The following is a 61,590-nucleotide window of genomic DNA, read 5'->3' on the forward strand; positions in this document are numbered from 1 at the left end:
TGCTAAACGGGCTGGCAGATTCTTAAGGCACAAGCTGCCTTTGCTTTTCAGCCTGGGTTTCCTGGGTTTTCATACACAGGCTAAAAATCCCTCTAGCCTGGGACCATCACTTCCCACAGTTGAGTCCTTGCCCCTCAGATGTTTCCAGGTGTGTTGTCGTGCGGGGAGTGAGGTCCCCTTGTGATGTCATTTCCCCCCTTCTATATCTTCTTCCCACTTGTTGGAAAGCTCTTCTTCTGTGACCTGGGTCAAACGGTTCCCACTGCATAGTGCTGTCTCTGAGAGGTTTCTGTTATACACAGTTCCTGGGGTAATCCTCATGCTCGTGTGCATTTCCTCAATGAGCCAGTAACATTGTTTGGCCTTTTAACTGTTGTACCTGAAAGGCTGCTTGTGGGAGTTTTCAGCCTCACAACCTGTTTCAGTAACACACACATGGCCAAATGTCGTCAACTTCACATACAACGATAACACTCACAATCCGACGAGTATAACTGTCTAGCAGATCAAGACCTTTAAAATGACACCTCACAAGGCAGACATTGTACACAACACATCCTCATGACATGACAGTGGTGAAGCTTGGGGTGCCAGGGTGTCACACCAACCATCCTCCCTCCACTCACCAGCCTTCTCTTGCCCCTCTAGATCATCTGCTCACGTCTCAGGAAGAACCGTGGGAAGCTGGATCTGCTCAGCTCACAGACCTTGTATGAGCCCAGGAGCGAGCACCTCAACTACCACACCTATGGACACTTCAGCGCCCCTGACAAGAAGCAGAATCCCTTCAGTAACGTAAGCAGCGGGGCCTGGTCCTGCCCTGGGGTGCCCCCTGGCCCAGCGTGTGCCCCAATGCCTGTCCCCGTACACTGCCTGGGTACACCCCGGACGCCGGTGCCCAGTACATGGCAGCCCTGCCAGGCACACGCTGGGGGTGCCAGTGGCTGGTGCTGATGGCAGATGCCCCCGCATTGCTTACTGAGGGGGCAGGGATTCAGTGGGGTGGGGCGGGGGGGGTTGGTCAGCTCATTCCAGAAAATGTCACCAGAGAGAGGAACACAAACTCTGCTGGGCTGGTGGTGGTGGTGGTTTTGGTTAGTGCATGATGGTGGCACAGTGCTTCCTATGGTCCTAATTGTGTCCCACCCAATGCACCCCCCGGGAAAGAGCCGAGGGGAGAGGGTAAAGAGCACGGGGGTGTCCCAGCACCAGAAATGTGAGCACAGGGCCCTGCTGCACTATTCAGCTCGTCGGGGGGGTTGTTTTGGGGGCAATGCAACGGGGGGAGCTCCTGGGATAGATGGGGCGGTGGTTACGGGGTGTGATCCTGTGGGATTATAAGTCGTGGTCTTGGTTTGGTTATGGGGTATGGGCCTGGGGCGGTGCAATGGGGAGTGGGCCTGGGGATTATACAGAAAGGTCCTGGGGGTGGTCCTGGGATGGGGGGGGTGCATGTCCCTGGGGGGGGGCCGGGGAGTGGCCTGACGAGAGCCAGGGGCTCTACAAAGTAGGCTGCCAGAGCCAGGAAATGTTGTTCTCCCCAGTCAGGTGGCTGCAGCCCAGGCCCCGACTGGCCCCAGCCCCCTTCGCTGTGTTAATCACTCACAGGGCAGCTCCCGGCTGATGTGAAACCAGCAGCTAAACAAACAGCAGCCAATGGGGCAGGCCGGTGACTCTGCCCTCCCCGCCCCCACGGCTCTGCCCGGGTCTCTGGGGGCCGCTAGTCCTGTCCCTGCCATGGCCTGGCCTGCCCTGGGCAGCACCAGCGTCCCCGTCCCTGCCTGCCCACTGACCGGCCCCCAGCCCTGCTGGCTTCTCCGTCCCTGGCAGGTCCTGTGGCCAGACAGGACGTTTGCTGAACGTTCGGCCCTAGTTCAGCAGGAATTCACTGGCCTGGGCGAGACGGGAGGTCAGATTCACTAGACGGTCACCACGGGCCTGCCGGCCTGGGACACTCGGACCTGGAATCTGTGATTCCTGCTGCTGTCCGTGGGGGATGAGCCCCCTGCCTTTCTCTAGAGGGGTGGGGGCTGGAGTGGGGCTGGGGTCAGAGGGTGGCACTGTGGGTGGGGGGGTTGAGTGAGGGGGCTGGAAGGAGGGTCAGAGGGTGGCTTCAGGATAGCATTGGGAGTGGGGGCTGGGTGAGGGTGGGGCGATGGAGTGGGGGTGGGGTCGCAGAGCGAGGCTGTGGGGCAGGGATGAGGGGTGGGGTTGCAGGATGAGGTTGTGGGGCAGGGATGGAGTAGGGTGGGGGTGGGGCTGATGCCTGGCTCCGAGAAGTCGCTCTACCAATGGTTGCCTTGGCAGTGCCGGCTGCGTCCCCTGCTCAGGGCGGCCTGGCTGGGCTCTGCCCCTGGCACCGTGCCCATGGAGCCCAGGCGGCCCCGCTCCTGCCCCGGGACGGGGGGTTAGTGTAACTCTCACGCCCAGCTGGAGGCTCCCGGCTGGGGGCAGCCTGCCCTGACGGACCCTGGCTGGAGCCAGGCCCTGTGCTCCCAGGAACGCTGGGCTCCCTCAGCCGAGCTCATCCCTGCTGACCGGTGGGAGGCAGCCGAGGCCTGGGCTGTGCCCTGTGCAGAGCCCGACGTGGCAGGTGCCCTTGGGGAGGGCGGCATGGGCTGGAGCAGGCAGAGTCTGTATGTGGGGCTCTGATTTTCCCTCCCCAGCCCCGTGGGGCCCCAGCAGCCCACAGTGGGTGGCTGGTGCCTCCTCGGCTCCACATCTGTCCCCCTGTGACTGAACAGCTGCCCCCTCGCCCCCGGCTCCGGCCCGGCACAGCTGGCTGGTGCCACAGGCATGCCAGGGCTGCCAGGAACTCTGCCAGGGACTGGGGGGGCTGTCAGGGTAGTGGGTCACTCTGCTGTTAAATGGCCTTAGCCAGGCCAGCGTTGGGATGGGGGTCACTTTCTCCTGGCCCCACCATGTGCCCCCCATGCTGCTGTGGGGCGGCAGAGCTGGAGCGGTCCCTGAGGTGTCTCCCTGCTGGCAGGGATGGGGTGGCCGGTATCAAACGTGACTGGGGCCTGTTCCTGGCCCCAGAGCCCCGGTTTCCATGCCGACAGGGGTACGTGGTGGTTGCCTGGCTGGGGGTCCTGGTTGCCAGGTAATGGTGGATTGGCCTAGCCTGACTAACCCCATCCCCTCTGCTTCCCCCCAGATCACCGCCGACAATGGCACCAACGCCTTCTACACCAATCCTGCCATGTTGTCCTAGGCTCTCTAGGGGCACCACCCCGAGGACCTGCGGGAACAGAGCTCCCAGCATCGCCACGTGCTTCCTGCAGCTGGACTCCAGGGTGCCGGGCGGGTTCCCAGCTGGTGGTGGGAGCGAGCATCAGACAGTTCTGGAGCAGCCAAATTCGAATGCATGAAGGAACTGGATGAACAATGCAAGGGAAGGACCCTCCTCTCTGCCTCCCCCTAATTCCAAGCCTCTCCTGCCTGCAATCACTTGCCAAATGCTGTATCCTGCCATGAGACCCCCAGTGTGCAGTGTTCAGGTTCCAGGGGTCGCGTTTGCCTGCACGGCTGGACTGGGGCTCCATTTTTATAATGTGTTCTGTAACCACGCGGCTCTGTGATGGCCGCCCCGCCATGACGCCCCCCGTCACAATGTCCTTGGGAAGGTCTGTATTTATAGTGCTTCACAATAAAGGGATCTCTGCTGAGTCAGGCTCTAGGCTGGTTTTCTCCTGCCCCTCTCGGACCTCTGCTTTGGCAACGCTGCCTGCAGGGTGGGCTAATCAGCTCCACAGTCCATGGGCGGGGGCTGTGGGACCGGTATCCTTCAGAGCCAGCACCGCCCAGCTCACGCCCAGCAAGTCATCCCGCCATCTAGGGCCAGGGTACTGTCACGGAGTGTGGGGGAGTCAGGGTCCTGCACCCTTCTGCCTGCGATTCACCAGGACTCTCAGCCAGCCAGTAAAGCAGAAGGTTTATTTAGATGCCAGGAACACAGTCCAACCCAGGTCTTGCAGGCACAGATAACAGGATCCCCCCTGTTAGGTCCATCTTGGGCCCCAGGAGCCCCACAGCCCCCATTGGGGAATCAGAGCCCTGTCTGTCCTTCCCTTCCTTCCCCAGCCAGCTCCAGTCTGCCCAACCCCCTCTCCCGGGCTAGGAGGTCACCTGACCCCTTTGTCGCCAACACCTTCAGCCGGCACCTTTGCAGAAGAGGGGCCCAGGCCATCAGTTGCTAGGAGACAGAGTGTCGGGCATTCAGGTGCACTGGCCCCCTTCCTCTGCAGCAATCACACCCCCTGATCCACCACCTGGATACCTAAGAACTGCACAGGGGGACACTGAGGCACCAACCCAGCATTCACAGACCCCAGTAAGAACAGTCCCACTTCGTCACACCAGGGTACCCCTGCATGAGGTGCCCTCTCCTGCTCTGACAAGGGGAGCTCAGTACCTGGTCAGAGCAGAAGGGCAGCGAAAACGCACCAAGGAAATGGCTGGGCAGGTGTAAAATGGCCTCAAGGAAAAGTCTGGCTCTGCGAGTGGTCTCGGTGTGACCAAGAACCCTGGCAGTACCCAGAATCCTGCTGGTATTTCAATGGGACTGAACTGCAGTAAACGGGGTTTCATGGTGGCCACACGTAACCAGCAATGGCCCCAAAGGTGAATTGGACGAGAGGAGGAGGGGGCCAGAAAGCCGTCGTGAGGGGCTAGAACAGACCCAGCTGCCCTCGCACCAACATTAGAAATACCTGTGAGCTGCTGTCATGGCCGACCCCCGCCCCCCGCCCCGGTTGCTTTAACCTGGCCTAGTGCACTGACCTTCCTGAGCCCGGTGTCTCCAGTGGGGGGGCCCTTCAAGGGCCGCCCAGGACCCAGTTGTTTTGAGCCCCGTAGGCTGAGCCGCCTTTCCATGGCCGGGGCATGGGCCTGCTTGGGCAGCGCTGCGTGTTCCTGCGACTGGCCCGGGCAGTGCCCCTGGGAGAGGGCAGGGACGGGCACACAGGGAGGGTGACACACAGGGAGGTCGCCAGGCTTCCTGGCCAGGGCTGGATTAACCCACTGGGGTCCTGGCACAACACACGTAGGGGCCCTACCTACGCGGCGCCAGCCTGCGCACTCCCTGCAGCTGGGCTGGCCGAGCTGTGGCTGCCCCGGGGCCGGCTGCGTGTCCTGTTGCTGCTCGGGGCGCTGCTCATTGTGACTGGCGGGGGGCGTGTCGTACCTCCACTCACCTTTCCCTGGCCATAGAGTGTACCGTGTGGCTGTTTGTCAGCCCCCCAGGGCCCTCCTGCCACGTGTGGGCCCCAGGCGCACACCTAGTGCATGTATGTGTTGATCCAGCCCTGTTCCTGGCACTGGGCACCACTGGCCCCAGGCCAGTCCCTGGGGAAGGGTCGGAGCAGTGGCTGCCCTGGCCCTGTGATGGGCTGGGTGGGGCTGTGCCAGCCCTGGGCTCCCGTTCTGCAGGGCAGCTGGATTTCTCAGGAGCTGATCGGCTCTTGCTGGGGATCGGGGCCCATGGCGGAGCCGCCCTTCAGTGCCATTTCTTACTGGTTCACAGCATGTGATGGGGAGAAACTGCCTGACACTGTCCTCCTCCCTCCAACTATGTGCAGAGGTGTGGAGCCAGGTGTGACGCAGGAGGGAGCAGGTGGACTGACCTGGGAATGTGGTTTAGTTTTACTGGGACAGTCTGCATGGGGGATGGGAGAGCAGGGGTGACTTTAGGTGCGGGAAGGTACCTGAGCCTGTAACCTGAGCCAGGAGGGGATGGGGTGAGTTGAAACCTTTGCCCTGGAAACTTGACAAAGGGAGGGAGCCTGCTGGAGGGGTTTTTGGTTTCAGTTCTGGGCTGGCTGGGAAGAGGCAGGGAACCCCAAGTCTGGGGTCTAAGATCCTTGCCCCCTAGAGGGACCGGGCTGAGGGGTTCTGGTTGTACCTACGAGCCCTGCTTGGGACTGTGTTCCTGTCATCTAATAAACCTTCTGTTTTACTGGCTGGCTGAGAGTCCCGGTGAATCGCAGGAAGTGGGGGGTGCAGGGCCTGACTCCCCGACACTGCGTGACACCAGGCGCCCAGCCTGGGACAATTGAGATTCATGAGCTGGGCTGGGCAAGGCACTGGGCAAACACCGAAATGCCAGAAAGCAAGGCAACAAAAGTTAATAGTTATGTAGGGAAATGACTGTGGGGCTAGGCCCAGGGCACGGGGCCAGGCAGCACCACCCCAGGTACATAAAAATAGCCACACTGGGTCAGACCAAAGGTCCATCTAGCCCAGTATCCTGTCTGCCGACAGTGGCCAGTGCCAGGTGCCCCAGAGGGAGTGAACAGAACAGGGAATCAGCAAGTGATCCATCCCGTCGCCCTTCCCAGCTTCTGGCAAACAGGGGTCAGGGACACCATCCCTGCCCAGCCTGGCTAATAGCCATTGATGGACCTGTCCTCCATGAAGTGATTTACCCAGTGAGCCCCGGACAGGACCCCGGCATGGGGACAGGCAGACCCAGTAGATCCTCTGGGTACAGCCAAGGGCACGGTGCCAGCCAGAGCCTCAGGTGCCTGGGCCCCCGGGCACCCCTGGCCTGGGTCAGCACAGGCAGCACAGCTGGGCCAGGAGCCTGGGTCTCTCCCTCAGGGCTTCTCTCTTCCCTGCTCAAAACTGAGTCCCACACGCTGGGCGGAGGTGCTGCCATGTGTAAACAAGCCACCTTCCATTCCTGGGGGGCTGGCACGGCGCCAGGGCTGCCTGTCCTGCCCAGCCATCGCTAGGCTCAGCAGGGCCCTGGGCGGGATCTGAACCAGCGCTGCCCACCCTGCCCCCAGCGCCCGGCCCACCCTGCCTTGGCAATGCCGCACACTGGACACGGGTGTGTAACAGATGCGTATCACCCGCCTGCCACAGCCCCTTTCCCTTTCCCGCTGAGTGGCTGACCGAGGAATGGCGACAGGGCAAGACGTTTCCTCCACAGCCTGCGGCCAAAACCCTCCCACCTCCAGAGCCCCCCCCCGAGAGTGGCTGTCCCTCCCCTCCACACCACAGCCCCCTGCCCCCTGGGAGGGCTCCCCTCCAGCCCCACAGGGCCCCTGCTCCTCTCTCCCAAGGGGCTCCAAGGCATCACAGCTGGACGGACTCCCTGGGGTGCCAGGCAGCCCCTGCCCAGGGGCACGAGCCTCCTCCCCTCCCCAGGGCTCACCTGGAAATCCCCTGGCACTGAGCCAGCCACACTCAGGCCCTGAGGCCCCAAACCGTGCCCTGCTCCGGGAGCTGGACGCCCAGTGCCAGCAGCTGGCTCCTAGCGGGCCCATCGCTGAGCCAGGCTGGAGTTTGCAGGCTGTGCTGGATACGGGGGGGGGCCCGTAACACCAAGACACGTCCTGCTCTCGCTAGTGGGCATGAGCCCCCCAGGGAATCTGTGCAGCCCTTTGCCATCCCCCCCCCCCCGGCACCACAGGGGCTGGAACTAGGAGGGCTGGGGGGCTGCTGCACCCCCTGGCTTGAAGTGGTTCCGTCATATACAGGTTACAGTTTGGTTCAAGGCTCTCAGCTCCCCCACTGTACAAATTGTTCCGGCAGCCCTGCCCTGCACCCCCCATTCCCAGCCACCTGCGTAACTCTGGTGTTCCCAGCCCAACAATGATCTTCTATGACTCTTTACACCCCTCATAAACCTTTACAGCCCCCACGACAAGCACATGCCACGGGAAGGCTGGGCAGGGATACGAAGTGATGCCCCAGGTGCCCCACCCCGGTGCTGCCTGCAGAGCCCGTGTCTGGGGCCGTCCGAGGGCCGGGCGAGCAGGCAGCACACTCCCAGCTACGTGTCCACAGCCCTGCACTGTGCCCAGGCGTGCGGCTGCCCCCTGCTGCCCAGCGCATGGGGCCACACGGCCAGAGTGTAGGGTTGGCACCGCGGTGCATGGAGCTGTCCGTACAGCAGCCCCTCCCCTGGCTCCCGGTGTCCATCCCTGGGCTGACATTGCCCTCTGCCGGCCGGCCGTAGCGGTGCAGCGCAGTGTCTGCCACCCACAGGCCTCTTCGGGTGCACTCCTGACTGCACAGACCACCAGGGAAGCCACCTTCACCCCCAGGGCCAGGGCCCCCTGCTAACGGGGGGAGCGGGGCCAGTGTAGCAGAACCCAGGCCAGGCGTGGGCTCTGGGCAGTCCCCCCAGCAGCTACCAGCAATTCCTGTACAGGTACCATGGCCTAGTGGTGAAAGCAGGGTGAGGCGTCATGGGCTCTGTTCCCCCTCTGCCACTGATTGACTTGGGCAAATCTCTTTACCCCCACGAGCTCCTCCCTGTGGCGGTTGGGATGTCCAAGGTCTCTGGGGCAGCTGCTGGAAGCTGCTATACAAAGGCCAAAGATTTGTACGAGGGAGATGGGCCCAGATGTGTATAACCAGCCTGAGCGAGCCTGGATGCCCAGCAGTGGGGGTGGCACAGCCCGGTGACAATTGCTGCTCCTGGAGTCTCTGGCACTGCAGTTTATTGTAGGAAACCATGAAAATACAGCAATTGCACAGGACAGACCCCATGAGACCCCAAGACTCTGGGAGCTTCCAGTGCCGGAGCCCAGGTCCTGAGAGGCCTCGGCCCTGCCAGCCCCAGCCAGCCCAGCGCCTGCCCCCTGCCCATGGCACAGGCTGCGGAAGGATAAAAGTCGGTGGATTTGCTCCTTGGCGCTTTGCTGTTTGTGGAGGTGAAGCTGCACTAGGCTCCCCCCGCCCCCCGGGAAGGAGGTGTGTGCAGGATGCTGGCACAGCGGGCAGGGAGGTGCCGGGCGCACTTCATGCTGGTGCCGTAGGGATATCACGGGACAGGTGCAGCAGGGCAGGGCTTGGGAGCCTGGGGGTCAGGGTGAGACCCCTCTGTGCTCTTCCATCCTCCCGTGCACATGATGAGATGCTTCCAGCAGGCCCCAGCCTGGGGAGGGAGCTTCGTTCTGCAGCCTGGTGCCCCCCCAGCGAGAGGGGCTCTCTGCATCCCTCTGCCATCTCCCTTCCCCACTACCCCTGCAGAGCCGTGCTGAGGGAGCCGCAGGATGAGCCCTGGCTCTGGGCAGCAGCTGGACTGGCTGGGTCAACGATTAGCCTTTAAAACACCCTCTGCCCCACCCAGCCCAACCTCCCCCAGCCCGGGGCCCAGCCTGCCCCCACCGCAGGCTCAGGCAGCTCCCCAGCTCCCCCTCTCAGGCGCAGGCACAGCGGCTGGCTGCTGCTCCCTGGTCCTTGTGGAGGGAGGATCTCAGGAACGTGACACCGGCCCAGGCTCTGCCCGGTGCCCTCAGCACACACAGCTCAGACTCCCAGGTGAAACGCTGGCAGGCTGTGGGGAGGAGCTGGGGGGGGGACCAAAGTGGAGCAGTGTGGCCCAAACCCTCCCCTCACAATCCAACAGAACAGGAAGGATTCACAAGCCCAGCATGGAGACGCGGGGGAGGAGAGCCGGGCTCTCCTGGCTCCCGAGGCCTCAGCTCAGGGCTGGGGCCCACGCTGGCAGGGGTCTGCCCTACGCCGCCCTTCTGCTGTCACTGTAGCCTGCGCTCCGGGCCTGGGGACTGAGGCCCTAAACCGGCCCCATGTCAGAGCCTCACTCTCCTCCCCAGCTCTGTGGCCCCCTCGTTAACCCCGCAGGCTGGAGCTCAGCGCTCCCCAGAGCTGGTCCCTCGCCGGTCGGAGGGCAGGGCTCGGGCGGCTCCCCCTGGCGGCATGTCCGCAGCACACAATCCCACTGCCGGCAGCTGGCCCGAGGTCGAGCCCCAGGCGGTGTGTGCCAGGGGCCGGCTCAGTCCAGCTTGGAGAGGCCCCCGATGGTCACTTTGCGCTCCTGCTTGCTGGCCACCAGCTCCTGCAGCTGCAGGGCCCCGCCCCCGATGAAGCAGAAGGCCGGGCAGACGGGGCCCGAGCAGTCCACGCTGCACTCCCACAGGCCGCGGAAGGAGACGGCGTCGTAGAAGGTCACCTTGCCCCGCTCGTAGTCCAGGCAGATGCCGATGCGGGGGGGCAGGGGGATGGTGCAGCCGCTGGGGTCGCGGGAGGTGAGGGCCGAGCCGTGGGACAGCAGGATCTTGCCCATGCCGATGGTCAGGAAGGCGTATGGGGGGGGCGCGTCCACGGTGGCGTCCTCCGCCCCGCTGTCGTGCCCGCTGTCTGGGTCGTACCTGCCCGGCGAGAGGGGGAGCGTGAGCGCATGGTGCGGACGGACGCACGGACGGATCCACCCCAGAAGATCCCATCCCCTGGGGCATGGCAGCCTCAGACAGAATGGGCTGAACCCCGCCCCCCCAATCTCTGCCCAGTTAGCGCCCAGGCCCCTGCCTCGGGGAGCAGGAATCAGGCCAAGGGCTTAGCTGCAACGAGGAACCGGAGGGAGGGAGCTCCAGAGGGCCCGGCAGTGATACGGGAGCTCCAGCCCGAGGCCCAGGGACCTGGGGGTGTCGCCGTGCCCTGCCCCTCCCCCCAGCATGGCTGGCCCAGCTCCTGCACTCACCTGGGGCTCACCACCTCCTGCGGCACCTGGAACCACTCCTGCAGCTTGCTCTCCAGCCCCACCCCCACCTTGACCAGGTAGGAGCTGGGGTCCACGCAGCAGGCCCAGTAACTCCGGCCCTGCGTGACGGCCACGTCGCCGATGAGCAGGTCGATGGAGAGGTGGCAGCTAGTCATGAGGCGCTCGGCGGCGAAGAGCATGGGCAGGCCAGGCACGCTGCGCACGGCCCGCTGGTCCTTGCTGATGGCCAGGCGCTCCCGGTTGAAGCCCCAGCGGTTGTCGAGGAAGAAGTTCAGGACTGAGAAGGGGGAGAGAACAGAGAGTGGGGAGGGGCTGAGAGACAAGGAGCGGCCCCACACCTCTGCGGGCTCCTCTCCTGGGGGGACGCAGGGGGCACGTGTGACTCCTCAGGGGCGCAGCAGCCTGGGCTTCCCCCTAGCTGGGAGTCCCGCAACCCTGGGTCGAGTGCACGTGAGTCTCAGACTCGGGACGCTCACTGCACTTCTGGGGCTGGGCGACTCCCAAGGTGCATCCCCATGGAGATCCCCAGGGCTGGCCCAGAGCCTGCCACCTGCAGCGCACAGATGTGTGCAGTGGGAGGAGTGGGCAGGTAGGTCCCCCACACCTGGCACGGGCGGCGCAGGGGGTATAATAAGAACGGCCCTACTGGGTCAGACCAAAGTCCATCTAGCCCCGTGTCCTGTCTGCCGACAGTGGCCAGTGCCAGGTGCCCCAGAGGGAGTGAACAGAACAGGGAATCAGCAAGTGACCCAGCCCCTGGAGCCCATTCCCTGCTCCTGGCAAACAGAAGGGAAGGAAGGGGGTTAAAGATCATCAGCTCCCACAGCATCTAGACACTGAGGTTTTAGGCCGCTTCAGAGTCCTCATCCTTCGTAATCCCTGCGGCGTATCACAGCCCCAGCGCATGGGTTGGGGCATCTGGTAACAGCCATGAGGAACAGTGCTCAGGGACTGCTGCCAAGGTGCCTCTGGGGTTGGGTACAGCAGCTGGCTGATAGCCAGATAGCAACCCAGTGCTGAAATGCAGCCATCTCTGGGGCGGGACTCATCAGATGATTGAATGTATATCAAAGTCTTTTGCAAAATAATTTATTTGTATTATTTCACCTAGAAAAAACTCAGGTTTTGAGTTAAAGCAGGTGGAGGGACGGGAGAGAGTATATAGTGAAAGATTGATTTAAAAAATGTCAGAAAAATATTCTGAAAACAGGAGATTCCTATAATCTCATAAGAACGGCCCTACTGGGTCAGACCAAAGTCCAATCTAGCCCAGTATCCTGTCTTCCAACAGTGGCCAGTGCAGGTGCCCCAGAGGGAATGAACAGAACAGGTAATCATCAAGTGATCCATCCTCTGTCGCCCATTCCCAGCTTCTGGCAAACAGAGGTTAGGGACACAATCCCTGTCCAGCCTGGCTAACAGCCATTGATGGACCTATCCTCAATGAATTTATCTAGTTCTTTTTTAAACCCTGTTACAGTCTTGGCCTTCACAACATCCCCTGGCAAGGAGTTCCACAGGTTGACTGTGTGTTGTGTGAAGAAATACTGCCTTGTGTTTGTTGTAAACCCGCTGCCTGTTAATTTCATTTGGTGACCCCTAGTTCCTGTGTTAGGAGAAGGAGTAAATAACACTTCCTTATTTACTTTCTCCACATCAGTCATGATTTTATAGACCTCTAGCATATCCCTGCTTAGACATCTTTTTTTCAAGGTGAAAATTCCCAGTCTTATTAATCTCTCCTCATATATATATATCCCCTCACCTGGTGCAGGCGCTGTGTGCAGGTAGCTCCCCCCTCACCTGGTGTGGGCAGCACAGGAGGGAATTTTCCCTCACCTGGTGCTGGCAGCGTGTGTGAGTAGATCCCCCATTACCTGGTGCGGGTGGCGTGTGCAGGTAGATCCAGAGGTGAAAGTAAGCCAGTACAAGCCGGCAAGAGCCAGTACGCCTGCACTAGCTTTCGCTGCGGGAATTTAAAGAGCTCTGGGCTCCCCGAGCCCTTTAAACCCCCCCGGGCTGGGGCCAGATTTAAAGGGCTCTGGGCTGCCATGGCTGCGGTCAGCCCAGAGCCCTTTAACCCCGCCAGCCCGCGGCTCCGGCAGCCGGGCTGGGGCTGGATCTAAAGGGCTCTGGACGGCCGCCGCGGCAGTCAGCCCAGAGCCCTTTAAACCCCCCGCCGCAGCTGAGATTTAAAGGGCTCCGAGCTCTCCGCCGCTGCCGGCAGCCCAGAGCCCTTTGAATCCCGGCCGCGGCTCCAGTGGCCGGGCTGGGGCCAGGATTTAAAGGGCTTGGAGCTCCCCTCAGTGGCAGGAGCTCTTGGCCCTTTAAATACCTGTCCCAGCCCCGCAAAGCTCAGGGTTCCCCGTGGAAGCCGGAGCCCCTGAGCTCTGGGGGCCTCCCAGCTACCTCTGCAGCTGGGAGGCTCTGGTTGATTTAAAGGGCCTGGGTCTCCCAGCCACAGCTGGCACCCCAGAGCCTTTAAATCTTAAGGCCACGCCCCATTCCAGATGAGGCCACGCCCCCATCAGGACTCCGGCAGTACCAGTAAGTCCTGTAAGTTACTTTCACCCCTGGGTAGATCCCCCCTCACCTGGTGTGGGTGGCATATGTGGGTAGATCCCCCCTCACCTGGTGCGGGCGGCGTGTGCAGGCAGATCCCCATCACCTGGTGCAGGCGGCATGTGCGGGTAGATCCCCGAATACCTGGTGCGGGTGGCGTGTGCATGTAGATCCCCCATTACCTGGTGCGGGCGGTGTGCGCATGTAGATCCCCCCTCACCTGGTGCGGGCGGTGTGTGCATGTAGATCCCCCATTACCTGGTGCGGGTGGCGTGTGCATGTAGATCCCCCCTCACCTGGTGCGGGCGGTGTGTGCAGGTAGATCCCCCATTACCTGGTGCGGGCGGCATGTGTGGGTAGATCCCCCATTACCTGGTGTGGGCGGCATGTGCAGGTAGATCCCCCCTCACCTGGTGTGGGCGGCGTGTGCAGGCAGATCCCCCCTCACCTGGTGCGGGCGGCGTGTGCAGGTAGATCCCCCCTCACCTGGTGTGGGTGGCGTGTGCATGTAGATCCGCCCTCACCTGGTGTGGGCGGCGTGTGCAGGCAGATCCCCCATTACCTGGTGCGGGCGGCATGTGCATGTAGATCCCCCCTCACCTGGTGCAGGCGGCGTGTGCATGTAGATCCCCCATTACCTGGTGTGGGCGGCGTGTGCAGGTAGATCCCCTCTCACCTGGTGCGGGCGGCGTGTGCAGGTAGATCCCCCCTCACCTGGTGTGGGCGGCGTGTGCAGGCAGATCCCCCCTCACCTGGTGCGGGCGGCGTGTGCAGGTAGATCCCCCCTCACCTGGTGTGGGCGGCGTGTGCAGGTAGATCCCCCCTCACCTGGTGCGGGCGGCGTGTGCAGGTAGATCCCCCCTCACCTGGTGCGGGCGGCGTGTGCAGGTAGATCCCCCCTCACCTGGTGCGGGCGGCGTGTGCAGGTAGATATCTTCGCTGTACTCCCCGAAGCCGGCCTTGTTGCAGCCCTTGACTCTCAGCACGTAGACGCTGTCTGTGTCCAGGTACTCCACCAGGGTGCTGGTGCCCCGCACCTCCTCGCGCCGCTGCCACAGCTTGAGTGCCTTGGCCTTGCTGTCGCTCTTGCGGAACTCCACGGTGAAGTGCCAGGCGGGCGGCGAGTGCTGGGGCAGGCGCCAGCACAGGAAGATCTGGTCGTAGGCGTAGGTGCGCTGCGTGTCGATCACCGGCGCCTCGGGGGCTGCAGGGAGAGACACAGGCATGAGGGAGCAGGCCCCACACTGGGGGCAGGCGAGCGGCCAGACGCAGGGAGGGGGCATTCCGGACGGACGGACGGACGGACGCACAACCAGCAGGAGGCCAGGGGAATCTGACTGCCGAGAGCTTGTGTGGGCACCAGGGGAGAGAGTCGGGGAGACGGGGGGCGAGCTGCTGAGAGGCTCCAGGGACCAGACAGGCTGTGTGCAAGTGGGGGGAGAGAGAGGCGGGGAGGGAGCAGAGGCTGGAGACACAAGGGAGGATGGAGCTGGAGATGAAACCGGGCACAGCGTGATGGAGGATGGAGGGGGGCATTGGGCAGTGAGGGGTGGAGAGCTGGGACAGAGGAGAGAGAGAAGGTTGGAGAGATGGGAAGAGGATAGTGGGAGATGGAGACACAGGGAGGGAGGAATAGGGACAGGTTGGGTGGGAAGTGCGGGATGGGCACAGAGCAATGGGGGGGAGGATGGGGAGATGGGCACAGAGTGATGGGGGGAGGATGGGGGGATGGGCACAGAGCGCGGGGTGGAGGGATGGGCTGGCAGATGGCGGGATGGGCACAGAAGCGAGGGATGGAGGGTTGGCGGATAGGGGATGGGCACAGACAAGAGACGGAGGGATGGGGGTAGCGAATGGGGATGGGCACAGAAGCGGGGATGGGGATGGGCTGGTGGATGGGCACAGAGTGATGGGGGTGGCGGATGGGGAGATGGCACAGAAGCGGGGGATGGGGATGGGCTGGTGGATGGGGGATGGGCACAGAGTGATGGGGCTGGCGGATGGGGAGATGGCACAGAAGCGGGGGATGGGCTGGCGGATGGGGGATGGGCACAGAACGATGGGGGTGGCGGATGGGGATGGGCACATAAGCGGGAATGGGGATGGGCACAGAGTGATGGGGTGGCAGATGGGGATGGGCACAGAGTGATGGGAGTGGCGGATGGGGATGGCAGAGAAGTGGGGATGAGCTGGCGGATGGGGATGGGCACAGAGCGATGGGGTGGCGGATGGGGATGGGCACAGAAGCGGGGATGGGGATGGGCTGGCAGATGGGGATGGGCGCAGAGCGATGGGGGTGGTGGATGGGGCGATGGCACAGAAGCGGGGGATGGGCTGGCGGATGGGGGATGGGCACAGAGCGATGGGGGTGGCGGATGGGGATGGGCACAGAAGCGGGGATGGGGATGTGCTGGCGGATGGGGATGGGCACAGAGCGATGGGGGTGGCGGATGGGGATGGCACAGAAGGGGGATGGGGATGGGCTGGCGGATGGGGATGGGAACAGAGCGATGGGAGTGGAAGATGGGGATGGGCAAAGAAGCGAGGATGGGGATGGCCTGGTGGATGGGGATGGGCAGGGGCAGATGGGGATGGGCACAGAACGATGGGGGTGGCGGATTGGGGATGGGCACAGAAGTGGGAGATGGGGATGGGCTGGCGGATGGGCACAGAAGGGGGATGGGGAGGGGCACAGAGTGATGGGGGTGGAGGATGGGGGATGGCACAGAAGTGGCGGATAGGGGATGGGCACAGAGCGATGGGGGTGGCAGATGAGGGATGGCACAGAAGCAGGGGATGGGGATGGGCTGACGGATGGGGATGGGCACAGAGCGATGGGGTGGCGGATGGAGGGATGGGCACAGAAGCGGGGATGGGGATGGGCTGGCGGATGGGCACAGAAGCGGGGGATGGGGATGGGCTGGCGGATGGGGGATGGGCACAGAGCGATGGGGGTGGCGGATGGGGGATGGCACAGAAGTGGGGGATGGGGGATGGGCACAGAGCGATGGGGGTGGCGGATGGAGGATGGCACAGAAGCGGGGATGGGGTGGGCTGGCGGATGGGCACAGAAGGGGGATGGGGGTGGGCTGGCGGATCGGGGATGGGCACAGAGCGATGGGGGTGGCAGATGAGGGATGGCACAGAAGTGGCGGATGGGGATGGGCACAGAGCGATGGGGGTGGCGGATGGGGATGGCACAGAAGCGGGGATGGGGATGGGCTGGCGGATGGGGATGGGCACAGAGCGATGGGGGTGGATGGGGAATGGCACAGAAGTGGGGATGGGCACAGAGCGATGGGGGTGGTGGATGGGGATGGCACAGAAGTGGGGATGGGGATGGGCACAGAGCGATGGGGGTGGCGGATGGAGGGATGGCACAGAAGCGGGGGATGGGGATGGGGATGGGCACAGAGCGATGAGGCACAGAGGCGGATGGGGATGGCACGAGCGGGGGATGGGGTGGGCTGGCGGATGGGCACAGAAGCGGGGGATGGGGGTGGGCTGGCGGAAAGGGGATGGGCACAGAGCGATGGGGGTGGCGGATGGGGGATGGCACAGAAGCAGGGGATGGGGATGGGCTGGCGGATGGAGGATGGGCACAGAGCGATGGGGGTGGCAGATGGGGATGGCACAGAAGCAGGGGATGGGGATGGGCACAGAGCGATGAGGGTGGCGGATGGGGATGGCACAGAAGGGGGGGATGGGGGATGGGCACAGAGCGATGGGGGTGGCGGATGGGGATGGCACAGAAGTGGGGATGGGGATGGGCACAGAGCGATGGGGGTGGCAGATGGGGAATGGCACAGAAGTGGGGATGGGGATGGGCACAGAGCGATGGGGGTGGCGGATGGGGATGGCACAGAAGCGGGGATGGGGATGGGCTGGCAGATGGGGATGGGCACAGAGCGATGGGGGTGGCGGATGGGGATGGCACAGAAGCGGGGATGGGGTGGGCTGGCGGATAGGGGATGGGCACAGAGCGATGGGGGTGGCGGATGGGGATGGCACAGAAGCGGGATGGGGATGGGCACAGAGCGATGGGGGTGGCGGATGGGGATGGCACAGAAGGGGGATGGAGGATGGGCACAGAGCGATGAGGGTGGCGGATGGGGATGGCACAGAAGCGGGGATGGGGATGGGCTGGCGGATAGGGGATGGGCACAGAGCGATGGGGGTGGCGGATGGGGATGGCACAGAAGCGGGGATGGGGATGGGCACAGAGCGATGGGGGTGGCGGATGGGGATGGCACAGAAGCGGGGATGGAATGGGCTGGCGGATGGGGGATGGGCACAGCGCGTGGGGGGTGGTGGATGGGGGATGGCACAGAAGCAGGGGATGTGGGATGGGCACAGAGCGATGGGGGTGGCGGATGGGGGATGGCACAGAAGCGGGGGATGGGGATGGGCTGGCGGATGGAGGATGGGCACAGAGCGATGAGGGTGGCGGATGGGGGATGGCACAGAAGCGGGGGATGGGGATGGGCTGGCGGATAGGGGATGGGCACAGAGCGATGGGGGTGGCGGATGGGGGATGGCACAGAAGCGGGGGATGGGGGATGGGCACAGAGCGATGGGGGTGGCGGATGGGGGATGGCACAGAAGCGGGGGATGGGGATGGGCTGGCGGATGGGGGGATGAGGACACAGGGCTGGGCACAGGGAGGGCAGGGGCAGTTCTAGGGGCGGGAGCGTGACTTGCCTCGGGTACTTCAGTGACGACTCAGCAGCGGCCATAGCCTATAAACAAACAGAGGTAGAAGCAAGTCTGAAAAGAGCCCCAGCCGGTGCAGGGCAGGGCCCGGGGTGGGCGCCTGTCGGTCAGGGAGGGCACCTGCCCTGCCCACGGGAGCGCTCCCCCGCAGGGAGTCCTGGCCCAGCCTGGCCCAGCTGGCTACTCACCCTTCTGCATCTGACGCAGGGTCCTGGTCCTGTCTGCTCACCTCAAGTCCCACCGCGCAGGCCCCTGGCCCCACCGTCCTACCCTCTGCCCCTGCCCTGCCTGCAGGGAGCCTGGAGCCCAGAGCGGGAACTGATGCTGGCCGAGCCCCATGGACTCTGGGGCTGGGGACGGCTGGGCCAGGGGACCCGTCTCCTGACTCTACAGGGAGCCCCGAGCCTCCCTGGGTATTTCACATGCCCTGCCTGGCCCCAGAGCGAGCAGCTTCCTGCCAGGAGGGGCAGCCTGGGTAGGGCAGGACAACGCGGTATCCGGGGGCAGGACTCGAAGTGTGGGAGGCTTTGGGGGAGCCCATGAGGCCACTTCTCCCAGAGTCCCTCTCCGGCAGCTACCAGCCCCTGACCCAGCTCCACACAGAAGGGAGGTGTGGGGGTCAGGCTGCCAGACAGCGAGCTCCTGCCCCTCCAGACAAAGCTCCTCCCCCTCAGCATAGAGCTCCTCCCCCTACAGGAAGCCACAGAGGAAGCCCCTCCCCCTCAGCCCAGAGCTCCTCCCCTATGGCTGGCCGCTGGTGGTTCTGCAGCAGGGCTCCAGCCCTCACGTTTACCTTTGATAAAGGTCAGGTCCGTGAGCAGCTTCATCTCTCGGCTGAGGTCCAGCTGGAAGCGGCTGAAGGACGAAGTAGCGGCAGGCCGGAAGCTCTGCAGCGAGTCTGTGGCCCTGACGATCCTGCAGCGACAGGAGATTCAGGCGTTGGGGCTCCCGGTGCCACTAGTGCCCCAAGTCCGTGCTACTCGTGCACCGGCGTCCCTCCCGCTAGCCCACAGAGGTGCCAGGCTCCTCCTGCATGTGTCCCACTGCACTGGGAGACAGGGACAGTGCATGAGCCAGATCCCCGCCCCAGAGACCCCCTGCGGCCCCCGGACGGAACGGTACCTGCTGTGCAGCTGCTTGGCTGCCTGGACAAAGCAGGGGTGGTCAGTCTCCTTCAGCACCTCCTGGGCATAGCCCACCATGCCCGAGTTCTCCAGCATGGCCCGGTGCTCCTGGACCTGGTGGTGCAGGCTGGCCAGCCGCTCCTGCTGGGACTCCTGGATGGCCTGCAGCAGGGCCGCCTGCTTCTCCTCCAGCACCGTGCACAGGCCCCGTATCAGCTGGGAAACCTCTTCCTTGGCCTGGGACCCATTCACCTGCCCAACCAGAGCAGAGTCACCATAGGGCCTCCCTCCACACGTGGGCCCTGCTGCCCCGGGGCTTTGGCACCCGGCCTGGGGGAGCTGGAGGTGCCCTGGGGATGGCGGCACGGTGCCTGGACACCTCCTGCCCTCGCCCCAGAGGGGTGAAGCAGCATCCCCTCCCCCAGCCCTGGCAGTGCCCCTCGCTGGCACCCCTCGCTCACCTCAGTGTGCTTCACTGTCTCCTCCAGCTCCGCAATTTGCAACTGCACTGTGTCCTGGCTGCTCAGGATGTAGGCGAGGCTCTTCGTCAGCTTCTCCTACACGGGCAGTGCGGGCAAATGAGACACACAGGCCACTCGCCTCGCACAGTTCAGTGCATGGGGGGGACAGGGCTCTGAACCCAGCCACCTGGGTGTGCACATTGCACAAGTCAGGCCCTACGCCTGGGCCAACATGAACGGTCTATGAGGATGGTGGTGGGTTTACAAAGGAACCTGACCCTGCACCTCACTGCATGCACCCCGCTCACTGCATCCCTCCACTGCATGCACCTTGCTCACTGCATCCGCTATTACATGCACCTTGCTCACTGCATCCCCTATATGCACTCTGCTCACTGCATCCCCCCACTACATGCACCCCGCTCACTGCATCCCCCCACTACATGCACCTCACTCACTGCATCCCCACTACATGCACTCTGCTCACTGCATACACCTTGCTCACTGCTTCCCCCCACAGCATGACCCCGTTCACTGCATGCACCCCGTTCACTGTCCCCCCCACAGCATGCACCCTGTTCACTGCATCCCCCACTGCTTCCTGCCACAGCATGCACCCAGCTCAATGCATGCACCCCACCACTGCTTCCCCCACACAGCATGCACCCTGCTCACTGCATCCCCCACTGCATACACCTCACTCACTGCCCCCGACAACAGGCACCCCAATCACTGTATGCACCCCCCACACGGCATCCCCACTGCACGCACCTCGCTCACTGCATCCCCCCACTACATGCACCCCATTCACTGCATCCCCCCACTGCATACACCTCGCTCACTGCATCCCCCACACCATGACCCCGTTCACTGCATGCACCCCACTCACTACATTCCCTGTCTGCGCCCTCCACCACTGGTACTGGACACCCACCCTGTGCATGCCCTATTGGTCTGCACCCCCCAGCTCTGGGATGGGATTCCCTCCTCGGGGTACGTCCCACCTGTGTCCCCCAGCTCTGGCAGAGAGACAGACCTCCCTTCCTGCCAATCCCCCATCTGCACCTGCCCATCTCTGCCATGGAGACCCATGCCCCACCCTGTCCATGCCCCAAGTGTCAGCACAAAGATCCCCACCGTCCATACCCACCAAGAGGTGCACCCCCCAGTTCTGGCCTGGGAAGCCCCGGTGCATCCCTTACCCGCAGTGCCTGGTAGGCACTGAGCACAGGTGTGACCTTGTGGCTGGCGTGAGCACGGCGTACACGGCACAACTGGCACACCAGCCGCTGGCAGGTCTTGCAGTAGTGAGTCACCTCCTCCTTGTGCTCCGGACACATCAGACCCTGTGCAGCAAGACCCACGTTCAGCACCAGCGGTCAGGGCTCCCCTTTCCAGCCAACATCCGCCACCCAGCCAGGGTGTGTCAGCATCCCCCTCCCAGGTCGGCCCCCCTTGGCCCCCCTCCCCACCCAGTGCCCCGGGTGCCTCCCCATTCAGAGTGCCCCTCCCTCCCAGCTGCCTCAGCATCCCCCTTCCATCCTCGTGCCCCCCAAATCTTGGCACCCCCACCCAGCGTCCCTGGCATCAGGCCCCTGCCAGCACACGCAGACACCACATCGGTGCGACACTGGGGCTGCCACCGCCCTGAGCGCCTCCAGACGGACAAGATGCATGGAACCCGCCCTGCCCTGTCTCCCCCTGCCGCCCGTGCAGCAGGGACCAGAGGCCTTTTCACCTCGGAGCCATGTTCAGGTGCTCGCTGGCCCCTGTGCTGGGCACGAGGCAGGTGATGTTGGGCCCAGACACACCATCCCCTCCCCCAGGGAGTCCCAGCACCCAAACCTCTCCCCAGCCATGCCCCAGGGTCCCAGTCTGGGGACTCTCACACCCAGGCCTAGCTGGACCCTGGCCTGGGACATCCTGGGCAGCCCCTACCTTGGGCCGGAAGGTGAGGGTGGGTGGCGTGGGCTCGTGCTGGGCCTTCTGGGTGCCCCAGGGGTGGTAGAGTTTGAAGCACTCGTTGCAGAAGCTCGACTTGCACTCGGTGCAGCCCTTGGTAGCCTCCAGCTGGGGGGGTTTGCAGAACTGGCACATGATGGCGGTGCTGATGTTGATGGTCTGGCGGTACCGCTCCACGATCCGCTCCAGCGTCAGGTTCCGGAACAGATTGCCCAGGCCCCGCTCACCCAGGTCCACGTCCCGCTGGCAGGCCGGGCACGGGAAGCTGATGGTCTGGGGGTGCATGCCCCCCCGCTTCCGGCCCGGGTAGGTGCCAAATCCTGGGGGAACCCAGAAGCCTGTCACATGACATCAGCCCTGCCACGGCCAACCTCCTGCCACAGCCATCAACCCCCCTGCCACGGCCACCCCCCCCCACCCCTTCCCTGCCATGGCCACCACTCCCCGCCACGGCAGCCACCCCTCTGCCACGGCTGCCACCCCCCCGCCACCTCTGCCATCCCCCCCCACCCCCCTGCCATGGCCACCACTCCCCGCCACGGCAGCCACCCCTCTGCCACGGCTGCCACCCCCCGCCACCCCTGCCATCCCCCGCACCTCCCTGCCATGGCCACCACTCCCCGCCACCCACCGCCATGGCAGCCACCCCTCTGCCACGGCTGCCACCCCGCCACCCCTGCCATCCCCGCACCCCCTGCCACGGCCCCCACTCCCCGCCCCCACCGCCATGGCAGCCACCCCTCTGCCACGGCCACCCCCACCCCTCCCTGCCATGGCCACCACTCCCGCCCCACCGCCATGGCAGCCACCCCTCTGCCACGGCCACCCCCACCCCTCCCTGCCATGGCCACCACTCCCGCCCCACCGCCATGGCAGCCACCCTCTGCCATGGCCACCCCCACCCTCCCTGCCATGGCCACCACTCCCCGCCCCACTGCCATGGCAGCCACCCCTCTGCCACGGCTGCCACCCCCCCGCCACCCTGCCATGGCCACCACTCCCCGCCCCACTGCCATGGCAGCCACCCCTCTGCCACGGCTGCCACCCCCCCGCCACCCTGCCATGGCCACCACTCCCCGCCCCCCCCGCCCTGGCAGCCACCCCTCTGCCACGGCTGCCACCCCCCACCATGGCCCACACCCCTGCCACAGGGTGCCTGCATCCTCTGCCCCTTGCACAGGCCTGGTTACCCTCCCAGGCCTTGCCGCCTCCTCCTCCTCCTGGCCTCTGAGTGAGCTTCCCCAGTGACTCCCCATGCCAACCTGCACAGACCCCTCCCACTCTGCCAAGGGAGATCGGGAGCCTTCTGCTCCCAATGCCCTCTGGGGGACAGGGGACGTGGAAGCTGCATCCCCCAGACCCTAGGAGCAGGGTCCCCCTGTGGCAGGGCTGGGGATCCCAGGACGTGCCGTTGTCCCCACCTGACTTGAGGAGCCGATCCAGGCGGTCGGGTTTGGGGACGACCCTGCGGCCCATGCGGGGGCTGCGGGTGGCCGGCGTGGAGGCAGGAGAGGTGGGCTCCGAACTGGGGTCGCAGCAGATGTAGCCATGCTGCACGAGGATCTCACTGGCACAGATGTGGCAGACGTTGTGCATGCAGGGCAGGGCCAGTGGCTGCTTGTACATCTCCTTGCAGACAGGGCAGATCAGCTCCCGCTCTATGTTCTTCATGCTGGTCTGGAGAGGGGCCAAGGAGAAGGGTCAGCCCCCCGGGGGAGCAGGACCTGCCTTTCCCTTCCCCCACCAGAGGGGGCGCTGGGGCTCAGTCCTGACCCAGGAGCTCCATGCTGGCAGCCGTATGGGGGAGCCTTTGCTGGGTAGGTATTACAGCCGCTCCCCGGGGGGGGCCCCGCCCGTCCCCCCAGTCTCACTGCCGCTCATTCCAGAAACAGCTGCTAACTGGACGCTTTCAGCAGGTAACAAGAGGTGCCATGTTCCCTGCAAGTGCCCAGCTGGCTCCAGAACCTGCCCAGCCAGCCCCCAGCTAGGCGCATGGTCCCAGACTCCTGCCACACACTCCCGTGGGCTGACCCCAGCTCCCCAGGCTGCTCCTTCTCCATTCCCCGGCCCTCGGAGCAGAGCTCAGGGCGTTTCCCAGAAGGACCCTGGGAACCGCATCTGCAGCAACGCCTGCCTGCCCTGAGCACCTGCCGCACTCCCCATGCTGGAGCCAGGCAGGAGATGCGTTTGGGGGGAGGGGGACAGCTTCCTCTGGCGTGCCGGGCTGGACTGGCCCAGGGTTGGGCAGCAGGAGGGGGGATACACAGCCGGACGGGGCTCTGGTCTGACCCAGGCTTGCAAGGAGTCGGGGCACCTGGCTGGCTGGGCCCATGGGGGTCGAGTGGTTTCCACACTGCGCTTTGCATTCGGAACGGTGGCAGAATTTGCTGCTTCGTTAGCGGGTCTGGGACACGCTGCTTCCCCCAGTTCCCCAAGGGTTCAGTGAGCCGGAGCTGGGTTTGGCCCTTGGTTCTCCCCTCTCCCCGCTACCCCTCCCCATTGCACACACCGGGCCTGTCCACTGCTGCTTTGCGCTGCAATCGCCCACCCAGCCCCCAAACCCGCCCACTTCCAACCCGCAAAGAGCAAAATCCCGGCTCTGTTTATGGCCCAAAGCGACCGAGTGAAGGGCCTGGTGTGGGCCCCAGAGCCAGTCCCAGGGCAGGCCCTGAGTCCCGACTCCCAGCTCCGCCTGGCCGGGCTCTCTAGGAAACAGATGCTGTGTCCTGAGAAGCCCATAAGCTACCAACTCCCCCAGCTGGGAAAGAGCTCCCCCCTGCCCAAACCACACGGCTCCCTCTGCCCCGAAACCCCATTCACGGACCCTCCGCTCCTGGCTCGACTGCCCCTGCTGCTACCCCTTGTGTGGCCGGCACGTCCCAGGTGCATCTGGCCCGTTCGGTGCGCGCCGCAGACACACACACACCCGCAGCTGCACAATACAGCGGGGGATTGAGGCAGCCAGTGCGGAGCCTGCAGCCTGCCAGGGCCATCCATCTCCTGGCCACGGAGGGGCAGATTACAAAGCCCAGGCAGTCGCCCTGCTCCCAGACCCCCGCGGTGGGGCGGGGGGGGGGGGGCTGTCAGCTGGCCAGGGCCCGCACTCACCTTGCTGCATCTCTTGGATGCCATGTCTGCCTCCGGAGAAGGGGCGCAGCTGACACAAAGCGAGGGGGGAGGAGGAGGGGAGATGGTGAAGGGAGGGGCAGGGGGAGAAGGGGGCAGGGCAGAGACAGCAGCCGGACTGGGCCAGGGCTGCTGCCTGGCATCCAGCCCTGGGAGCGCCTGCATAGGGTTGCCATGGAGACTGAGATCTGCATGGATGCTCGGGATCCTTCTCAGCCCCTGGGGAAGGAGGGTCCAGGGAAGGGATGGAGGCGACTAGGGAGAGGGGGCAGCAGTGCCCAGGCTGGGGATGAGGGAGCTGGGGCAGGGCAGTGCCTAGGGCGGCTGCTGGATTCAAGCATCTCACCCCCAGAAGCAGCTGGTCTGGTTCCTGCTCACCCCCATCCCATGCCACCATCATCACACCCTCCATCACCACCATCTCTCTACCCTCCCCCGTGCATTGCACGCCCATCCCCCATACACTACACACCCAGTCATCCCCGTGCATTGCACACTGTTATCCTTTGCACTGTACAATCATCCTCCTGGCCCCTGTACACCTCATCTTCCGTGCAATGCACACCGATCACACTCGTGCATTGCACACCCCACCCCCGTGCAATGCAACCAGTCACCCCCGTGCAATGCACACCGATCACACTCGTGCATTGCACACCCCACCCCCAGTGCAATGCACACCAATCACCCCCGTGCAATGCAACCAGTCACCCCCGTGCATTACACACCGATCACCCCCGTGCATTGCACACCCCATCCCCCCCATCACGAGGCGTGCCCCCACCCCCGTCCGAGGAGCCGCTCTCCTCCCCCAGGCAGCCCCCAGCTGCTCACACTGATCCGGACGAGCGCATCCATGATGGAGGTGAAAGTCTGCAGCTCCTCGCCCTCCGCCATGGCTCCGGGCCGCCCCAGGCCGGGCTCCGGTCCCGACGGCAGCGCGGCGGCGGCGAACACCCCAGTCTGCGGCGGGGAGGGCGCACGGAGGAGACGAGCTGAAGCAGGGAGCGGTGCGCATGCTCCCGGGTCCAGCTCCGGCCCTGGGGGGAGTGCGGTGGGGGTAGGGGCGAGGGGCTAGTACGGGGGGGAGGAGGGGCTGGCACCGGGGGGGGCAGGGTTGCCCCCCTGCACCTGCAGACAGAGGAGGGGGCTGGCACGGGGGCAGAGTTGCCCCCCTGCACCTGCAGACAGAGGAGAGGGGCTGGCACTGGGGAGAGGGGAACGAGGGGCTGGTACCAGGGGGCAGGGTTGCCCCCCTGCATCTGCAGACAGAGGAGATGGGCTGGCACCAGGGGGGAGGGGCTGAGGGGCTGGCACTGGGGGGGAAGGGTTGCCCCTCTGCACCTGCAGACAGAGGAGAGGGGCTGGCACTGGGGGGAGGGGAATGAGGGGCTGGTACCAGGGGGCAGGGTTGCCCCCCTGCATCTGCAGACAGAGATGGGCTGGCACCGGGGGGGAGGGGCTGGCACCGGGGAGGCAGGGTTGCTCCCCTACACCTGCAGACAGAGGAGAGGGGCTGGTGCCCTTAGGGCAGCGCTGCCCCACTCCTCACAGGGCTGCTCCTTGTGTGCCAGGGGGCAGCAGCCAGTGCCGGGGATGGGAGAGCAGGGCAGAGGCAGCCTGGCTGGGGTTACTAGCCGAGCCTCAGACACCCCAGCGCCAGGACACCCACCCCCCTCAGCTCAGGGCCGTTCCCAACTGTAGAGCTGTTGGCCCCACAGTCTGCTTGGGGCTCTGGGGCCCCGTGAAATCCCCTCCCTGCCACGGTCCACACCCCTGCCACTGGATGTTCCGAGACTCCGCTGCCCGGGTGTATGATCTGAGTGCTGGCCTGGGAGCCAGGCTCCCCCATCCGCCCAGCTCTGCTGGGGATCTCAACAGAGAGGGGAGTTCGGCTGCCAGCGCAGCCACTGGTTAGTGCCCGCTGTCATGGAGGTTGGGTGCAACGGGGACTCTTGCTGGGAGCCCGTCTTTGTTCCCCAGACCTGCAGAAGAGCTCTGTGGAGCTGGGAAGCTTGTCTCTCACCCACAGACTCTGGTCCAGTAAAAGATATTCCCTTCCCCACCTCGGCTCTCTTGATTCCACAAGCCTTGTCTTCCCCAGGGAAATGGTGCTAGCCCTGGGCTTCATCTCGACCCACTCACTGCCCGTCCGCACTGTGAATGTGACACGAGCTAAACACACAGTTTGCCAATGTGGACGTGGCCTAGAGGCTGCCAAGCAGCCAGCAGCGGCTGGGCTGTGTGTCTCTCCAGCCCTGGGCTGGGCAGAGCCAGAGCAGAAGAGAAAAGACCTGTGGCTGGCAGCCCAGGCCTGGCAAGGAGAAGATTGAAAAATTGAGGCGCGCTCTGGGGTCCAGACATCACGAGCTCCATGTTATAGCCGAGTTATCTGGGCTGGAAGATGCCAGCACCCAGGGGCACTGCTAGAACAGTGAGGCCTGAGTCAACAGGGAGCCCTAATGGGCCTCTTAGTGCAGCAGTTAACGCCCAGACCCTGAGAAAGGGCCCAAAGGAGAGAAGTGGAGACAGGGGAGAGGATGGGGAGTTTTGAAAACCACTTTGGTGCCAAGGGCATCGGCCACAGCATGGGAGGCACTAGGCATGTGATCTGCCGCGCCTAGGCCCTCTGCTCCCAGCCCCGCTGCTCTCAACCCCTCTGCCCCCAGCCCCACTGCTGTGCCCCCCTCCACCACCATGGTTAGCGCAGACAGATCTGTGTGTCCACCCGTCTGTCCACCCCTTGGTCTATGTCTGTCCATACTGCGCCTCAGTGGGCACAGACAGGTCCCACCCCAGTGCACAGGCCCCACAGCCCCCCCCCCCAAAGCATGGGGCTGGAACAATTTGTACAGTGGGGATGCCGAGAGCCATTGAATCAAACTAAACCCTGGATATGATGGAACCCCTTCAAGCCATGGGGGGTGCGGCAGCCCCCCCCAGTTCCAGCACCTATGGACATAAGGGCCGAAGGGGCGGGAGCTCCTGCCAGGCTAGGAGAATGGGGGCGCTATAGGATAACTGCAATGTCTACGCCCAACCTCCAAGGGGCGCTGCATTTCAAGGCTATGCGCATGCGCACGGAAGCGCAAAGCGAGTTCTCTCGTCTCCTCTCGGCCGCCAGGCGGACTCGGCGATCGCTCGAACCCCGTAGAGGCTGCGCATGCGCGAAAGACTCACCACTCGCTCACTGCCGCGTCCCTTCCCGAGTAGCCTCGGCCTGGCGCGTGCGCAGTGCGGCTCTCCGCGCCGGGTTGGCCGCGCGTGCGCAGGAAGCGGGGTCGGCGTGTCTGGGTCTCAGCGCGGACGGGTCGGCGGCGGCACCTCGCGGGGCGTCATGGGTAACGGGGGTGGGGGGCGCGGTGCCCCGGGGGCACGTGGTGCCCTGGCGGGGGGGTCCACCGGAGGCGGTGTCCCGGGATGGGGGTGCCCTGGTGGGGCGGGAGGACCCCCGGGGGGCTGGGGGTGCCCTGGTGGGAGGACCCCCGGGGGGCTGGGGTGCCCACCAGGGGAGGTGCCCTCGGGGGGCAGGGCAGGGGAGGTGCCCAGGTGGGGGCTGGGGTGCCCACCAGGAGGTGCCCTCGGGGGGCAGGGCAGGGGGTGAGGTGCCCAGGTGGGGGGGCTGGGGTGCCCACCAGGGGAGGTGGCCTTGGGGAGCGGGGCAGGGGGTGAGGTGCCCCAGGTGGGGGGGCTGCGGGTGCCCTGGCTGTCGGAGGGAGGACCCCCGGGGGGCTGGGGGTGCCCACCAGGGGAGGTGCCCTCGGGGGGCAGGGCAGGGGGTGAGGTGCCCCAGGTGGGGGGGCTGGGGTGCCCACCAGGGGAGGTGCCCTCGGGGGCAGGGCAGGGGGAGGTGCCCAGGTGGGGGCTGGGGGGCCCACCAGGGGTGGTGCCCTCGGGGGGCTGGGCAGGGGGTGAGGTGCCCAGGTGGGGGCGGGGGTGCCCACCAGGGGAGGTGCCCTCGGGGGGCAGGGCAGGGGTGAGGTGCCCAGGTGGGGCTGGGGTGCCCACCAGGAGGTGGCCTTGGGAGAGGGGCAGGGGGGTGAGGTGCCCCAGGTGGGGCTGGGGTGCCCTGGCTGTCGGAGGGAGGACCCCCGGGGGGCTGGGGGTGCCCACCCGGGGAGGGGCCCTCGGGGGGCAGGGCAGGGGGTGAGGTGCCCCAGGTGGGGGGGCTGGGGTGCCCACCAGGGGAGGTGCCCGCAGGGGGCAGGGCAGGGGTGAGGTGCCCCAGGTGGGGCTGGGGTGCCCACCAGGGGAGGTGCCCTTGGGGAGCGGGGCAGGGGGTGAGGTGCCCAGGTGGGGGGGCTGGGGGTGCCCACCAGGGGAGGTGCCCTCGGGGGGCAGGGCAGGGGGTGAGGTGCCCAGGTGGGGGGGCTGCGGGTGCCCTGGTGGGTGGGGAGAGGTACCTCGGGGGGCAGGGCAGGGGGTGAGGTGCCCCAGGTGGGGGGGCTGGGGTGCCCACCAGCGGAGGTGCCCTTGGGGAGCGGGACAGGGGGTGAGGTGCCCCAGGTGGGGGGCTGGGGGTGCCCTGGCTGTCGGGGGGAGGACCCCCGGGGGGCTGGGGGTGCCCACCAGGGGAGGTGCCCTTGGGGGGCAGGGCAGGGGGTGAGGTTCCCCAGGTGGGGGGGCTGGGGTGCCCACCAGGGGAGGTGCCCTTGGGGAGCAGGGCAGGGGGTGAGGTGCCCCAGGTGGGGGGGCTGGGGGTGCCCTGGTGGGTGGGGGAGAGGTACCTCAGGGCGGCAGGGGGGGGGGAGGTGAGGTGCCTGGGGCTGGGGGGACCTGTCAGGGGAGGTGCGCAGGGACCACCCCGAGGCTTTGTGCCCATAGTGCCCCCCCACACGGGGCTGCTGGCACCTGGATCCCCAGGCACGTGGGGCAGGGCTGCTGCACAGCACACAGTTCATGTGGCGCCCATCACCCTGGTGCCTGGGCGCTGCATGGCCCATCACACAGCAGCGTGAGCCAGCCCAGAGCTGCAGCAGTCCCACAGGGGTGGCCGCAGGTTGCTGGGGAGGGCCCGGCAGTGGCCCAGCGCCTCATTGCATGGTTTTTGCTCTGTCCCCAGCCGTGGGCACAGGCACGTCCCTGGCGCTCTCCTCGCTTCTCTCCCTGCTGCTCTTCACCGGGATGCAGATGTACAGCAAGCAGCTGGCCTCCACTGAGTGGCTGACCATCCAGGGCGGGCTGCTGGGATCCGCCCTCTTCATCTTCTCCCTCACCGTATCCTTTGGGGCGTTGGGGTGGGGGGGGGAACCTGAGCTGTCTCCCCAGTGGCAGCTGCCTCCCTTCCTTCCTTTCCTTAACTCTGGCTCCAGGCATTCAACAACCTGGAGAGTTTGGTCTTCGGCAAAGGGTTCCAAGCCAAAATATTCCCAGAGAGTAAGTGCCCAGCCATGCCTGGGGGAGGGGGATAGGGATCACATTTGTAGCTCCCAGGTAATTAAAAGAAACAGCAAGACCCAAGGGGATTGGGGAGTGGGCAGGGGTCTGATTATTCCTGAGACCCTGGATCTGCAAAGAGCCGCCCTGCTGAGAGTCCAGTGCCGCACTGAGCAGACACACTTCCCCCTGCCCCCTTTGGGACCCCTGCCCTGCCCTGGGAAAATCCTCCCAACACTGCACTCCCATTGGGACCCTAACCCTGCTCTGGGGTTCCCACGTGCTGCTCCCCTCCTTGGGGGAGGCTGGCTTGCCAATGCAGTATGCCCAGGGCAGACACTCACTGCCACTCAATTTCTCCCCTTCTCTCTTCTCCAGTCCTCGTCTGTCTCTTACTCGCTCTCTTTGCATCAGGCCTCATCCACAGAGTGTGTGTGACCACCTGGTACGTAGAAAGCCCATCCCGGTGTGGTAGCAGGGAACGGGTCCCCTCAGGTCTCAGAGTGGGGGGAGGACATTACCCTGGGGAGCACTAACATCCAGCCCCTGCTCTAAGAAGGTGCCATCAGGGCTGAAGAGACCTGCTGGGCCTTACAGAGCTCCTTTCCCCAGCTGGCAGTGCTGACCCTGTACCGGGCGAGGGATGTGGGGCCAGCAGGATTGCTTCCTGGCTGGGCATGGGGCTGGTGGGGCTGCCACTGTGCCAGGCAAGGGGTCGCAGGGATGGCAGGGTCGTTCCCCGGCTGGTAACAAAGCACAGAATTGCATGTCTGGCTCTGACTCCTGGTCCATCATGTCCAAGATTGTCTCCACCAGGCCAGTGCCAGCTGCTTCAGAGGAAGGGGGCAGTACCCTGCAGTAGCTGGAGGAGGGGTAAGCCGCCCCCAGCCTGGTCTCTGGGCCTGGAGCCAAGCTCCAGCTATTAGAGAGAGCTCATGTGGGGAGCAGGTATGGGCAAGGGATGGTGCTGACTGGCCTGTCCTCCTCTCTCCTCCCAGCTTCATCTTCTCCATGATTGGCCTCTACTACATCAACAAGATTTCCTCCACGCTCTACCAGTCTGCAGCACCCATGGTGGCGCCCGCCAAGGCCATTGGCAAAGGCAAGAAGAGGAATTGATGCCCCCATGGCCCCTCCCATCCAGCCTGCCCAGGACTCTGGGACACCCAATAAAACGCTCTTTGTAACCTCTGGTCAGCAGCTCCTGTGGGTTCCTTGGCCTCGCTGGCTGTGAGCACGCCTGCTCCCCTTGCCCAGGGCCCAGCTCCCTGCATGTTCACGCCAGGGCGGAGTGCCGGCCGGCGGGTGACAGGGCGAGGTCTGTCTTTGTGCCCTACGGGCAGCAGAGCCACTCTACACAGATGGCTGTGTGTGGTGGCTTCATCCTGTGCAAGACCCAGCAGTGTCCAGCAGGAGGCACTGTGGTATTGGCAATGATTCTGCATGCTCAGGAGATGAGACAGAAAACATGGTGGTTGAACACATGGGCAGCACCGGCCAAGGCCGCTGGGTGGCGCCGCCTTCTGTCGCCCTGCAAACCCCAGGCTGCTCTGCCTGCCCCCCATGAATCCTCTAGCCCCCAGGGAACAGCTCATTCCACAGGAGGAGAGGGGTCAGCGGAGGGCACTGCCTCTCGGCTGCAATTAATCACATTCCGGGGGAATCCAGTGCCTGCTCTGTTTGTTCTGTAACAGACCTAGCACTCCTACCTGGGAGGCAGGCAGGGGCCCTGGGTGATGGAGTCCTTATGAGTGGGACTTTCCCAAGAGCCAGCGCCTCCCCAGGAGCAAGGATGGGCTGCCCTCTCTCTGGCTCCAAGCTTGTGATGTTTAGGATCCCATCAGCACCCGGAGCCATCTGCTGCCAAACCCACTGGCAGTCCTAGCCCCCTCCCCTCTCCAGTTCTCTTCTAGGGACACCTCTCTTCCTTGTTACCAGCCTCTGCAAAGCGTGTGTACAGGGCGAGCATATCTCCCAAAGGGGAAATTGGTCACCACGGGGGGCTGGCCGGAGATCCTCTCCCCACACGGGGCTGGCCTGAGCCGATTGCCTGAGCCCTGCTTGCCTACTGTGTGAGGCTGGGGCTGGCGTCTCTGCGGAGTCACTCAAGTGCTGCCTCCTCCCTGGGCAGGGCTGGATTTGCTCCCTCCCCCCCACCCCACGTGTTCCGCCACACCCCACTTTTTTGACAAATGTGGGCATTTGTCCCGTTTGTCTTTGACAACTGATCAAGTTGGCAAGAGCAAACGGGACAAATGCCCATTTTGCCAGAAAAGTCAGGATGGCTAAGACAGGCTTAAAGAAGGGACTGTCCCAGCCAGAATGGGCTGTAGGGTCACCCTAGGGGTGTAGCAGAGATGCTCTACCATAAACTGCATTGAAACCATTTCCCAGACGGGAGCCAAATCACACTTACTGTGCCTGAGGGGAGCTGGGAACAGCTGAGCCCTGCAGGCTGCTGCTGACTCAGTGTGTGGCCCCAGGCCTTGGCTGCACCTGTGTCTGCTACCCCACCTGCAGTGATCACAGGCGCTCACGCTGCTCCTGGGGGGGCTGGCGGGATTAACGGGCTGTGCCAGAGGGGCTGGGATGGGAGCGGCCGGTGGGCGGCCTCCTGCAAGTCAGGTTCTTTGCAAAGGGCAGCGTAAGGCTGAACCTGCCTCTCCCCTTGGAGTCAGAGGGGGCGAGGGGGGGTCTGACTAAACCAGGCCTGCTGAACAAAGGGTCTGTCTGCCTGCCTGGGACAGCCCAGACAGGCTGTGACTCAGTGGGGGGAGGGGAGCCTGGCAGCCCCCCTTTGCCCAGCTACAGGGAGTGGGAATGTGCTGACGGTGTCTGTCTAGACCTGCAAGGCGAGGAAGAGCCCAGCAGGGCCGGGCAGGTAGGTGCAGGCCCTGGCTCCAGCAGGGGTTTAGGCTGGTGCGTATGTGCAGCGTCTCCAAGGGGGTCACGGCTGCAGCTGGCAGAGGGTGGGCCGAGCGCTCCCAGTCGCCTGGAGAGCCCATTCCCTCAGGGCTGAGCTGTCGCTCCCCAGAGCCTCTGCCCTCTGCGTTTATCAGGCGACAGGAGCTGGGGTCCCTCCAGGGCCACAGGACCACGACTCCAGAGCCTTTCTGGCGGGGCAGAGGCGTGGCCATTGGCTAGGAGGGACCAACCCCCATCTCCCTGCCCTGGCCAGGCACCCGCCCTGTTCAGGAGCTTGTCGCTCACTGTCCCTGGTCCCGCTTTGCTCCAGCTGCTGGGCCGGGTCCACAAGATGCTGCTATGCCAGCTTTCAAGAGGCAAAGCATTTACTCAGGCTCCTGTGCCAGCACTTGGCAGGAGAACAAAGGCACCTTCCCACCCACTTCCTCCCAGCACATTCCCCAGCCCTGCCATATCCCTGGCCCACAGGGGCAGATGGGAGCCTCTCCCTGTGCAGGGTGGGTCCAGGAGGCTGCCAGGCCCTAAGCTGCTGTCAGACACTAGGCTGAGCCCAGGAGCCCTGGGATCATGGTGCTGTTGCAGCAGAGCCCACCTGGTTCCTGGCCTCTCCAGGTAGCAGGGGTGTCCCTGCCTGGCTGGAGCTGACCCTCCCTGCCCCACCAAAGCTACACAGCTCAGCCAGGGGCCTTGCGCCTCTCTGCAGCTCCCTTGGGGATTGGCTCACTTCCCCTACTCTCAGGCTTCTTGCTTGGCATCGAAGCTGAGGAGGAAGAGAGCAGAGATCCAGCGCTCCCTCTCCCTGCCTGGGCTGGGGCCATGGTGCCTGGGAGAGGGGGCAGGGACTCCAGTCTAGGCCCAGTGGGTGCTGCCGGCCCCAGCGCAGGAGCCACGCTGGGGGGTGTCACGGACGCAGGCCCCTGCTCTCCTATCTCGGGGGTGAATTGGGCCCACCAGCAGAGCCCCCTGGCCAGGGGAGGGGCAGTTCGAGGCCTGGTGCGTAGAGACCACAGAGCCAGGCCTGGGCAGAGGTTCTCTGGCCCCAGGCTGCCTAGACCTGCTCTCCGGGACACGCTGCCCCGTGTTTGGTTTGTCAGAAGCCTAGGCTGGGCCAAGGTCCGGGGCTGGGGGGAGCTGTTGGAACAGGGCGGTTATGGCGACATCAGCAACCTGACCCCTACACAGGGACTGGTGACGGGGTAGCAGAGGTCCCAGGCAGCTATCAGCTGGCAACAGAGAGAATGGGGCAGGCCTGCTGTGGCTCTGGCTCTCTGCTCCCTGCTCGGCCTCTGTCCCTTCCCTGAGCATGGCCAGCGCACTCAAGCTGCAGCCCAGTTCGTCCCGATATTTAGGCGTTTGTCCCGCGTCCCGACTGATCTTTGGTCAGGATGCAATTTCGCAGGACTCTGTTTTGCTTTGCTCCGCCAGCGACCCCCACCCCCATGTGTCCCGATATTTTCTTCCTCTCATCTGGTCACCCTAGGCCCAGTCCTGCCGGGGGGAGTTGTTCCATCCAAGCCCCCCAGTCTCTTCACCTACAGCCTCTGCCCCAGGGCCAACAGGCTCATCTCCGGATGCTGGTGGCTCAAAGGGTGGGCGCTTGGGGGGATGGAGGAATAGAGCCAGGAGCCAGCAGGACTTTAGGCCGTGCCCGTAGCTCTCTGGGCAGGGACTGTCTCCGGCTGCGTGTGCAGCACCTGGCGCAGCAGGGCCAGACCCTGACTGGGGCTTCAATGCTGCAGCAATACCTCAGCAAGGAGGGGAAGTCCCTTTACCTGCGCTGGGAGATTCCCCCTCCTCTGACTGGGCCCCACAAGGCAGGCAGGGGAGCTGCAGGAATGGCTGTGGCTGGAGGGCTCAGAAGGGAACACAGTAATTGGGGGGGGGGGGGGAGTCTGTGCTCATGCTCCCTGCCAGAGGGGCGAGGGGAGGGTCGCAGGCTGCAGGAGGAGACATTGCCTTTGGCCTGGGAGCCTGGGCTCAGTCCTACTCAGGCTCCCTGGGGGAGTCTCCTGCTAATTAGCTGCACATTCCTGCAGAGATGCCCTGGGGGCAGGTGAGGGGCCAGGCTGCAGCTGATGGAGCCCTCCCCTCCCCTCCTCCCCCATTGCTGCCCTGGATGATGCCTGAGCTACTCAGTCCCCCTGCCTGGGGGTTGCCGCCCCACCCTTGGAGCCAGCAGGGCTGGAGGCACCAGGCCCATCCCTGCGCTGCAGTGGGGTGTGTGTGTGTGAGACCCACATACCCCGAGGGCATTTCACATCTGTACCTGTGAGGTCTCCGCCTGCCAGGACGCCCTCTCCCTCCCAGGTCAGGTGCACACACACACCCCGCCCCATGGCCGCTGTCCCCTCCATCCCTGGCTCTCACCGGACAAGGAGGAAACCAGATGTTTCCTGCTGCTGCTACCTCTTCGCTCCCAGCCGCGACAAACAAGGAATCCGGCTGCTTCCTCTAGGGCTGGCTGGGAGCCCGAGGAAACAAGCAGGCAAAACAGGCAACATGGCATGGGGAGGCGGCTAGGGGTCCTGCTAAGGGTCCCTTTTGTCCCCACCCCCCTGAAACCCACTGAGGTACAGGCACCACTGCGACCCAGGGCATCACTAGCGCTCTGGGCATGGCGGGGCCCTCAGGTGCAGGGCATTGCAGCAATCCCCCCAATATCCCTGCCAAAGGGTCTCAGGGCTGGGGTCTCTGGTGGGGGCCGTGCTGCCCCCATGAGGTCTGTGCAGGGGCAGGAGCTGTGGAGCTCTGCACCCCATGACCAGCTCTCCCTCTCCCTGAAGTTCCTGCTGTTGGGATGGCGGCGGCTGCTGCCCTTGGCTCCCAGACCTTCCTGTGCGTCACCCTGCCCTGTGTGTCAGTGAGAACGCACAAGCTACCCGTTCCCAGTGCCCCGTGACCGGGGCCCAGCTTCGCTTCCCAGGGAGAGGTGGGCAAGGAGGGATCTAGGCACCCCTGCACAGCCAGCGCCAGGCAGCTCCACCAGCTCCACTAACCCTCTGTAGTGCCAAGGAGCCAGGCAGCCCCTATGCAGGGCTGGTGGATCCTGAGCTTGGGATGCCGAGGCTATAAACCTGGCACTTGCAAGGGAATCCAGTACTGCATTGGGGACCTGGGGGGCAGGATGGGTCACCCAGTGCCTGGGGACAGGAGGGCAGTGTGAGGCAGGAGGGTCCAGTGTGGGCCACCCAGTTCCAGGGTGGAGGGGTAGGGAGGGACACTTGGGGGGCGGGGCGCAAGGCTGGGCACCCAGTTCCAGGGGTGGGGGAATTATTAGATTAGATGGTCCATGACACAACTCAGTGTTTCCACATTTCTTGCTCTTTTCATAGACCCATAGATATGTGGGGCTGGAAGGGACCTCACAAAGTCATCAAGTCCAGTTCCCTGCACTGAGGCAGGACCAAGGCAACTTAGACCATCCCTGACAGGGGTTTGTCCAACCTGTTTCTAACCCTGCCCCACCCGCTCACAGGGATTGCATAACCCCCCTCGGACGCCTGTTCCAGAGTTTAACTCCCCTGAGAGTTAGGAAGATTTTCCTAGCGAACCTAAATCTCCCTTGCTGTGGATTAAGCCCATCATTGCTTGTCCTACCTTCAGTGGATGTGGAGAACAATTGATAAGAACATAAGAATGGCCATACTGGGGCCAGGGGCGGCTCTACAAATTTGGCCGCCCCAAGCAATCATGCCCGGGAGGCGCCCCCGAGCCGCGGGAGCAGCGGACCTGCCGCGGGCATGACTGCGAAGGGTCCGCTGGTCGCGCGGCTCAGCTGGACCTCCCGCAGCTGCGGACGGTTCGCTGATCCGGCGGCTCCGGTTGAGCTGCCGCAGTCATGCCTGCGGGAGGTCCAGCCGAGCCGCGGGACCAGCGAACCGTCCGCAGTCGTGCCTGCGGCAGGTCCGGTCGTCCGGGGCTCCGGTGGACCTCCCGCAGACATGACTGCGGCAGGTCCACCGGCCCAGCGTGCCGCCCCCCTGGGAAAGGGCCGCCCCAGGCGGGTGCTTGCCCCGCTGGGCTCTAGAGCCGCCCCTGACTGGGGCAGACCAAGGGTCCATCTAGCTAAGTATCCTGTCTTCCCACAGTGGCCAATGCCAGATGCCCCAGAGACAGGGAATCATCAAATGATCCATCCCATCACCCACTCCCAGCCCTTTTTAAAGAGCCCTTAACACAGGGGTTTTCAAACTTTTTTTATGGGTGACCCCTTTCACACAGCAAAACTCTGAGTGTGACCCCCCCATTATAAATTCAAAACGGGAGGAGGGGCAATTTAATTGAATGGAGGCTTGGGGCTCTCAGCCACACGGAGCTGACAGCTGGCAACCCCCATGTAACCACCTTGGGGTTATGCCCCCCAGTTTGAGAACTCCTGCCTTAACATACATGAAGGCTGTTCTCAGGTCCCTCCCCTCCGTCGTCTTTCCCCAAGACTGAACATGCCCCGTTTTTTAACCTTTCCTCTGTCCTAGGTCCGGTTTTTTAAACCTTTGATTGGGTTTGTTGCACCTCACAGGACTCTCTCCAATTTGTCCCCATCTCTCCTGAAGTGTGGTGCTCAGAACTGGACCCAGTTCTCCAGCTGAGACCTTGGCAGCGCTGAGCAGAGCAGGACAATTACCTCCTGTTAATGCCGCCCAGAATAGGAGCAGCCTTTTTGCAACTGCTTCACATTGTTGACTCACCTTCAATCTGTGACCCGTTCTAACCCCCAGATCCTTTGCAGCAGTACAGCCTCCTAGCCAATTAGTCCCCATTTTGTAGTTGGGCATTTTAATTTCCCTTCCTAAGTGAAGCACTTGGCATTGGCTTTATTGAATTTCAGCTTGTTGATTTCAGACCAATTCTGTAATTCTCTTGTAGTCGGTTTCCATGGCAGCGTCATCTTTCTCCATGGTTTTCTTATATGTCACCCCGGTCCTGCTCTCTTCTGCCCTCCCGCAAGTGGTACCATCCAAGGCCTTGTCTAGAAATACATTTCTTTTTTTTACATGCCCAAGCTGCTTCCGCCTCCTTGCTCAGACCATTGTCTGTGCAGCCTGCTGGCCGGCCTGGGGCGCCCCAGTGTCGGCTACGCCCCCCGCGGCAGGTGCCCCCCGCGAGCCCCTCGCGGGCTCACCCAGCAGCATCGGCCAAGCTTCAGAAGCACGTGCCGGTGTGGGGCTCCCAGGAACACGGCGTCCCCGCGCGGAGCTCCTTGCAAACAGGCACCCGGTGGGGCCCCGACCCGACCCGACCCGAGGGGGGCCCCAGCCCCGGGGGGGGAGGGGGGCCCCAGTCCCAGGGGCGCAGCCCAGTGCGGGGGCACCCAGTGCACGAGGTGGAGCCAGGCAGGGCAGGGGGCTCCCAGTGGGGGGGCGAGGGGGGCTCCCACTCCCGGGGGTCACTGGGGGAGCCCGTACGGGGCAGCCCCGCCCTGGCGGCTCAGGCTCCCGAACTCCAACTCCCAGAAGGCCGCGGGCCGAGCACGCCGCCCACGTGCCGCGGCGCCTGAGAGTGACGTCAGCTCCGCGACGGGAGAGGCCGCTGGCAGCTGAGCGGGGAGGCCGGTGAGAGGGGGGGGTCTCGGGGCCCGGCAGAGCTGGGGGCCCAGTGGGGCGGGGTCTCGGGGCCCAGCGGGGCTGGGGGGGTATCAGGTGCTGGGGAGGCGAGTGGGGGGGTATCAGGGCCCTGCAGGTGGGCAGGTATTGGGTCGGGGGCGTGTATTGGAGACCGGCAGAGCTGTGGGGGGTATTGGGGCCGGGCAGGTATTGGGGTGGGGTGTATTGGGGCCCAGCAGGGCTGGGGTGTATTGGGGGGGTGTATCGGGGCCTGGCAGGGCAGGGGGGTATCAGGTGCTGGGGAGGCTAGTGGGGGGGTATCAGGGCCCTGCAGGGGTGGGCAGGTATTGGGTCGGGGGGGTGTATTGGGGCCCAGCAGGGCTGGGGTGTATTGGGGGGGTGTATCAAGGCCTGGCAGGGCTGCGGCAGGTATTGGGGGCCCCCCATGCGCTGTTGCTCACCTGCTCTCTGCGCCTCTCTTGCAGCCCATCCTGCGCCCAGAGACTCGGCTGCGCGCACCATGACCAAGCTGGTGCAGTGGCTGTGCGGACTGGCCCTGCTGGGCACTGCCTGGGCCACCCTGGCCTTAGACCCCCTGGGCCTCCACCTCCCTCTGCCCTGCCAGCAGGTGCTCTGGCCTTTCCCCGTGTACCTGCTGGTGGCTTTCGGCTGCTACTCCCTGGCGACCATTGGCTACCGCCTGGCTACGTTCAATGACTGTGAGGCTGCGGCAAAGGAGCTTCAGGAGCAGATCAGAGAGGCCCGGGCGGACCTGAGCCGGCGAGGGCTGAAGTTCTGACCTGCGGGGTGGGGAGGCTGCACCCCAGGGAGCTGGGCCGCTCACCTCGCTTGGATTAGCACAATAAAGAATCAGTTTGTGTAGCTGAGCCTTGCTGGTAGCCTGGGGAAGGGCCATCGCAGGTGGGCTCTGGGTGGGTGCCTGCTGCGGCAGGGGCTAGTCCAGCTGCTCAGGAGAACAGGGCAGGTGACACGTGGCGCTGGGTGCATGAGTGGGGTGGGGACTCCATGGTGATGGTCATTAGAGGCAGTCAGTGCCGCAGCTTGCTGCTCGGGGACTCCCTTCACTCCTGCAGCCAGGCCCCCGGTGCAGTACCTAGCTGTTCTCACAAGCAGACAGGGCCAAGGTTTGGATGAGAGTCCCAGGAATCACCCACGTCACTCCCTGGGTTCCTTGCTGGCGGTGACTCACTGACGGGTGCTCTTCCCTCTGAGTCAGCGGCACGGAGCACTGTGCTGCTCTGTGTCAGATGCAGGGTACAAGCAAGGACCTGAGCACTGTCCGAGGGAGGTGGGTAATCCTGTACTGTCTCCTTCAGTCCCCTGAGGGTGGCACTGCTTGGGCTAGCCACCCCCAGGCGACTGTCTGAGCCCAAGCTCCCTACACCCCGCACACTGACTCCCCTGGTTACTCGTAGCGGGAAGCTGCAGAGACTCCTGTACCTTCCCCTCTCCCTAGGGGCCCCTCCCTGGCTCTCAGCAGTCCGTGGGCATTAAATCAGGGCTGTGGGGGGCTGTCGATCAGACCGAATGCCAAGGCTGCAGCCCCCCCAGCTCAGGCTCCAGCATGCTGTCTGGGCGCTGGGTGACGCTGCTGGCCTGGGGATGTGGGAGTGGGAGGAGCTGTCATTTCCAGGGTGGGGTGGGCCGGGCGGTGCTAGCGAGAACCTTGCTTCCATGGCCCGGAGACTTTCACAGGCTGATTGAAGATGATGAGCAAGTTCAGTGGGGTTTTGTACAGCCCCCTGCACTCCAGAAGGCAAAGGGGGAGGCTGCTTCCTTCAGGGAATCTCTTGCTCCTGAGTAGCCCAACAGCCCCAGCCATGGGCTTTCTCCCTGGCTGGCACAGGCCCTAAAGGGCCCATGTGGCTCCCCACAGCCAGAGGGGTGGGGCTGCTGCCTGTGTGACACACGCTGGGGCCTGCCTCCCTGGCAGACTCCCTGGGTTCCTTGCATACCAGCCAAAGGACTTTCTTGTTCTTAATTATTGGCTGCGCATCCTTCTGCGAAAGGAGCAGTTGATATCAAAGGCAGGAATGGGGCTAATTAGCAGGAGCAACTAATTAGCTGCTTCCTGAGCAACCGTGGCAGCAAGGAAGGCGGGACAGGCAGTTCGTTGCAGTCTCGTCCGTGCGTGGCCTGGCAGCGCCTGCCTTGAGCAGCTGGCTCAGCTGAGGGACACTCCCCAGCTCCCAGTGTGACCCTGGCTGGGGCCCTGCAGGGTGGAGACTGAGGGAGGGAGGGGGCTTGATGGAGCCTGATGGGGACTCCCAGCAGCAGGCCACCCCGTCGAGCCCCAGCCCAGGGCAGAGAGCTGCCCTCGCCAGGATGATCCTGTACATCTTGCGTGTTGCCAGGTAACAGGAGTCGGATCTGCCAGCAGCCACCCCATCCTCTCGGCTCCCTGGGGGCACAGCCAGGATCAGAACAGCCCCGTTAGCACAGGCTGGAGGGGAAGGGGAGCTGCTCTTTGGAGCAGGTTGATCCAAACGTGGCTGTCCCTTCAGCCCCAAGTAGGAGCAGGCTGTTTCCCAGGCGCCCACGTGTTTGGACACGATGTCCCATGTGACCCTCCAGGGCTTCCCGGACAGGGCACCCATTGACTTGGGGAGGGGCTTGCAGGGTCAGGCCATAGGGTAGCCCCCCCCCCTTGCTCTTTCTCCTCTGCCTTAAACTGAGCTGGGAGGGGGGCCCAGTTCCCAGTAATGGCACCAGAGCTGGGGGTTTGAGTGTGCCTGGGCTGTTGGTTGTATCCTCCCATGTACCCACCAAGTTTTGGGGGGCACCAGGGGGTGCAGGCCCTCCACAGCCCTGGCCTGCTCTCCGTGCCTAGAAGTGCCCAGAGCTGAGGAAACAGGCACCACACTCTGGCTTTGATTTATTAAAAGGCACTTATGCTTCTACAAAACCGCAATACAAACCAAGGCACCCAACAGAGCAGAGGGCAGCCCCCCAGCACCGCACTTGGCTCCCACCACAGCCCCCCTGGAATGGCTGAGCACAGCAGGGAGGAAGAGGGTCCCCAGAGCTGGCCAGGTGCATGGGGGAGGCAGGGGCACTGCTGCAGTGTCAAAGGCACTATTCCCAATCAAGCAAACTAATGAAAAATGAAAATGGCTGGAGGTAGAGGAGAGCTGGGGGGGGCAGGGGAGCCATCCCTTGTGGCAAGGGGCAGCTGGGAAGGCAGCCATGGCTCCTCAGAGCCCCCCAGGATCAGCAGAGCCCCAGGCAGGGGGCAGTACCCATGTAGGCTCTTTGGCTAAGGCAGGCCTAAGGGGCGGCTGGCAGGGGCAAGGGTGGTAGAATCACAGTGTGAGCATTGGCTCCTTCTCTCTTAATTGGTCAGTGAACATACTGGGGGGAGGGAAATCATTTGGGCTGAGGAGCTGGGTCTGCACCTGCCGCCGGCTCCCCACCTCAAGGGCTCAGTGAGGCTCCTTCCTGCCCCAGGACGGCGGAGACAGCAGGTTCCAGGTCTCAGGCCTGCAGGGGCTTGTAAAGCTTCTCATGGTCCGGAGGGAACTGCCAGAATAACCAGAACCGCAGGATGCTGGTGACTATCCCGGGGATGTTAGGGACCTGAGTGGGAAGGGAACGGGGGTGGGAGGCACAGAGAGAGGAGAGCTATGAATCTTGCAGCAGTTTTACTGTCCCTCGTGCCCCCTCCTCCCCCACCCAAGCTGCTCCGTCAGCCACGTGTCATGGGAAAGCTGTTTCGGCTGCCTGCCAGCCAATTAATTCAAATCAGTCTCCATCGCCCTGAGCGCGGGTCACGGGGCAGTGCAGGGGGCTCTGCAGGATGGCTCGGGAACAGTGCCCAATGCTCGCTGGGGGTCTGGGCCTGCACCCCGAGATTCCCAGGGCAGCCCTCCCACGTGGCAGTGAACGGCGGGGTGCCCCACCCCGCCAAACCGCACTCACCATGATGTAGAGGTCGCTGAGCTGGAAGCCATACAGTGTCCAGCTGGCTGAGGCCAGGAAGGTGGCCACAGTCAGCGGGAAGGACAGGCACCGGGTCGACCTGGTCCGGACGATCTTGGCCTGTAGGGGACACAGCAGGGGCTAAGCTCAGGGCACTGAGGGGAGACCCCAGCCAGGGCCCCTCCCAGAGTAACAGCTGTCTCCTGCGAGGCTGTGGGGTCAAGGAAGAACCAGAGCTGAGTGACCTGCCAGGTTCTCCCCTGGGCTCCCCACTCCAAGGCCTCCAAGCTGAGGGGCCCTGCACCTCACCTGCAGGAGCCCAAAGGCCCCAGCATGCGCTGCTCTGCCCCGAACCAGCAGAACGCCCCCCAGGGGCAGTGAGGCAGCCCATGCCCCAGGCCAGCGCCCCCCGAGGGAGCCACACGCACCAGGTCAGCCAGGGGCGAGAGGTACATGCTGATGGTGAAGACGCTGCAGAAGAGCCCCAGGCGGGCCAGGCGCACGGCCACATCGGGGATCAGGAGGTTGAAGTAGCAGTAGCCGAGGATCAGCACCCCCAGCAGGGCCGTGCTCTGCAGCAGAACCCGGCGCTGGGGGAGGGAAGAGGGCAGTCAGGGCCAATCACACGAAGGCACAGGAAACCCACTCCCAAGAAATGTCACTGCTGGACCCCGCCCCAGGCACCTCCCATGCCAACTCCTCCCTTTCACAGGAATCCCTCCGAGCCCGCCCGTTCCCCGGCACCTCCCACCCACGCCAGCCCCCTGGAGCCCTCCCCAGCGAGCCTGGCAGGCGGGAGGGACTTGCTCTCCACCCACCTTCTCGGGGCTGAAGTATAAGTACACCAGGATGTAAAGGGTCTGCAGTGCCGCCCCGATGGTGTTCACAGTAATCAGCGTCCAGTCCTGCTTCAGGCACCCGTAGCTCAGCCAGCTCAGGTTGCTGCAAGGGGAGACCAGGCTGGGTGGTCACCGGCGCTGCTGCCTGTGGGGTAGGGAGCCCCTCCAGCACCGGAGCACGTCCCCACAGGTGAACCTCCCAGAGCATGTGCTCCCCCCACTGTACGAGCCGCTGGAGCATGTGCCCTGCCCAGCTGTTGTCCAAGCCCCCCTCCACTTAAGCCCCAACTCCACCAACCACATGACCCTCCGGCCTGCGCCCCCCCTGTCCCCTCATGTCAGCGGGGGCTGGACATACTTTATATCGGTGGTAAGGAAGGGCAGGAACTGGATATTCTCCACGCTCTGTGTCCGAAACATCTGGCGCAGGTCAGTCCTAGGGATAAGACATGTGAGAGATGCCTCCCATCCCCCCAAGTCTGAGAGGCCCCAACCCCCCAAGTCTGAGAGGGCATAGCCGCAGTGGCTGCGTCCAGGGTGGCACTCAGAAGCAGTGCTGCCATTTGCTGTTTTTCAGCCTTGATGTCAGATGGTTACAGGACTGGTGGGGCCGGCTCTGGACCCAGCGTTGCCCTGGGGCAGCGCCCAGCTGTGTTACCGCTCTAGTGACTGGTGCACCCCCAGGGACGGGCCAGGCCCCTACTGTGACGGGGCCTCCTCCCCAGCCAGCTCACCCCCCCGACGGGATAACTCCAGCGCTGGCAGCGCCTCCACCCGCTAGCGCTGCGTCCGCACTCGGGGCTGCAGGAACCAGCTGCAGTGGGACGGATAAACCGGGGTAACTTCCTAGCGCCGGCAAGGCACCAATTCCCAGCCCTCACGGCTGCAGAGAAATGCTGGCAAATGGAACCCGCCTCTCCCCAGCCCTGGCCAGCAAAGAAATGGTCCCAAAGTCACTCTTTTAAAAAGCCTTGTGACTGTTGACAGCTCGGTGCTGGTCAAACTGCAGCGGCCCAGCCACGCCAGGTGCTGCCCACGCGAGTCACGGCCTATGCCACAGGGCTGGGTGCCGGGTAGCCACTGGGAATGGAGGGAGCCCCCAGGGGCAAGTTCCTGTGTCCACAGGGCTGAGAGGGGCCGGCACCTGTGCTGCCAACCCACAGCGATGCCCAGCCCCCCCAGTGCCTAGTAATCCATAGCACCCCAGCCCAGCCCCAGCAACCCCCAGCCTCTTGGAACCCACAGCTCCTCCCAGCGCAGCCCCCAGCAACCCCCAACCCTCAATAACCCACAACCCCCAGTAACCCCCCAACTACCAGTAACCTCAACAACCCCCAGCCTCTTGGAACCCACAGCTCTTCCCAGCAACCCCCACCCCCAGTAACCCCAGCAACCCCAACCCTCAGTAACCCACAACATCCCCAACCCCAGTAACTCCCAGCAACCCACAACCCCAGTAACCCCAACTGCCAGTAACCTCAACAACCCCAGCAACCCCAGCCTCTTGGAACCCACAGCTCCTCCCAGCGCAGCCCCCAGCAACCCACAACCCCCAGTAACCCCCAACTGCCAGTAACCCCAACAACCCCCAGTAACCCCGGCAACCCCCAGCCTCTTGGAGCCCACAGCTCTTCCCAGCGCAGCCCCCAGCAACGCCCCGTAACCCGCCGCCCCGCCCGGCGCAGCCGCGGACCCGGAAGCGGAGCGGGCCCGGCCCGGCTCGGCTCGGCTCGGCTCGGCCCGGCCGCACTCACAGGCCCGCGGCGAACATGCCGAGGGTGCAGGCGATGCAGGCCCCGAGAGCAGCGGCGGCAGCGGCGGGTCCATGCTGGGCTGCGGCCGGCGGGAGCCGAGACTGGGGCCGCCCCGGCCGGGCCCAGCCGGGACCCGCCCCCGGCACCTCCCCGGGCCGGACACTCCAGGGAGCGGGACCGGGACCGGGACCGGGACCGCCGGGCCCCCGCCCGCCACGGCCCCCTCGGTGTCCCCACCGCCCCCCGGGCAAACCCGGGTCACCCCACAGCCCTCGGGTCACCCCACAGCCCCCACCCCGTGTCATTCCCCGGCCCCCGTGTCACCCCACAGCCCCCTCGGTGTCCCCACAGCCCCCGGGTCAAACCCGGGTCACCCCACAGCCCCCCACCCCGTGTCATTCCCGGCCCCCGTGTCACCCCACAGCCCCCTCGGTGTCCCCACAGCCCCGGGTCAAACCTGGTCACCCCACACCCCGCGCCTCGTGCCACCCCCACGCCCTCGGTGTCCCCACAGCCCTCGGGTCACCCCACAGCCCCCGCCCCGGGTCAGTCCCCGGCCCCGTGTCACCCCACAGCCCCTCGGTGTCCCCACAGCCCCCGTGCCCCGTGTCACCCCCGTGCCCTCTCGGTGTCCCCACAGCCCTCAGGTCACCCCTGGCCACCCAGGTCACCCCTAGCCCCCTGCACCCCTGTGTCATCCCACAGCCCCGGGTCAACCCGGACGCCCGGGTCACCCCAGAGCCTCCCCGCACCCCTCGGTGTCTCCACAGCCCCCGGCCCCCTGGATCATGCCACAGCCCCCACACCCCTCCGTATCCCCATGCCCGTGTCACCCCACAGCCCCCGTGCCACATGTCACCCCACAGCCCCTGTGTCACCCCAGCGCCGCCCTTGGTATCCCCACGCCCCGTGTCACCCCAGTGCCCCCTCAGTATCCCGTGCCACCCCCAGCACCCCCTTCAGTATCCCCACACTCCTGTGTCACCCCACAGCACCCCCAGCTCACCTCAGTATGACACCATAGCACCCCAGCCCCTCTGAACACCCCCATGTCACCCCCAATACAGTGCCACCCCTCAGCACCCCCCAGTCCCACTCAGTATAACGCCCCAACAATCCCCCAGCCCCGTCACTCCTCCGCTGCCCCCATTGCCCATAAACACCCCTGCTATCTCACCCATGCCCAGCAACCCCCCTCCCCGCTGTCACCCCCAGCAGCACCATCTGCAGTCGCTCCCCCAGGGCATTACCACCTCAGTGCCCCCCACTTATACCCCCTGTACTTCCATCCCCTGACACTTCCAGATATTCCCCCAATCCTTGCCTACCTCCCAAAATCACTGCTACCCATAACAGCCCTCTCTGGGTGCCCCCAGATATTGCCAGCCCAGCCCCCGCCCCATCACCCTCAGATCCGCCCCCATGGGGCAGAGGGGAGCAGCGGGGAACCCTGTGGTCCTGGGCTTTGGGATGCGGGGAAATGGTCCCCCATGACCCCAGGTGCAGGCTGGTCCAGAGAGAGGATGATGTCCCTAGGGCAGGGGGCACCGATGGCTCAGGTCATGTTTAATTGCTGCCAGAGAGCCAGGACTCCTGGGTTCAGTTCCTATGCAGCCTGGGGTGACTCACTGCCCCTTTCCCAAGTTTCCCAGCCTGTCTGCAAAGTGGGGGAGGTGGAGCCTGACTCACCTACCTCCCGGGCTGGGAGCCGCAGCCCTGGCTGCAAAGTGGCTAGAGTGAGAGCCACAAAAGTAGCTCGATGGGTTCCCTGAATGGAAGTTGGGAGCCAGGGGCTGGGCCTGGTGTCACTGCTGCTCATTCCCTGGTCCCAGCTGCCCGGGGCTGCTGATCCATGGATCCCGCCCAGCCATTTCCCAGTCCCACTGGCGGCTGCTGCTCTGCGTGGGCCGGGCTGCCCCCTGTGCCCCATTCGTTCCGTGATGGCGTCACAGCAGCTTCCCTGGCACTGCGCTGTGACGCCACAGAATGAGCAGGGCAGGGTGCAGGAGCTGGTCTGCCCCTCCCAAGGAGGTGGAGTTGGTTGTTGGAGTGGAACAGCAGGGTTGTGGCAGGGCCAGTGTGTTAACCAGATGGCAGAGATGGGGGGGGGACAGGGCGGGCAGCACCTGTTATGAGAATTCAAAGGCATTTCCTGCTCGATTGTGCCCAGCCGCCAGAGCGCGGTTGAAGCTGTTGCTTTGGGCTGATGGGCCTGTAGTTTGTCTCCAGCCTAACTCCACCTCCTGGGGCTGCTTCTTTGGGAAGGGGGCTAGTTGCCACAGGAGGCCAGCCCAAGGGCTTGCGAAGGCTCCGGCCTAGGCTGCTGGAGGGTTCCGTTCCCATTCCCAGGTGGGCAGAGAGGAGCTGGGCTGCCATGCCTGGACCTTGCAGGTGCTTGGGGGCTGTGTCCCTCCTTGCCCGGGACACTGGCGAGCATCCTGTGACTTCGGCAGGGTCAGCGCCAGTGCGTCAGCTCCAGTTCTGGGCATCAGCTGGGCTTGGGGTGATGCCTGCACATCGGCCCGGATGTTGCATCTCTGCCTGTCTCCAGCGGGTGGTAATTAGGCTCCGGATGTACCAGTCTCTCACCTGACTCACTGCAGCCTGCACTGGTCGGACCAGCAGCCAGCCACAGGCCACCAACAGACGGCCTGGTTTGGAACCAGGGTTCCTGGGGTTCCCCAGCTGCGTGGGCAAGGGGTTTGCTGCCTGTGAGTGTGAAGGGACCGTTTTGTGTCGACAGCCAGGTAGCTGGGCTCGGTATTGGCTCTGCTGCAGACTCTGGCTCTCCATATGGAGCAGTTGATTGCATAATGGTGCATTGTCAGGTGGGACCCATCCAAGCGCCTGGCTAGGAGGGACCCTGGAGGGGACAGATAGCCCAGCGCTTAGGGTATCCGATACCCAGGTTCAATCCCTGCTCTGCCACAGGCGCTCAGCCTGTCTGGGCCTCGGTTCCCATCTCTGCAATGGGGTAACAGCACAGCTGGGGAGGGATAAATACATTCACGGCTGAGGTGCTCACATCTCTGCTCCCAGGACAGTCCTGGCTCTGGCACACGCAGGTGGAGTTGGCCTGGGAGCTGCCTCATGGAGCAGGGTTTTGAGGTCATGGCAGGAGTCGCCAGCTCAGTCCAAGGCTGGGGAAGGGGAGAGGAGCAGAGCACGGCTGCCTTCAGCCAGGCCGCTCCGGGGACCTGGAGTCAAAAACACACTGCACGGCCCTGGATGAGGCTGTTTGATTTTCGTTCCTTGCTGCCGGCTACGTTTGTCCCAGTGGGGCTGCAGCCGCCAGAGGCCTGGAAACGCAGCACAGCTCGGTGGGGGCGCAGTGAGAGATGGTCAGGGTCATCCATGGCCTAACTCGGGTCATCCCTTCAGAGTCACTCCAGTCCCCTCCCCTCCGCCCTGCTCAGGAAGCATTTGTGACTCTAGATCCAAATAACCGATAGCGTCAGGCACAGCCTGACTCCACAGCCCCCTGCAAAGCCCAGCCAGTTAATTAACTAATTACAACAGCCTTGTTCCCAAGAGCCCACTGCTCAACCCACCACCCCACAAAGGCCCCACGCACTTGGGCAGCTGGACCAGCCAGCCATTTTCCCAGGAGTGGAGAAGTCTGGGGAGGGGACAGGCTGCCCTGGCAGGGTCTTGACCCCACAGGAGGCCTCCGCTTGATGGAAGAGCAGCCCTGGGCAGGGCAGGTTTGGACCAGGGGTAGCGCTCTATGCCGGTCACCTTCTCTGTGGCTCTAGCCAGGGAGAGCCAGCTGGGGCCTGGGTGCTGCCCCTTCATTGGGGGGCAGGGGGAGGGCTGGAAGCTGAGGAGGAAGAGATGCTGGAGCCATCCTAGTCCTTAGGTTGAGGGAGTCCCAGGGGGGCTACGGTATTGTCCTGCCAGGGCTGTTAGATGAGTGCAGTTGGCGCCTTCCCCCCACCCCAGCAGCTGCAGTCTGGCCATATCCAAACATATTTATTCAAGACCATTTGTATAAAAATTTCAGTGGTAAAAAGGAAGCTTTACAAATCGAGACACGTTATATACACTCCTCCGTGCAGGGCCTAGCAGGTGTGTGGGTGAATGAGCCCCCCACCCCCTCCAGGCACCGAGGCGCACACAGGCCGTGGAGACAGGGTCGTACAGTGCGTCTAGAGACCTGCCCGTGGTGGGAACTCCAGCCAGGAGCTACGCTCAGCCTCTGCCCCACCCTGTTTCCAGCACAGGTGGCTGCTTTACACAGAGGACAGGGAGTCCTGGGTGGGGCCGGGAGAGGAGGAAGAGTTACTGTGGCAATGAGCCTAGGCAGACAGGAATGGGGCTGGGAGTTTGTGCTCAAGGAACTCTTAGCACTGGAGAGGCCAGGCTGGGATGAGTAGAGGGACCGGGGCGTCATGGGTTTGGGGCTGCCAGCTCATTCCATCCTCAGGCAATTGTGAGGAGGTGTTTGTCTCCTTTGGGGAGCCTGTAGCCTAGCTCCCTGCTTCAGGCCAGACAGTCCCAGGCCCCTAACCAAGCTGCAATCAGTAGAATTGCCATAGGAGGTCAGAATTTGGGGAGGGGGCACCTGCTCCAGACACGTCTACACTATTTTCCAGGTGTCACACCGTACGGAATCCCGGCACTCAAATCGCTGACACCAGCATCCTGCTCCAGAAGGAATATTGCTCCAGGAGGTCCTGCTCCAGCAAGGTGGTACCACGGCCCCAGCAAACCCAGAGTCCCTGGGTTGCACTCAGCCCCACCGACACAGCCTGTCCATGGGCTGCTTGCGTGGGTAGCACTCGTGCCTCTGCCTGCAGGACACTTCCATGCTAGCAGCCCGCAAGGCCTGTCCATCCTGCACACTCCACGGGGGCTGGCTCAGCCGGCCAGAGGTGCCAGCACCCCACCCCCTCCTAGTCCAGAGCCACTGCCCGTCCAGCCAGGGCAGCAGCCGCTGTCGTCCGCTCTCAAAGCGAGTGGTTGAAAGTGCTGGTGGTCTGTTCTTTGGCGGTAAGGAGGAGCGACCCCTCCTGCAGGGCCGCTCCCCGCAGGGCTGCGGTGGCTTTGGTTGCTTAGCTCGGCTTTGGGTCATTCGACCCGTAATACTGACCACTTGGGTCATTCGACCCGTAATAAGTCCTTAGGCTGCCAACGCACGCCTGGCTGAGACCCCAGCTGGGGGTGCACACGTGAGAGCTGTTCACGTGAGTGTTTGCAACAGCCCAGCCAGGGGCCTGCACATCTCTGGGCCACAGGGTCCATTCCCAGCAGCAGTAGCCATCCAGCGGTTCAGTCATTGCCGCTCAGCCAGGCTCCCACCTTACAGGCCTTGCGGCACCAGCAGGGGCAGCAGGAGGCTGAGCAAGGTGACAGGGCTGCTGCTCCGCAGCGCCGAGTTCTGGCCCACACTCCTCAGGACCTGCACGTCTGCGTCATCTGCGAGAGGGGAGAAAGCAGGAGCCACGTGAGCTCTCGGACATGGGTGTCTGGGGCCTGAGGCGCAGCCGGTGGCTGACACCCAGCAGCTGGGTCACACGTGAGCCGCAAGGCAACGGCTGCAGCGACGTGGCCAGACACATGCTGTGCCACCTCCCTCCCGCAGCGTGGCTGCTCTTCGTCCTGCCCCCCAATCCTGCATTGCTCCAGGGCAGGGCTCTGCCAACATCCCTTCTGCCTGGCCTGCCGCCTGCCCCAGGACCTGGCCTTCCACACCTGGAGCAGGCTCTTCCCTGTACCCTAGTGGGAGGGGAGCTCAGGAATCTGAACTGAGGCTGCCAGACCCACAGCTCCATGGGGAATACCCTCGCCCAGCCGCCTGCTGCTCCCCACAGCCCCTCATATGGCAGAGGCTACACCAGGCCACTAGGATCTGTTGGTCAGCGCCAGTAACGTACCTGCCTGGATCCCCCCCTTCTGCACTGGGGTGTGGACGGGCAGCATCCCAGCTGCAAAGCAAACAGAGACAAGCAGGTGAAGGGCAGTTACTGACTGCATGCCCCAGCAGCCAGCCCATGCCCCGGCCTCACCCCTCCGCTCTGCAGCCTGAGTCGATCCCATTCCCTGCTATCTGCAGAGCCCATGCCTAGAGCCCTGCAAATCTGCAGGGAGCCGCTTTCTAGCCACAGACCAGGTTGGTGGATGCATGTTTCATACCCGCGCAGGGCTCTGCCCCTCCCCCAGAGCCGTGAGGAGCCAGGGTCCCTTCCCCGGAGGGCGGGCAGGGCATGGCGGTGCAGCTGGGCTGCTGGGAGGGCTCCGTGCCCGGCAGGGAGGGACCAAGACCCCAGAGATACTCACTGGCTTTGCCAGCCACAGTCACCTTCAGCTTCAGGCAGCCGTCGCCATGGTGGTGAATTGGCTTCGCTGGAGACAAGAGACAGGTGGGTCAGAGCTGGGCTGGGAGCCGGCAGCTGCACTCTCCATGCCACAGGGGCTGTTTCTCCCACTGCCAGGGGAGGCCCCGGGAGTCAGGGTCTCTCCCAGGCCAATCAGAGCAGGGGCCAGAGAGCAGACCCTTGTGGGGGCGGGGGGCACGTAACACCTTAAAGACCATGTCACCCCCACGGCATTACCTGCCTCCCACAAACCTGTGCACTCCCCCTCCTACTTGGCCTCCAGGTCCCCCAGCGCCTGTGTGCCCCACCATAGCCCCGACCAGGCCCTACCCCATCCCTGAGCCCCAGTGTGCCCCCCATAGCCCCAGTGCACCCCCCCATAGCCCTGGGCAGCCCCACATCCCCCAGCCCCTGTGTCCTCCCCATAGCCCAGGCCAGGCCAGGCCCCACCCCAGCCCCCCCCTAGCCCCGGCCAGGCCCCGTGCCCCCCCATAGCCCCGACCAGGCCCCCCCCCAGCCCCCGTGCCCCCCCATAGCCCCGACCAGGCCCTACCCCATCCCTGAGCCCCAGTGCACCCCCCATAGCCCTGGGCAGCCCCACATCCCCCAGCCCCTGTGTCCTCCCCATAGCCCAGGCCAGGCCAGGCCCCACCCCACCCCAGCCCCCCTGCCCCCCCATAGCCCCGGCCAGGCCCCGTGCCCCCATAGCCCGGCCAGGCCCTGGGCCCCCCATAGCCCAGGCCAGGCCAGCCCCCATAGCCCAGGCCAGGCCAGTGCCCCCCCACCCCAGCCCCCCAGCCCCCCAGCCCCGTGCCCCCATAGCCCGGCCAGGCCCCACTCCCTGGGCACTCACAGATGTAGTAGTAGCTGTGTCCCTCCTTGAACTCCTTCCCCAGGGTGAAGGGCGTGAAGCGCTGGAACTTCTCGGAGAACCGCTCGGGGCCGTGCAGGGCGGCCGGCTTGTTGCACTCCCAGCGGATCTGCTCCTTGGAGTGGGGTTTGCAGGCCGCATACTCCTCGTACTCCACCAGGTAGAGGGTGTAGCGCTCCATGGCGTGGGGCGTCACGCTGCCCTCCTCGTAGTGCGGGCAGATGATGTCCAGGTAGTCGTTGAGCCGGACCTCCACTGTGTAGTCGTCCGCCAGGAACCTGGGGCCAGGAGGAGGCACGGTCAGTGGTCAGCACCCAGGGGTCAGACACATGCAGGGTGAGACTGTGCTGACAAGAATGCAGCCCTCTGCACCATGGGGGGGCAGCCGTCCAGGGAGGGGGGAGGGAAGGGGCAGATGCCCCAGACACAGAGGGGCCAGTGCAGATTGTGGGGGTAACAGAGCAGCCACTGGATTGGGGGTTGATTTCCCAGCAGTATATCCCCACCACTCCCCCTAAACACCATCTGGGGAATTTTACAAGGTGAAGAAACAGATGGGAAAATAATCTGCCCTGGTTCAATAACCTGTTGAAAGCTCCAGTGCCCAGCATGGGGCCGAGACCCCCAAGCCTCACGCCTCCCCATGGTGTCAGGCCAGGAGCCTCAGAGCAGGGAAGAGCCTAATGCTGCCCTGGGATCTCCAGGTTCCCCCAGGGGAGATTCCTGGGAGCCAGTCACCCTGTCCCCCAGGCAGGCCCATCTCTCCCCCCAGGGGTGGGCACTGGGCCCACCCCAAACCTGCCCCTTGACATCACAGACAGGCTGCCTTTGCTCAGTGGAGTTGCTGCCTGGGGGGCTGGGGGTTGTGGAGGAGGGAGAGACCCCCGGGGGAGGGAGGGGAGTAATTGACCCCCCCTTGGTGTCCTGTTGCTCTTCCCTTGGGAGCCGAGAATGTGAGCAGCTGTCACAGCTGCCCCATTAGCCAGGGCAGACAGCGAGTCTCCGCTCCACGCTGCTCCCCCATCTCATCACCTAACTAGGGCTCCTCTCCCCCTCCCGCTGCAGGCAGGCATCTCAGCCACCTGGACATGGCAACACTGGGGGAACTGGGTTCTGCTCCCTGAGAGGCCACCAGAGGGGGGGGGCAGCAGCTCCCACCTCCCAAACCAGCTAGCCCTGCTCCAGCCCCCTGCAGTCCAGGTACCTCACAGATACCCCCAGAATTGCAGTCACCTCTGGGGCAGGCCGCAGCAAGCAGCACAACAGCTGGGACGGGGTGGGATGGGGAGCAGCGTCTCTGCCCCCACCACTCCTGGGGCCAGTGAGCCAGCCGACCTCACACCCCGAGCCAAGCTGGGGCTGGCAGCTGAGTGATCCCCCTGCCCCACACAGCTGGGAAGGCCCCTCTGTGCAAGGCTCAGTGCCCAGGCAGAGAGCTCCAGTACCGGGGGAGGGCCCTGCTGGGGAGTGTTGGAGATGGCTCCCAGCAAGCACCCACCAGGCGCTTCCCCAACTGGTAATTCCACTGGTGAAGTCTGGGCCTCCCCTGCTCACCAGCCTGGCAGAGCCAGGAGCTTCCGTCCCATCTGCACTGGGAGGGGGACGAGGTGGCACCAGGCGCCTTGGAAAGCTCAGCCCCCTGCACAGCAGGGCTGCAGGGAGGGCCTTGGGGACGAAGATGACAGGAGTGTGGCCCCGTCACCCGGTGCCCTGAGCCAGCCCAAGAGGATGAGGTGGGCAGAGGTGGGACTGGGCAGCGGTACCAGCTCTGGGGGCAGGTCCTGGGGGACGGAGCCGGCAGTGGTTGGACCCCAGTTGCAGCCAGTTCTTTGTTTCTTTGCACAGGTGGCAGCTCCCAACTGGGGACGGGGGGGGGCAAGTGAGAGATGAACCCCCCCATTCATGTGCCTGTGTGGGGCATAACCCTCCCCCCATGTGCCCATGCCCTGTCCCAAGGCACAGGCAGAGGGTCCCAAACCCGCTGGGACCTGCCTCCCCCATCAGCCCTACACCTGGAGCTGACTGGGGGGTGGGAGGGGGGGCAGATTCGTACAGCCTGACCAGGGCTCGCCCCACATCCTGCCTCCTGCAGCTGCCCCACCGAGGTGTTTGTCAACAGGCTTCCTGCCGGTGCACGCGCTTCCCCGTGCCCCTGGCGCCTTCCCCTGGCCCCGCGCCAGCCCCGGGAAGGAAGAGGCCCAAGTCCAGCAGGGAGCTGGGTCCTGGGAAAGGAAGGGCCAGCTGGGCCCCCCCCGCCGCTCCCCCCACAGCCCCAGCGCTTGGCACAAACACCCCGCGGCGGGTGAACTTCAGCCCTGCCAGCTGCACCGGCCCCGATTAAACATTGACCCGGGAGAGGGTTTGCCAGGGCCAGGGCCAGGGCTGCCCCCCCTCCCGCAGCCCGGGGGGGGGCCGCTCCGGGGGGGCTTTACTCGGCTCGCCCCGAGTCAGTGCAAGAGCCCAGTCTGGGGACTCTGCGCCCGGCGCCCCCAGATCAGCCCCAGTCCTGGGGACTCTGCGCCCGGCGCCCCCAGATCAGCCCCAGTCCTGGGGACTCTGCGCCCGGCGCCCCCAGATCAGCCCCAGTCCTGGGGAGCCCGCAGCCCCCCCCCGGCTCAGGCCAGGTCTCGTCGCGGAGCCGCGGCCGGCAGGGGCCGGTCACAGCCGGGGGCGTAGCGAGGAGGGAGGCACCGCTTGGGCGAAGGATCGTTACCGGGACCCGCTGGCGAGCAGCCTTCCCGCGAGCCGCGAACAAAGGCCGAGCCTCCCGCCCGGGCTCCCGTTCGCCTCCCGGCCCGTCTCGGGGGCGCAGGCTGGAGCGGCGGCTCCCAGGGGGGCAGGGCGGGGGCCGCCCCCCGCGTGTTTACAAACTCCGCCGTGGGGCGCGGGGGAGACCCCGCCACTCCCGGGGACCCGCCCCCAGGCAGCGCGGCCAGTCCCAGAGCCCGGCACCCGCCGGAGCCTGAGCCGAGATCCCCCCACGCGTGACCGGAGCACGGCTCAGGCGTAGCCGGGCACCCTCGGCTTGTTCCCAGCCCAGATTCCCAGGCTAGTTTCGTTTGGCTCCTTCCCGAGCGCCCCGGAGCCGGGCGCGCTGGAGCCCGGGCTGTGGGGGGAGTCGGGGGTCCCAGGGCCGGGCGCTGGGGGAGGGGCGCGCTGGGGCCCGGGCTGGTCGGGGGGCCGGGGCCGGGCGCTGGGGGAGGGGCGCGCTGGGGCCCGGGCTGGTGGGGGGGCCCGGGGCCGGGCGCTGGGGGCGGGGCGCGCTGGGGCCCGGGCTGGTGGGGGGGGGGAGCTCCGGGGTCCCGCGGCCGGGGGAGGGGCGCGCTGGGGGCTCCCAGGGGCTCCCCGGGCGTGGATCCGCGCTCTCTGGCGGAGCGGGGCGGCGGGGTGCGGAGCGCCCGCACTCACTTGGGGTTGGAGCTGTTCCAGAACACCGGGTGCCGGTCCGCGGCCGCCAGCCAGCAGCACAGCCCGAGCAGGGGCGCCCAGCGCAGCGCCATGGGGCCGGTCAATGGCTCGTTGTGTGCTGGGCACAGCGCCCCAGCGCTCCGCCTTATGTACCCGGACCGCCCTGGGCGGGAGGAGCCGGCCCGCCCCCAGCGTAGACACAACAGCACGAGGCGGTTCAACACATGGGGCGTGCAGTCGGAGCAGCACAATGCTACACAAAGAAACACAACAACAACACGGGGCAGTACAACAACACAGAGCAACCCTGGGCAGTAGGACACCACCACCGCACAGAACCACATAGCAACACCGCTTGGGGCAGTACCCTCAGAGCAACACACCCATACAGAGCAAAACAAAACCAACACAACACCACACACACGCAGCCACAGAACACACAACACAATGTAGTGCACAGAGGCACACACACACAGCTGAAGAACAGCACCACACTAGACAATAGGCAGATAGCAAAAGGACAACACACAGAGACACTTATGGCAAAACAACCCAGAGAGTGATGCACACAAACAGCAATACCACACAGCACAGCGCAAGGCAACACATACACACAGCAGCTCACACAAACCAGGCACCTGGGAGCACTGCTGCAGGAGCTGGGTCTCATCTCTGGGGGTGGGTTTGTGTCCTGTGCTGGGTGCCCACACAAGGCTCCCCAGCGCCCGAGTGCTCATGTTGGTATCACTGGGCACGACCCCGGCCTGGTGCTTGTACTGCGGGCAGCCTGCCAGCCACTCGGTCAGGGTGAGCCCCAGGCTCCCAGCTCAGCGCCAGCCCTTGCGCACTGCAGGGATCCAGGGCTCCTCACTTCCTGGCCTGGTGCTGCTGGGCGCCGATGAAGGCCCAACTCCTGCCCCGCGGAAGCCAGTGGGAGTTTGGCCAGTGGTTTGGCTAAGCGCTGGCCTGCTACCCTCCCTGGCCCTGAGGCGGCTGCATTTCAATGGTGGGTGAAGGGATCCTGCAGAGTGGCCAGTTGGCCTGCAGGCAATGCCTTCCTGCTGTCCCTCCACACCTCCCAGAGAACCGCTTTATCTGATGTGTTCTGGGGACATCAAAACCATCGGGATAAAGGGGGCTTGGGGAGCGGCTGATAAGGTGCAGGGGACAGAGCCGAGATTCTGATAGGCAGGCAGCTGGATAACAGGCACCCGCCTCCTTTCCCCCTTATCAGCCATGTCTGTTCTCTCAGGGCTCAGCTCCAGCCACAAACATGCCCAGCGCCCCCACCCCCCTCCTATTTGCTCTCCAGTGTTTGCTATTGTGAAATGCCTTCCCAGGAGAATCCCTTTGCCAAAGGGAGATTGCTCAGGCCCGGGGCTGGGCCTTAGCTGTCTGCCAGGCGCATGGCCGCGCGCTATCGCCTTGCATCTGCCCCGAACACCGATCCATTCTTGTTAAGCTTCGCCTGAGTGTTGTGAGCCGATAACTCAGCCCCGCTTGCAAAACAACTTTCCCCTTGTTTATTACATAATGAGCCATTGATTGTGGGTAATGTTGCATGCCCCACACGGCACAGCGGCCTCGATCTGGCTGCTGCCATGCTGGGTTTGCAAAGTCTCCGGAGCCGCTGGAAGGTCTTGGTAAGACAACTTCACCTCTGAGTCTTGGCACCGTGGCTGTCACCGGGCTCCCTAGGGCAGTGGGTCCTGACACACCTTCCCATGGCAGTCACCTGCCACGGGGCCATGCGCCGGTCAGGGTCGAGCACCCAGATCCCCAGGGCATCCCTCGAATGTGCATGTCACATGGGCAGCTGGATCGATGGCCACAGACTGGGGCTGTTGGGGGCGGCCTGGAGCCAGGCCTTCCTTCCACTATCCCAGGTCCATTGGGGTCTGCGAGGTGCCAGATCCCACAGCAAGCCCCCCCCCCCACCTGTCCAGAACCTAGCACCTGAGCCATCTGCATCCAGCTACCATTGCTGGCTGCAGCTTCCTGTGGCAGGCGGGGGGGCCCTCACCATGGCCTCTTTCAGCTTCCCTGTTCACAGCCAGCCATGAAGTCAGCCCATAACTTTTAATTACTGCATTAGCAGGATTCCAGCTCCCACCAAACTGGTGCTGGCTTGACGTGGGCTGCCCCTGCTTGCATGCATTTGTAATCTCCCAATAATGACCTTCGGGGTGGCCCACATGGGGCACAATGTGCTTTAACCCTACACCCTCCAGGGCGAAGGAGGGGTTAGCCCCACTGTACAGCTAACCGGGGAAACTGAGGCACACAGTGGGGCCAGGCTCACACAAAGCATCAGAGTCACAATAAGGCCTAGAACTCAGGAGTCCTGACTCCCAGGTCCCTCCCCCCCCCCGGAACCACTGACCAGGGCGGCACCAATTCCCCCGAATCGGGCCCCGCGCCTAAGAGGGCCCCGCACCCAGTGAGAATCCCTTCCCTGGCTAGAGGCGCCTTTTTAATTTTTACTCACCTGGCGGCGCTTTGGGTCTTCAGCGGCACTTCGGCGGCGGGTCCTTCAGTGCCACTGAAGACCTGGAGCGAGTGAAGGACCTGCTGCCGAAGTGTCGCCAAAGACTCGGAGCACCACCCGGTGAGTACAAGCCCCCCCCGTGTTTTTTTACATGTTTCTTTTTTTTAAGTCATCCTTGCCGGGGCCCTGTCAAAACTGTTTGAATTGGGCCCCGTACTTCCTAAAGCCGGCCCTGCCACTGACAAAGCCCTGATGTCCTGGTGGTGATACCGGCTCATGAGGCGCCTTCAGAGACCCCTCCCCCCCCCCCCCGTGCCTAGGCTCCGGAGCTGCTTCTGAGCCCAGCAAATATCGAAGCAGCGGGCAACGGGAGTTGTGAGACAACCCGTCACGCCAGCCTTTGTCCAGGTCCCTGGGCCTCTGCCTCAGGAAAGAGACAGACACTCCAAGCCAGGATGGGCCCCTTCTCGCCCGACTGCACCTGGGAGACCCCCACACCTGGGACCAGGCGCAGCCAGGCGCCCCCCCCCCCCCAGCACGGCCAGCGCTGGCACAAAACGGGTGAGCTGAGGCCAGGCTGAGCCCGGCAGGTTCCCAGCAGCCCCTCCCCTGATTGCGCTGGGGCGACCTTCCCCCATGGCCAGCAGCAGCCTGGTGATAACAGGATTAGGGCTGTGATTTCACTCCAAGGACAGCACGCCGTGCACGCTTGCTGGGGGGGGGGCGGGGGGAGCTGGGGACCCACGGGCCTCGTCATTTGCTCTGTGTGTGGGGGGGGAGGGTTAGGATTCAGGGGAGGAGGTGGGGAAGCCCCGAGTGAAGTGGGGACGGCCATATGAGGACGGGCGTGGGGGCTCAGGGCCTCATGGTGAGGCCCGAGTCCCATAGCAGGCGGCTCAAGGGGGTGATGGTATTGGCAGGCCCTGGCTTTCCAATACTGGAGAGGTTTCAGGGTGGCCAGTGGCAAGGAGTCTGGGTACTGGGGGGGGGGGGTGCCCCTCCCTGGTGCTGCCGGGGCGGAAGCAGCACTGGGCAAAGCACATGAGCGAGGCAGGGCTGGTTTGGGGGTCACTGCCCCACTGGGGGGGCCCAGCCCAGCTGAGTGGGGGTGAGGGTGAGGTCAGTGCCAGGGCAGGGCAATGCCCGCTCAGGCATGATTCGCTCGTCACATGACTCTCCCTTCACACGCTAGGCGACGTGTGCAGGACAAAGGTGAGCGTGCAAGGTGTAAATAGTGCGAGACATAAACACGACGTGCAGCGCACACAGTGGGCGGTACCCAAGGGGCCTGCGCCGTGCAGGCTATTTATAGCTTATCAGGTAGAGCAGAGTGCCCAGGTGTGAGCTGGCCACTGCCAGCAGTGAGTAACTGAGTCCGGGGGACATGGGGGAGGTGCTGAGGCTGTCCCAGGACCTAATTAGGGAGCAAAGGCCAGGGCTGCTGCGTGATCCGTGCAGCCAGGCAGGTAGCTGAGATCCGGGGCTGGCACTACACGGGAGCCTGCGCAGGGGGCGGGCCCAGGGAGGCATGGGGCCCGGGCAATCTCCCTGACGTGCCAGAGATTTAATTGGCTGGCTGGTGGCTTGGTGCCCGAGCTGCCCGACAGGCCTTGCTGCCAGCCTGGTACCAGCAGGGCCCTTGTGCAAAACATTCCTCACCCCGCACCCAGGGGTTACAGGGCAGCAGGGTCCCAGCCCAGGTGGGTCTGTAGCTCCTTCCCCGCCCCACCAGAGAGGAACCTGGGACCAGCTTCCCAAGGCCCCCCACCCCCAGCTCTTCCCTCAAGCTCTCTGGGTGAGGCAGGTTCCAGACAGGGGCTGCCCCTCCCCATGAGACCGAGGCTAGGGCATGTGTGCATGGCGACATGGGGGCTCTGAGCTCCTCGGGGCCCCCCCGGGCCACTCCCACTGTGTGCAGCATTCAGGGAGGTGACTCCTGGGCAGCGCCTGGGCTGGAAGGGCCTGTGCTGTCCATACCCAGCTCAGACCCATACAGGGGGTGCCGTGCCACTGAATTCCTGGGGGGCCACAGAGCTGCAACCTGCTCTGGAGTCCCGAGTCCTGCTGGGGGGGCCTGGGTCAGGCCAGGCTCGGGAAAGGAGCCAAGTTCCAGGAATGTTGCAAAAGGGATTTTGCAAGTGGAGCTGCTGCTCCCCCCAGGGCCTGTGACTCGGCTCCCCCCACTCCCCAGCACCAAGACAATCCCCCCCCCACACGCACACACACTGCAAATCGCAGGCTTTTCCCCCGGGAGGCCTCTCCACGCAGGCCGGGGGGGGGGATAGGGAAGGGGAGCCCCACGCCTGCCAGGAGGAGAGTGGGACGGACGGAGGGACTGGAAGCAGAGAATGGCGGAGACTGAGGGGCCAGCAGCAGGGAGGAAAGCACTTGCCTCTCCTTTGTGAAATGACCCCCCGGTTACGTCAGCAGCTCCTAGCCTGGCCCGTGGATGGACAGAGGCCGCGTGCCCAGCCTGGCTTTGGGGGGTGCTGGGACCACACCTGCTCCTTTGACTCTGCTCCCGGACCCTCGACAGGCTCCCCCCCACCGGGCAGCCCCCGCTATGACTGAGCTCCCAGTCGCAGGGCTCCCCCCATCACGGGGCAGGGAATGGCAGGGTTCACCCGCTTGGGGGGAGGGGGGCAGGGATGGAGTTAGGCTCACTGGAGCAACAGGGGCAGCAGCACCCCCAGTCCCATAGCAGCGCTGGGGTGTGCCCCACACTCATAGGCCCCAGCAGCGCTCAGCACCTGCTCGCTGGAGGAGCCGGGGTGGAGAAGACGGTTGGGGGGTTCCAGGCCTGGCCAGCTCCGAGGTGCAGAGACCCCCTAATGCGGAATTGGGTAAAGGTGCAGACAACAAAGGCCTTGTGCTTTAGGGCTGGCGAAGGCGCCAGGCCTTACGCAGCACTGGCTGGCTGGGTGCGGGTTTTCACAGGCCACAAGCTCTGTGCCGGCTGCACTGGCGAGCCGGGCCAGGAGGCGCAGGGCCGTTGGGTGGCCCTGGAGCCAGGTGTGAGTAAACACCACGCACCCCAGCTGAGCCAGAGGTAAACGCCGTTCAGGGGCTGGAGCACCCGCCCGCAGGACCTGTCTGGCAGGTTTGCGTCTCCTCCCCAAGCCCCAGACAAGCCTGGGCCGGCCCCACTGGGGCAGCTGCCTGCACACCCAGCTACAGTGTGCGGGGAGCTATGGCGTGAGAGGCTCCAGAGAGCACCTCCCACTGGGCCGCACAGGGCACCGGTGACGGCAGATGGGCACCCCTCTGCCCCAAGATACCAGCTGGGATTGAGCCGGCCAGAGCTGACCCAGCGCCCTGACGCCCAGCCAGGCCCTGCCCTCCTGGCAGTCGCAGGTTGGAGGTAGTAATAGTTTTGTGGCCTCACTTAGTGAATTACCAGCTGCTGGAGCTGGGATCCTGGGACCAGATTCCTCTTTCCCCGGCTGCTGCTCTCATGAGTTTCTCTGCCCAAGGGGGCTGCTGGGAGCTCAGCCCCGGGCCAGGGTCCAGCATCCCACCAGGGTCCGTCAGCCTGTGGAGGGGGCTGCAGGGGGCCCAGCATCCTGCCAGGTCTGTGTCAGCCAGTGGGGTCATGTGAGATTCCTCCCACAAGTGGTACTAGGGAGCAGTGGTACTAGGGAGCAGTGTCAGGCCACATTAGCCCCAGGACCCCTCTCACCCCAGCCATCACCTCTCCCAGCAGGG

At 64.5% G+C, this 61,590-nt stretch overlaps 6 protein-coding genes across 10 annotated transcripts in view; 3 read left to right on the forward strand and 3 right to left on the reverse strand.

Annotated features, from left to right (window-relative positions):
* LOC120390471 (mucin-1-like) overlaps positions 1 to 314 on the forward strand; it is a 10,741-nt gene extending 10,427 nt beyond the window's left edge. The window contains exon 5 of the mRNA XM_039513179.1: positions 303 to 314. Within this exon, the coding sequence (XP_039369113.1) occupies positions 303 to 314 (12 nt within the window). The remainder of the gene's footprint in view (positions 1 to 302) is intronic.
* Positions 315 to 9,264: 8,950 nt separating this feature from the next.
* On the reverse strand, positions 9,265 to 25,372 carry TRIM46 (tripartite motif containing 46). The gene is made up of 10 exons (XM_039512819.1): positions 25,260 to 25,372; positions 22,721 to 22,976; positions 21,276 to 21,619; positions 20,540 to 20,683; positions 19,338 to 19,433; positions 18,875 to 19,128; positions 18,546 to 18,667; positions 13,944 to 14,243; positions 10,457 to 10,754; positions 9,265 to 10,127 (listed from the first exon to the last, which is right to left on the reverse strand). Exons 1-10 carry the CDS (start codon positions 25,320 to 25,322, stop codon positions 9,752 to 9,754), a joined length of 2,253 nt encoding a protein of 750 aa, XP_039368753.1. The 5' UTR covers positions 25,323 to 25,372; the 3' UTR covers positions 9,265 to 9,751.
* Positions 25,373 to 27,591: 2,219 nt separating this feature from the next.
* Positions 27,592 to 30,995, forward strand: KRTCAP2 (keratinocyte associated protein 2). 2 transcript variants are annotated; one of them, XM_039512895.1, is made up of 5 exons: positions 27,592 to 27,735; positions 29,488 to 29,642; positions 29,738 to 29,801; positions 30,180 to 30,246; positions 30,800 to 30,995. In XM_039512895.1, exons 2-5 carry the CDS (start codon positions 29,550 to 29,552, stop codon positions 30,918 to 30,920), a joined length of 345 nt encoding a protein of 114 aa, XP_039368829.1. In that variant the 5' UTR covers positions 27,592 to 27,735; positions 29,488 to 29,549; the 3' UTR covers positions 30,921 to 30,995. The 2 variants fall into 2 exon arrangements, with proteins under 2 accessions (XP_039368829.1, XP_039368828.1); XM_039512894.1 differs by having other exon boundaries at positions 27,611 to 27,766.
* A 7,159-nt stretch (positions 30,996 to 38,154) lies between these two features.
* DPM3 (dolichyl-phosphate mannosyltransferase subunit 3, regulatory) lies at positions 38,155 to 39,151 on the forward strand. The gene is made up of 2 exons (XM_039513080.1): positions 38,155 to 38,278; positions 38,755 to 39,151. The coding sequence occupies exon 2, from the start codon at positions 38,790 to 38,792 to the stop codon at positions 39,066 to 39,068; it is 279 nt and encodes a 92-aa protein (XP_039369014.1). The 5' UTR covers positions 38,155 to 38,278; positions 38,755 to 38,789; the 3' UTR covers positions 39,069 to 39,151.
* A 2,001-nt stretch (positions 39,152 to 41,152) lies between these two features.
* SLC50A1 (solute carrier family 50 member 1) lies at positions 41,153 to 44,960 on the reverse strand. Of its 4 annotated transcripts, none has more exons than XM_039513078.1 (6): positions 44,802 to 44,960; positions 43,406 to 43,483; positions 43,027 to 43,150; positions 42,637 to 42,798; positions 42,209 to 42,328; positions 41,153 to 41,866 (listed from the first exon to the last, which is right to left on the reverse strand). In XM_039513078.1, exons 1-6 carry the CDS (start codon positions 44,816 to 44,818, stop codon positions 41,765 to 41,767), a joined length of 603 nt encoding a protein of 200 aa, XP_039369012.1. In that variant the 5' UTR covers positions 44,819 to 44,960; the 3' UTR covers positions 41,153 to 41,764. The 4 variants fall into 4 exon arrangements, with proteins under 4 accessions (XP_039369012.1, XP_039369008.1, XP_039369011.1 ...); XM_039513074.1 differs by lacking the exon at positions 44,802 to 44,960 and adding an exon at positions 44,741 to 44,777; XM_039513077.1 differs by lacking the exon at positions 44,802 to 44,960 and adding an exon at positions 43,962 to 44,248.
* Positions 44,961 to 48,744: 3,784 nt separating this feature from the next.
* EFNA1 (ephrin A1) lies at positions 48,745 to 55,507 on the reverse strand. Its single transcript, XM_039513079.1, has 5 exons — positions 55,398 to 55,507; positions 51,972 to 52,267; positions 51,081 to 51,146; positions 50,678 to 50,728; positions 48,745 to 50,219 (listed from the first exon to the last, which is right to left on the reverse strand). The coding sequence occupies exons 1-5, from the start codon at positions 55,487 to 55,489 to the stop codon at positions 50,104 to 50,106; spliced, it is 621 nt and encodes a 206-aa protein (XP_039369013.1). The 5' UTR covers positions 55,490 to 55,507; the 3' UTR covers positions 48,745 to 50,103.
* Between the last annotated feature and the right edge of the window lie 6,083 nt (positions 55,508 to 61,590).

The sequence above is a fragment of the Mauremys reevesii genome, linkage group 24, assembly GCF_016161935.1.
Source record: "Mauremys reevesii isolate NIE-2019 linkage group 24, ASM1616193v1, whole genome shotgun sequence".
Lineage (NCBI taxonomy): Eukaryota > Metazoa > Chordata > Testudines > Geoemydidae > Mauremys > Mauremys reevesii.

Coding starts and splice junctions, on each gene's coding strand:
- TRIM46 (XM_039512819.1), bottom strand. CDS start 25,322: ATGGCGGAGGGCGAGGAGCTGCAGACTTTCACCTCCATCATGGATGCG. Junction 19,434..20,539: donor GTGCCTACCAGGCACTGCGG/GTAAGGGATGCA, acceptor CTGCCCGTGTAG/GAGAAGCTGACGAAGAGCCT. Junction 14,244..18,545: donor GGACCTGACCTTTATCAAAG/GTAAACGTGAGG, acceptor CTCTCCCTGCAG/CCCCCGAGGCGCCGGTGATC.
- KRTCAP2 (XM_039512894.1), top strand. Junction 29,643..29,737: donor TCTTCATCTTCTCCCTCACC/GTATCCTTTGGG, acceptor CTCTGGCTCCAG/GCATTCAACAACCTGGAGAG. Junction 29,802..30,179: donor AGCCAAAATATTCCCAGAGA/GTAAGTGCCCAG, acceptor TCTCTTCTCCAG/TCCTCGTCTGTCTCTTACTC.
- DPM3 (XM_039513080.1), top strand. CDS start 38,790: ATGACCAAGCTGGTGCAGTGGCTGTGCGGACTGGCCCTGCTGGGCACT.
- SLC50A1 (XM_039513078.1), bottom strand. Junction 42,329..42,636: donor TCTCGCCCCTGGCTGACCTG/GTGCGTGTGGCT, acceptor TGTCCCCTACAG/GCCAAGATCGTCCGGACCAG. Junction 41,867..42,208: donor TCAGCGACCTCTACATCATG/GTGAGTGCGGTT, acceptor CTTCCCACTCAG/GTCCCTAACATCCCCGGGAT.
- EFNA1 (XM_039513079.1), bottom strand. CDS start 55,489: ATGGCGCTGCGCTGGGCGCCCCTGCTCGGGCTGTGCTGCTGGCTGGCG. Junction 52,268..55,397: donor TGGAACAGCTCCAACCCCAA/GTGAGTGCGGGC, acceptor TCCTGGCCCCAG/GTTCCTGGCGGACGACTACA. Junction 50,729..51,080: donor GACTGTGGCTGGCAAAGCCA/GTGAGTATCTCT, acceptor TTTGCTTTGCAG/CTGGGATGCTGCCCGTCCAC.